General features: G+C 45.6%; 3 protein-coding genes, 7 non-coding genes and 1 pseudogene across 10 annotated transcripts in view; 8 read left to right on the top strand and 3 right to left on the bottom strand.

Annotated features, from left to right (window-relative positions):
- The window catches only part of LOC137302260 (probable G-protein coupled receptor 139), a 4,584-nt gene extending 3,311 nt beyond the window's left edge, over positions 1 to 1,273 (top strand). The window contains exon 3 of the mRNA XM_067971909.1: positions 366 to 1,273. Within this exon, the coding sequence (XP_067828010.1) occupies positions 366 to 1,273 (908 nt within the window). The remainder of the gene's footprint in view (positions 1 to 365) is intronic.
- Positions 1,274 to 6,582: 5,309 nt separating this feature from the next.
- On the top strand, positions 6,583 to 6,759 carry LOC137302608 (U2 spliceosomal RNA; annotated as a pseudogene).
- Positions 6,760 to 30,151: 23,392 nt separating this feature from the next.
- Positions 30,152 to 32,994, bottom strand: LOC137302259 (zona pellucida sperm-binding protein 3-like). Its single transcript, XM_067971908.1, has 9 exons — positions 32,621 to 32,994; positions 31,609 to 31,724; positions 31,419 to 31,522; positions 31,158 to 31,335; positions 30,946 to 31,072; positions 30,786 to 30,865; positions 30,580 to 30,701; positions 30,374 to 30,508; positions 30,152 to 30,295 (listed from the first exon to the last, which is right to left on the bottom strand). The coding sequence occupies exons 1-9, from the start codon at positions 32,804 to 32,806 to the stop codon at positions 30,177 to 30,179; spliced, it is 1,167 nt and encodes a 388-aa protein (XP_067828009.1). The 5' UTR covers positions 32,807 to 32,994; the 3' UTR covers positions 30,152 to 30,176.
- Positions 32,995 to 36,630: 3,636 nt separating this feature from the next.
- On the top strand, positions 36,631 to 36,702 carry trnad-guc (transfer RNA aspartic acid (anticodon GUC)). The gene has a single exon. It is a non-coding gene; the product is annotated as a tRNA-Asp (tRNA).
- A 4,918-nt stretch (positions 36,703 to 41,620) lies between these two features.
- On the top strand, positions 41,621 to 41,702 carry trnal-uag (transfer RNA leucine (anticodon UAG)). The gene has a single exon. It is a non-coding gene; the product is annotated as a tRNA-Leu (tRNA).
- Positions 41,703 to 49,587: 7,885 nt separating this feature from the next.
- trnah-gug (transfer RNA histidin (anticodon GUG)) lies at positions 49,588 to 49,659 on the top strand. The gene has a single exon. It is a non-coding gene; the product is annotated as a tRNA-His (tRNA).
- Positions 49,660 to 52,110: 2,451 nt separating this feature from the next.
- trnaf-gaa (transfer RNA phenylalanine (anticodon GAA)) lies at positions 52,111 to 52,183 on the top strand. Its single transcript has one exon. It is a non-coding gene; the product is annotated as a tRNA-Phe (tRNA).
- Positions 52,184 to 61,290: 9,107 nt separating this feature from the next.
- trnad-guc (transfer RNA aspartic acid (anticodon GUC)) lies at positions 61,291 to 61,362 on the top strand. Its single transcript has one exon. It is a non-coding gene; the product is annotated as a tRNA-Asp (tRNA).
- Positions 61,363 to 62,382: 1,020 nt separating this feature from the next.
- trnan-guu (transfer RNA asparagine (anticodon GUU)) lies at positions 62,383 to 62,454 on the bottom strand. Its single transcript has one exon. It is a non-coding gene; the product is annotated as a tRNA-Asn (tRNA).
- Positions 62,455 to 64,764: 2,310 nt separating this feature from the next.
- On the top strand, positions 64,765 to 64,848 carry trnal-uag (transfer RNA leucine (anticodon UAG)). Its single transcript has one exon. It is a non-coding gene; the product is annotated as a tRNA-Leu (tRNA).
- A 4,059-nt stretch (positions 64,849 to 68,907) lies between these two features.
- On the bottom strand, positions 68,908 to 70,301 carry LOC137302096 (zona pellucida sperm-binding protein 3-like). The gene is made up of 7 exons (XM_067971775.1): positions 70,187 to 70,301; positions 69,924 to 70,101; positions 69,712 to 69,838; positions 69,552 to 69,631; positions 69,350 to 69,471; positions 69,144 to 69,278; positions 68,908 to 69,061 (listed from the first exon to the last, which is right to left on the bottom strand). Exons 1-7 carry the CDS (start codon positions 70,191 to 70,193, stop codon positions 68,943 to 68,945), a joined length of 768 nt encoding a protein of 255 aa, XP_067827876.1. The 5' UTR covers positions 70,194 to 70,301; the 3' UTR covers positions 68,908 to 68,942.
- Between the last annotated feature and the right edge of the window lie 393 nt (positions 70,302 to 70,694).

Raw genomic sequence — 70,694 nt, 5'->3', positions numbered from 1 at the left:
CATCTGCCATGTCCCGCCCATTCCACCTGCCTGTCTGCCTAATTTACGGGAAATTATCTTGTCGCATTTGCTTTCAAATTTGTTGACGTTCTGTCCCGTGGACCTCCCAGTGTCGGAATCGACTGAATAAACTTAATCTCAAGGGTCACAAGTGAGGACTCAGCTGTCGGGTGAGGGATCCCGGGGCCACCGTCACCCGAAAGGAACCTCCCAGAATGAGCTGCCCCTTCGGAACAGGAGGCAGAAGCCAAGGGGCAAAACCAATAAATAAACACAATCATAGCCCATGTACATCGGTTAAACTGAGAGCTCATTGATCAGCCCGGTTGGTGATTTCACTGTTTCTGTCTCTCTCTTTCTCTCAGTGAACTTGCTGGCGATTGTGATCCTGTCCCGTGGAAAGTGCGGCCTCTCCAAATGTATCACTCGCTACCTGGTGGCCATGGCGACGGCGGATCTCCTGGTGATTGTCTGTAATGTGATCTTATATCGGATTGCTCATCTTTATTGGGGGGACACTTTCCTGTTCTACACTCCTGTTTGCAGATTCATTCTCTTCCTGGCTCCGACTGCCACAGACAGTTCTGTTTGGTTAACGGTCGCTTTTACCTTTGATCGTTTTGTAGCCATTAGTTGTCAGAAGCTGAAAACAAAATATTGCACCGAGAAAACTTCACTTGTGATTATCGTGACTTTGAGCGCGCTGTTCGGTTTAAAGAACATTCCCCGGCCCTTCGTGTATGTTCCGTATCCGTATGTAACAATTAACAATATACCGTGGGGTTGCCTTGTATCATCACAGTTTTATATTCTACCCACATGGATCGCATTTTCTTGGATTGAACAGCTGTTAACCCCGTTGCTTCCATTCTGTTTGATTTTATTGTTTAATGCTCTCACCGTCAGGCGCATTTTAGTGGCCAGTCGGGCCCGAAGGAGCCTCCGGGACCTCAGCAATGGTGAGAATGACAAGGACCCTGAGATGAAGAACCGCAGAAGGTCCATCGTTTTACTTTTTGCCATATCCGGCAGTTTTATCCTGCTCTGGATGACAACGGTCGTATATTTTTTATATTATCGAATTTCAGGTGTCTTTCACCGCCGATCTTTGTTTAACCCTTTTGCAACCTTCGAACAAGCGGGAATTCTGCTTCAGCTTCTGAGTTCCTGCACGAACACGGCCATTTACACAGTGACCCAGAGCAAGTTCAGAGAGGAGCTGCTCAATGTGATTAAATATCCGTTTACTCTAATTGGTAAATTGGTCAAATGAGGAAAACGGCTGAAGTGAAGCTGGAACTGACTTCCCAACATCACAACTCAATTCCAGATCACAATTATCACCTCAATTTACCAAAGGGACTCAGCATCAGGGCCATCGATATCTCCTTTCAACACATTTCTTCTCAAAAGTTAGATCAAAATTTAATTTTACAGCAGCCGACAAAAAATGAGCAAAAGCAACAGACAGTAACATTATCAAAACATGTTCCTGTATTCAGATCATTTTTTAAACACATCCTCAGGGAGTCTGACCCGAAATGTAATTGTCCGGAGGAAGGGCTGTGAATTAGCGACTCGATATTAGTTTCCACCGGACCGGACTAATAATCGAGCCCCGCCTACAGCATCTGTGGGGTTAATTCTCTCTTTTAACTATTTCTGGGCCCCCTTAAAACATTCCTGTAACTCCGTGTCTGTGATATTTTAACAGCCGTTGGTCCTCAATAGTCTGGGAATCACTGATGGTTTTTTTTTCTGCCTTCTCCCGGATTCAGGAGGCAGGCAAGGGCTGTCGTTTTGCTCTGCTCAGACCTCCACTCAGCTCGGTTCTGAAGTGTTTACTGGAAGTGCAGTCAGAATGACGCTTGATTTTTTTTGAGTTTTTTTGTGTTTTTTGGCCCCCCTTTTACAAGAAGCGGGGTTTAGGGTGTGTTCATGTGCAGAAAAACCAAACAACCCAAAATAAGTGTCAAATTTAAATTTTATTATTTCGGTCCCTCCCACTCTGTCCCGATCCACTTTCTCTCTGTGCCTGGCCCTGTTGTCTGCAATTTTGCTGACCCGTTTTCTACACAATCCCCTCATTTTGCCCCGTTCCTGGATCTCTCTGTCTGCCGTCCACCCCTCTCTGTTTAAGTTGCTCCCTTTCTTTATCCACCCTCCCTCTCTCCATATATTCCATTTCTCTGTCTCTCCACATCCCTCCCTCTCCCTACCCGTCTCTCTCTATATATTCCATTTCTCTGCCTTTAACTGCAGCTGCCACCTATTTGTTCACTCCACTCCATGGTTGATGTTCAGAGATTATGAGGGTGATTTTAAAACGGAGCCGGGAAAGGGGCGGGTCAATTTGAGGTCAGGAAACCCATGAGTACGGGTTTCCGTGACATCCTTAAGATTTTGACGAAAGGACATCTTTTATTTTTTTTGTTTCCCGTCTGACTGACCGGTTGATTGACAGGCTGGTCTCAGTGGGACGGGAAACCAGCCAGGGAGAGGACGTCTTCAGGTAAGTCTTTGTTTGCATGGATGGGGGGCACGGGGCATGGATGGGCATAGGTGGGCACGGGGGTCGCAAGTCATGTGGGATGGGATCGGGGGTCATTGCAGGGGTCAGCAATCATTGAGGGGAATGTCGGGGGTCGGAGGGGGACGATCGGGGTCGGGGGTCTGGGATCAGGGGAGGGGTGTCGGTGCAGGTAGGCTTGTTGGGCCTGGGGGAAGCACTCCTGCTCCTCAGGGCCCACAAGCTGTGCCTTTCTAGGCACCTACCTGTTACTCTCGGGCCTTCTCACCTCCTTTCACGAGGAGTAAAACAGAAGGCCCAGGAATCCGGCCCCCCCGGGGTTGAAATCGGGAATTAGTAAAAAATGGATGCGTGAAGCCTCCTTGAAAGGTTATGAGGCCCGACCCGCCCCCTGGGAGTGGGTTGGTCGCCCGCCCCCGTGAAAACGGGAAATGGGCGGGTTGGAGACAGGTCTGAAATGGTGGCAATTTTCAATGCACCCCCGCCCCCAACCCACCCGTTCTTTACTTTTAAAATCGAGCCCTATATTTTCAGGCTGGTGATACATCAACACAAGTTGCTCAGTTTCCATTAAACTTTGTGGACAGTCAGTTGCAATTGTACTCACAGGGCCTAGGTTCATTATTCACGAACTAAGCAAAGATATGCTCTGCATATTAGAAGATTAAATGAGTGAAGTTTTGTTACTATTATTATTAATTCTAAGGAAGGTGATGCGGCCCCAACACCCCAATAGCACCGACATTTTCACCAGTTTGACACTGATTCACTTTTAACACCAGCCATGCTGCAGCCTATCTTACATAGAATGTATGGCACAGAAATAGGCCATTCCCCACAACAGGTCTATGCCGGTGTTTATGCTCCACACAAGCCCCCTCCCTCCCTGCTTCATCTAACCCTATCAGCATATTCTTCTATTCTTCTCTCCCTCATCTGCTGATCTAGCTTCTCCTTAAATGCATCTCTGCTATTCGCCTCAACTACTCCTTGTGGCAGCAAGTTCCACATTCGAATCACTCTCTGGGTAAATAGGTTTCTCCTGAATTCCCTATTGGATTTATTAGTGACTATCTTATATTTATGGCCCCCAGTTCTGGTCTCCCCCGCAAGTGGAAATATCTTCTCTACGACTCCTCTATCAAACCCTCTCATGATCTTAAAGATCTCCATCAGGTCAGCTCTCAGTCTTCTCTTTTCTCGAGAAAAGAGCCCCAGCCTGTTCAATCTTTCCTGTTAGGGATAACCTCTCGGTTTTGGGATCATCCTCGTAAATCTTTTTTTCACCTACTCTATAGAGTGCCTCTATATTATTTTTATAATATGGAGACCAGAACTGTTCACAGTACTCCAAGTGTGGTCTAACCAAGGTTCTATATAAGTTTAACATAACTTCTCTGCTTTTCAATTCTATCCCTCTAGAAATGAACCCCAGTGTTGGTTTGCTTTTTTAATGGCCTTATTAACCTGTGTTGTTACTTTTCGTGATTTGTGTATCTGTACCCCTCGACGCCTCTGCTCCTTTACCCCATTATTGAAGCAGTGGCCCACTTATTCTTCCCATCATAATTTAAAACCTCACACTTATCTATATTGAGATTCATTTGCCAGTTACACGCCCATTGTGCAAATTTATTTATATCTTCCTGTATTATGTCACACTCCTCCTCAGTATTAACTATACCCACCAGTTTGGTGTTGTCCGCAAATTTTGAAATTATACTTCCAATTCCCAAGTCCAAATCGTTTATATAAATGGTGAAGACAGTGGTCCCAGCACCAATCCCTGTGATTCACCACTCAGAACTTTTGCCAGTCTGAGTAACTACCTTTAACACTTACTCTCTGTTTTCTGTTTTGTACCCAGCTTGCGAATAATTCTGCTCTTCGTCCTGACTCCACATGCTCTGATCTTATCTGAGTGAGATCATTAATTAAATACAATATTTGCGGTGGGCCCATTCCCAGTAAGTAATGGATTGATGCTGCCCAGACTGATTTAATGTGGGATCCTGACAAGCAGCAGGTGAAACAGATTTACCTCCTGTCAGTGTGGGCTGTATTCAAACACAGGCATTGGAGGCTGAAATTACCAACATCAAGCCCACAGGAACCCACAGACACCTCCATAAGAACAGAAACGTGCACGGTAATCGTATAAAATACAACAAGAGAAATGGATTGTGTGTCACAACAAACTATTGGGGCACAGAAGTACGTGATGTGGATACAACATTAACAATCCTTCGTGTTCGATTGGAAGGATTCCCCCATTGTGCAGCGATGAGGCTTTCTGCCAAAGTCATTTGACAGAACACCTCATCGCCAGAGCTTTCAAACAAGCACCAAGACGTAGCTTAGCTGGTGGTGAGAAGGGCCCTTCCCACCAGATCCTTCATGCACTCCCGACCTCTCAGTGCCACCGTGCGCTGTCCCCAAGGAAGTTGCGATGGGGACGAGACCGTCACCCATCTCCTCCTGGAATGTCCCTTTGCAAAGAAGATCTGGAGAGAGATGCAGTGGTATCTGTCCAGGTTCATACATACAAATTAAGAGCAGGAGTAGGCCATTCAGCCCCTCGAGCCTGCTCTGCCATTTGATAAGATGATGGCTGATCTGATTGTGACCACAACCCTACTTTCCCGTGTACCTACGATAACCTTTGACTCCCTTGTTAATCAGGAATCTATATAACTTAGCCATAAAAATATTCAATGACCCTGCCTCCGCTGCTCTCTGGAGAAGGGAGTTCCACAGACTCACGACCCTCTGAGAGAAAAATTTCTCCTCATCTCCATCTTAAATGGGAGACCCCTTATTTTTAAACTGGTTCTAGTTTCTCCCACAAGGGAGCAGTTCTGTGACACATGATTCTGTGCTTTATGGGCTGTTACCAGGGAAGCACTCCGAGACAGATATCAACTGCTACTGGAAGACCATCAACTCGGTGAAATATGCCTTTTGGTCTGCCCGAAATTTGCTGGTCTTCCAGCGCAAGGAGCTGTCCTCGACCGAGTGTTGCAGACTGGCACATTCCAAGGTCCAGGTCCACGTGCTCAGGGATGCACTGAAGCTGGGTGCGGCCGCCGCAAAGGCTCTGTGGGGAAAGGCTATTGTTTCGAGCTCTCCCACAATTGTAAACCGAGGGGCTGCAATCAGGGAAAACCCACCTCGGGCAGAATGTAAAATACAAATTTATGTAATGAAATGTAATGTCATAGAGTCATAGAGTCATACAGCACGGATAGAGGCCCTTCGGCCCATCGTGTCCGCGCCGGCCATCAGCCCTGTCTACTCTAATCCCATATTCCAGCATTTGGTCCGTAGCCTTGTATGCTATGGCATTTCAAGTGCTCATCCAAATGCTTCTTGAATGTTGTGAGGGTTCCTGCCTCCACAACCCTTTCAGGCAGTGAGTTCCAGACTCCAACCACCCTCTGGGTGAAAAAGTTCTTTCTCAAATCCCCTCTAAACCTCCCGCCTTTTACCTTGAATCTATGTCCCCTTGTTTTCGAACCCTCAACGAAGGGAAAAAGCATCCTATCTGTGCCCCTCATAATTTTGTACACCTCAATCATGTCCCCCCTCAGCCTCCTCTGCTCCAAGGAAAACAAACCCAATCTTCCCAGTCTCTCTTCATAGCTGAAGCGCTCCAGCCCTGGTAACATCCTGGTGAATCTCCTCTGCACCCTCTCCAAAACGATCACATCCTTCCTGTAGTGTGGCGACCAGAACTGCACACAGTACTCCAGCTGTGGCCGAACCAGTGTTTTATACAGCTCCTGTAATGATTCATTACAGGAGCTGTATAATTCATTACAGATTCATTACTACCTGTAATGAATCTGTAATCAATAAGCTTATTGATTGTAATGCAATAAGGCACCCTCGAGTGTCATGAACTGTAATTATGAACAATGTGTAACTGTATTGTTGGAATCATAATTGAACTGTACTTTATGTATCTTGCAAAAAGTATATTCTGTATTGTGTATGTTTGAAATGTGATGACAACTGTATTGTATGTATTGTTACAAATTTTATGAATAAGTATATTTTTTGAAAAAAAATCTGTTCTTATCAGTTTAATATCTGATACGTCCCCTATCTGGGGACCCGATATTAATTTGATTTTTGGAACAGGGAGATGGAATCGGGGCTTGCTCCGTCCACAAGCTGATCTGAACCCTAAACTGATCCATTATCCTAAACGGACTCAGAATATTAAAATACGGCAAATCCTAAACAGACCTGAAACACCAAGCAGACCTGGAAACCCGACCTGGCCCAGAACCCTAGCTGACTCCACTGGTTCACTTGTTAGTTCTGTAGTTTGTTTAAGGCTCTTCTGCTGTTTTTAGGTATGATGTAATGTTAGGGGTCATTGAGATCAGTCTGTGAGGATCAGTCTTTGCCGGGGTCCTGTGGAATATTTTGCAGTGCTGGGTGTTTTTGGATGTGTGGAGAATGTTAGTCTTGAGGGTCCTGAGTTAATTGGAGCTCTTGTGGTCAGTTTGTGTGGAGTATGTTACAACCAGATACTGAGCCAGAAACTCAAAACAACACAGAATCTCAAATTGACCAAACTAACCCAGAATATAAAACTGAACTGGGACCCTGAACCAATCCCAATTCTAAAGTGACCAACTCATGTAAAATGAATTATAAACATAAAGAAAAGCCAAGAACCCAAATTTGTGTTGAAACTGAAAACAAGCCCAGAATCCAAGATTGAACCAAAGTCTTACACTGATTCATCAGCCTAAAAATATTCAATGCATGAAACATATCTCGAACCCAGAATGAACCCACATGACGAGGCTGACACCGAAGGCTGAGCGTCAGGGATTTCTACAATCCCTCAGTGTTGGCATCAGTCTGGGCGTGTTGAGTCATCAGAGATCGTTGTCTATGTTTGTTGTTCTGTGTCAGTTTGTGGGTGTTGTGGTTTGGGGTTTCTCTGCTCAGTATTGCGGTAATGTGCACTGTTTAAGGTCCATTTACAGATGCTGTGGTTTGCTGTGACAGTGCAGTTATCATTTTACAGGAGGCAGAAGCCCAACGTGTGATGCCATCGTTAGCTTTGGGTGTTTGATCAATGTGTGGATGGTGAGGTAAGTGTGTGGGGACTGGGTCAGTTTCTGGGTATTGTGTTTTTTTGCGGATGATGTGATCGGTTTGGGGCGTATTGTGGACAGCTTTAGGATGCTGACTCATTTGGGGAGATGGGATAGTCAGTCATTGAACACTGCCTCAGTTATGGTCCCTGAACACAGTTTGCAGTACCAGAGTCAGTTTCAGGGTGCTGTGGTCAGTTTCAGAGATACATGGTATTAGCTTGAGGTGCTGTATTAGCTTGAGGTGCTGGGCCAGTTAGAGGTACTGTACTACTTGAAGAGCTAGGTTAGGTTAAGGTGCTGGACTAACTTGAGGTGCTAGGTTAGCTTGAGGTGTTGGATTAGTTTGGAGGCTGTATTATTTTGAAGTATTAGGTTATTTTGAGGTTCTGGGCTGGTCTGAGGTGCTGTTTTTGCTTGAGGTATTAGATTATGTTAAGGTGCTGGATTACTTAGGGCGGCAGCTTTAGTTTGAGGTAATCAATTTACTGCAAGTGCAGTTTTAGCTTAAGTTACTGGGTTAGTTGGAGGTGCTGTATTAGATTGAGCTGCTGGGATAGTTTAAGCTTTTGTAAATGTCTGAGGTTCTTGATCAGTATGTTTCCAGCCCAACGAGGAAGGAAGCAGTGCTGGATCTAGTTCTGGGGAATGAAGTGGGGCAAGTTTCAATGGGAGAGTGTTTTGGAAACAGTGAACACAATATGATTAGGTTTAGAGTAATTATGGAAAAGTACAAAGACAATGAAAGTTGAAGATACTTAACCGGAAGAGGGTTAATTTCAGTGAGCTGAAAAGGGATCTGGCCCTTGTGGAATGGGAACAAAGATTATCAGGTAAAACAGTTAAAGAGCAAAGGGAGGCCTTCAAGGAGGAGATAGTTCAGGTACTTCATCTAACCCTATCAGCATATCCTTCTATTCTTTTCTTCCTTATGTATTTATCTAGCTTCCTTTTAAATGCATCTATGTTATTCGCCTCAACTACTGCATATAATAGTACGTTCTACATTCTAACCACTCTCTGGGTAAAGAAGTTTCTCCTGATTTCTTTTTTGATTTTATTAGTGACTAACTTATATTTATGTCACCTAGTTTTGGACTCTTCAAAAGTGGTCACATCTTCTCTACGTCTACCCTATCAAACCCCTTCATAATTTTAAAGATCTCTATTAGATCACCCTCTGCCTTCTCTTTTCTGGACAAAATACAGCGATCCTGTTCAGTCTTTCCCCATAGTTAAAATCTCAGTTCTCATATTATTCTTGGAAATCTTGTTTGCACCTTCCCCAGTGCCTCTATATCCTTCTGGTAATATGTCGACCAGAAATGTGCACGGTACTCTAAGTGTGCTCTATCCAAGGTTCTGTACAAGTTTAATATAACTGCTCGGCTTTTCAATTCTATTCCTCAAGAAATGAACCCACTGCTTTGTTTACATTTGTACGATCTTGTTAACCTGCGTTATTACTTTGAATGATTTGTGAATCTGTATGCCTCGATCCCTTTGCTCCTCCACCCATTTCGACTCTTATTTCCCGAGGATTATGTGGCCTCCTTATTCCTCCTACCAAAATGCACCACCTCACACTTTTATTTTATTCGTTAATAGAATGTGGGCATCACTGGCAAGCATTTATTGCCCATCCTAATTGCCCTTGAGAAGGTGGTGGTGAGCTGCCTTCGTGAACAACTGAGTGGCTTGCGAGGCCATTTCAGAGGGCGATTAAGAATCAACCACATTGCTGTGGGTCTGGAGTCACATATAGACCAGGCCAGGTAAGGACGGCAGGTTTCCTTCCCTGAAGGACATTAATGAACCCGATGGGTTTTTACGACATTCCAGTAGTTTCATGGTAACCATTACTGATGCTAGTTTTTTTTATTCCAGATTTTATTTAATTAATTGAATTTAAATTCCCCAGCTGCCGTGGCAGGATTTGAACTCATGACTGGAATATTAGTCCAGGCCTTCTGGATTACTAGTCCAATGACAACCACTATGCTACTGGACCCAACATTGAAATTCATTAACCATTTACACGCCTATTCTGCATGTTTATTTACGTCTTCTTGAATGTTATCAGTTTTCTTCAGTATTAATGAAGCCCCCAAATTTAGTGTCAATCACAAATTTTGAAATTGTACTTCTGATTCCCGAGTCCAAATCGTTTATGTAAATGATAAACAACAGTGGTCCCAGCACCGATCCCTGTGGAACACCGTTTCCCACCTTCTGTCAGTCTGAGTAAACACCTTTAACCACTACTCTCTGTTCTCTGTTTTGTAGCCAGTTTGCTATCCATTCTGCTACTTGTTCCCTGACTCCACCTGCTCTGACTATAATCACAAGTCTACTATGTGGTACCTTATCAAAGGCCTTTTGAAAATCCCTTATCTACTCTTTCTGTTCCTTCTTCAAAGAATTCAATAAGGTTGGTCAAGCATGACCTTCCCTTTTGAAATCTGTGCTGACTATTCTTGATTATATTTTCGGTTGCCAGATGTATTTCTATTACATCTGTGAGGAAAGATTCCATTATCTTTCCCACCACCGAATTTAAGCTCACTGGTCTATAGTTCTTTATCGCCGTTCTATCGTCTATTTTAAACATAGGAATAACATCAGCTGTTCGCCAATCCTCTGGCAGCATTCCCTTCTCTAATGAATTGATATACATGTATGTAATAGTGCCTCTGCTATTTCTCCCCTAACTTCTATTAATATGCATGGACGCAATCTACCTGGACAGAGGTTTTATCTTTTCTACGTTTGACTCGTTTATCAATTATCTCCCCTTTTCTATCATAAATGTCTTTATAACTTTTTTGATTTCTGCTTCTAATGTCTCATCCATCTTGTTAGTGTCAATATTGAGGCAAAGTAATGATTCAACATTTCTGCCGTTACCTGTGAGTTCACCTTCTGCATCCCTTAGTGGCCCGACCCCTATCATGATTTTCCTTTTGTTATTTATGTGTCTGTAGAATACTTTACTTTTTAAAAAGTATTTTTTGATAATTTAATTTTGTAATTCCTCTTTGCCTTCCGAATAGGTTTTTTTTACTTATTTCCTAACCTCTTCGTATTCCCTTTTGTCATCCTCTTTATTGTCCAGGTGCTGAGTGTATGCCTTTTTCTTTAGTTTCAATTCTGATCTTATCTCTTTATTCATCCATGGTATTTCATTATTAGTGTCAGCGTCCGTGGAACAGTATCCCAGTGAGTGACAGCTTCCGTGGAACTGTATCCCAGTGAGTGTCAGTGTCCGTGGAACTGTATCCCAGTGAGTGTCAGTGTCAGTGGAACTGTATCCCAGTGAGTGTCAGTGTCCGTGGAACTGTATCCCAGTGAGTGTCAGTGTCCGTGGAACTGTATCCCAGTGAGTGTCAGTGTCCGTGGAACTGTATCCCAGTGAGAGACAGTGTCCGTGGAACTGTACCCCAGTGAGTGACAGTGTCCGTGGAACTGTACCCCAGTGAGTGACAGTGTCCGTGGAACTGTACCCCAGTGAGTGACAGTGTCCGTGGAACTGTACCCCAGTGAGTGACAGTGTCCGTGGAACTGTACCCCAGTGAGTGACAGTGTCCGTGGAACTGTACCCCAGTGAGTGACAGTGTCCGTGGAACTGTACCCCAGTGAGTGACAGTGTCCGTGGAACTGTACCCCAGTGAGTGACAGTGTCCGTGGAACTGTACCCCAGTGAGTGACAGTGTCCGTGGAACTGTACCCCAGTGAGTGACAGTGTCCGTGGAACTGTACCCCAGTGAGTGACAGTGTCCGTGGAACTGTACCCCAGTGAGTGACAGTGTCCGTGGAACTGTATCCCAGTGTCAGTGTCCACGGAACTGTTCGCAGAGTGTGTCAGGATCAACGGAATAGTATTCGAGTGACAGACAATGTCCATGGAACTGTGAGAGTAGGTCCTCGTGGAACTGTTCCCCAGTGAGAGTCAGGGTATACAGAACTGTAGCCCAGTGAGAGTCAGGGTATACAGAACTGTAGCCCAGTGAGAGTCAGGGTGCATAGAACTGTAGCCCAGTGAGAGTCAGGGTGCATAGAACTGTAGCCCAGTGAGAGTCAGGGTGCATAGAACTGTAGCCCAGTGAGAGTCAGGGTGCATAGAACTGTAGCCCAGTGAGAGTCAGGGTGCATAGAACTGTAGCCCAGTGAGAGTCAGGGTGCATAGAACTGTAGCCCAGTGAGAGTCAGGGTGCATAGAACTGTAGCCCAGTGAGAGTCAGGGTGCAGAGAACTGTAGCCCAGTGAGAGTCAGGGTCCATGGAACTGTACCCCTGTGAATGTAGGCGCCCATAGAACTGAATCAAGTGAGAGTAAAGGCCCATTGAACTGCACTCTCACACCCTCAGGAGTAGATCATTCATTCCCTCGATTCTGTTCTGCCGTTCATTTAGATCATGGCTAATCTGTATCTTAACTCTTTTTACCCATCTTGTATATAATGTATTTGGATTAGATGGCAATTATCTTCAATCTATTTTTTTCTGGTTATCAACCCTCCTGTCAGTGGAAACAGTTTCTCCTTATTTACTCAAAGGTCAGTTTATTTTTTAAACTTACCTCAGTGTGCCTTGCAGGCTTCTCGACAGGTTCCCCCTGTGGGGTGGCCTCCCTGCTCAGAAGTGGGTTAAATTTCAGGGGTTATGATGTGATCGAGGAGTCCAGCGGGAGACTCGTTAAAAGCCAAGATGAGTGGCGTTAAAGCGGCTGATTGACGGGAATGGAGCAGGAAATGGAGCTGCTCCATTTTAACTGCTCCTGTGATCAGGGAGAGTTAAAATCACCCTGTTTCACATTGCATGATAGTCCACATGTGTCACTGGAGGGAAAGCTACAACTGCAAGTTATTCTTGCAGGTGTTATGAATGAGTTCGGGGTCTATTAGTAACTATTCACCACATTACAAGTCAATGAAACAATGCATTACTTTGCTTTTAAGTCATACTCCATCTAAAACAAGGGTACGTTTTAATATCTGCGTCTGTCTCTCCCATGTCTGTCTCTCTCTCTCTCTCTCTCTCTCCCCGTCTGTCTCTCCCGTGTCGCCGTCTGTGTCTCCTGTCACTCACACATATATTGTGGGGAAAGGCCTGTCGCAATTAAGCCTCAGGCCCTCTCCATCCAAAATAATGCCACGGTATTTGCCACCTTTTCTGAGGGTGCCTCTGTGTATAAATGTGCCAAGGATCACATGCCAGGCACTGTACTTATGTGGCACATTATCCGTTCTCATTATAATGGACACATTTCAGCTGGCAGAAAGGTACAGAGAGAAATATGTGTTGCTTAATCACCCCTCTGCACCAACAATGTTTCAGTGAGTGATGGGGAGATGGGCTGAGATTTATAAATAGACTTGCAGTACATTCTCTCTCTCTCTCTCTCTCTGGTGTATAATAGAAATGAGTCACAGTGACAGGAGCAGAAAACTGCTTGGATAGAGGATCTGACACAACACATTAAAGCTGGCGATGACTGGTGTGGCAGGATTGTAAATTTAAAGGGACTTTACCATTTGGCTGGAGAGTTTTTAAGGGAAACGCGACTCCTCGAAGAGCCCACTTCTACCCGCCTGATACGTTGGCTGCGGTGGACAATTTTCTCCGTGTGGACAATATATTTGCTGAATTGTAAACTATTCCACAGTGATTAACACTGAGCCTCGGTCATTTCTATATCTGAGGCCGTTTCTCCCCTTCTCTGGGTCTTAGACCTCCACCATTTCTGGTCTGAATCCAGCCACTAGAAGAGGGTGTAAGAGCAACCTGGGCAATTCTCCCTTGATCTCCCCCCACCACCTGTGGAGAGTCCCTGCCTCCCTGGCCCAGCCTTTGCTTGGTATCTTCCCCAGTGGTAAGGTCGGGTTTAGAAACATGGCAGGTGGGTGAAAACCTGTATCTTACTGCTGGACCGGTCTTTTAAATTCAATTATAATTTTTATCCCTCAACCAACATCACTAAAACAGATGATCTGGTCATTATCACATTGCTGTTTGTGGGACCTTATTGTGTGCAATGTACTGCCGTGTTTCCTACAGTAAAGCAGCAACCACACTTCAAAAGTACTTAATTGGTAGAGGAACCACCTAGGGAACAGGTTATTTTAGATCTCGTATTGTGTAATGAGACAGGGTTAATTAGTAAACTTATAGTAAAGGATCCTCTGGAGGAGAGTGAACATAATATGATAGAATTTCATATTCAGTTTGAGAGTGATGTGGTTAAGTCCGAAACTAGGGTCTTAAATATAAATCAAGCCAATTATGTAGGTATGAGGGGCGAGTTGGCTGAGGTAGATTGGGAAATTAGATTAAAAGATATAACGGTAGACAAACAATGGCAAATATTTAAAGAAATAATTCATAATTCTCAACTAATATACATTCCCTTGAGGAATAAAACTCCACGGGAAAAGTGGTACAATTGTGGCTAATTAGAGAATTTAAGGATTAAATTAGATTAAAAGAAGAGGCTTACAATGTAGTCAAAAAGCGTAGTTCGCCTGAGGATTGGGAGGGTTTTAGAAATCAGCAAAGGATGATCAAAAATTCAGAAAGAGGGAGAAAGTTGAATCTGACAGTAAACCAACAGGAAATATAAAAACAGATTGTAAGAGCTTCCACAAGTTTGTTGAAAAGGAAGAGATGAGTGAAAGTAATCATGGGTCCCTTAGAGGCAGAGACAGAAGAAATTATAATGGGGAGTAAGGAAATGGCAGAGATGTTAAACAAATATTTGATATCTGTCTTCACAGCAGATGACACAAAAAACATACCGGAAACAGTGGGGAACCAAGGGCCTAATGAGAGTGAGGAACTTAAAGTAATTAATATTAGTAAAGAAAAACTGCTGGAGAAATTAATGGGACGAAAAGCCGAGAAACCCCCTGGACCTGATGGCCGACATCCTCGGGTTTTAAAAGAGGTGACTGCAGAGATAGTGGATGCATTGGTTGTGATCTTACAGAATTCCCCAGATTCTGGAATGGTCCCCGTGGATTGCAAGGCAGCAAATGTAACCCCGCCATTTAAGAAAGGAGTGAGAGAGAAAAGAGGGAACTGTAGGCTAGTTAGCTTGACATCAATAGTAGGGAAAATGCTAGAATGTATTATTAAGGACGTAGTAAAAGGGCACCTTGAAAATCATAATATGATTAGGCAGAGTCATACTTTTTAATCTTCGAATCGTAGAATCAAAGAAAGATTACAGCACGGAAGGAGGCCATTCGGCCCATCGAGTCCACGCCAGCTCCATCCAAGAGCAATCCAACTAGTCCCATTCCCCCGCCCTATCCCCATCGCCCTGAAAATTTTTTACTTTCAAGTACTTATCCAGTCTCCTTTTAAAGGCCATGATTGAATCTGCCTCCACCACCCCCTCAGGTAGCACATTCCAGATCATAACCACTCGCTGTGTAAAAAAGTTTTACATCATATCACCTTCGGTTCTTTTGCCAATCACCTTAAGTCGATGCCCTCTGGTTCTTGACCCTTCCGCCAATGGGAACAGTTTCTCTCCATCTACTCTGTCTAGACCCTTCATGATTTTGAACACCTCTATCAAATATGCTCTCAACCTTTTCTGTTCCAAAGAGAACAACCCGAGCTTCTCCAGTCTATCCATGTAAGAAAAGTCCATTATCCCTGGAATCATTCTGGTAAATCTCTTCTGCACCCTCTCTATGGCCTTCACATCTTTCCGAAAGTGCGGTGCCCAGAACTGCACACAATATTCCAGTTGTGGCCAAACCAGTGTTTTATAAAGGTTTATTATGATTTCCTTACTTTTGTACTCTATGCCTCTATTTATAAAGCCCAGGATCCCGACCACTTTTTTAACCGCTTTCTCAACCTGCCCTGCCACCTTCAACGATTTGTGCACATATACCCCCAGATCTCACTGTTCCTGCACCCCTTTTAGAATTGTGCCCTCGATAGTTTATATTGCCTCTCCACTTTCTTCCTACCGAAATGTATCACTTCACATTTATCTGGGTTAAATTTCACCTGCCACGTGTCCGCCCATGCCATCAGCCTGTCTATATCCTCTTGAAGTCTGTCACTATCCTCCTCACTGCACACTCCCCTTCCAAGTCTCGTGTCATCTGCAAATTTGAAATTGTGCCCTGTACACCCAAGTCCAAGTCCTTAATATATATCAAGAAAAGCAGTGGTCCCAGCACCGACCCCTGGGGAACACCACTGTGCATCTCCCTCCAGTCCGAAAAACAACCGATCACCACTACTCTCTGTTTCCTGTCATTTCGCCAATTCTGTATCCATGTTGTTATTGCCCCCTTTATTCCATGGGCCGCAACCTCGATGACAAGCCTACCACGTGGCACTTTATTAAACGACTTTGGAACGTCCGTATACACAAAGTCAACCGCATTGCCCTCATCTACACTCTCTGTTACCTCATCAAAAAACTCCATCAGGTTAGTTAAACACGATTTGCCTGTAACAAATCCATGCTGGCTTTCCCTCATCAATCCACATTCGTCCAAGTGACTGTTAATTCTGTCCAGTATTATCGTTTCCAGAAGTTTCCCCACCACCGAGGTTAAACTGACTGGCCTATTGTTGCTGGGTTTATCCTTACACCCTTTTTTGAACAAGGGTGTAACATTTGCAAATCTCCAATCCTCTGGCACCACTCCCATGTCTAAGGATGTCTGGAAGATTATGGCCAGTACCTCTGCAATTTCCCCCCTTACTTCCTTCAGCATCCTCGGGTGTATCCCATCCAGACCAGGTGACTTATCTACTTTAAGTACAGCTAGCCTTTCTAGTACCTCTTCTTTATCAATTTTTAGCCCATCAGTATCTTAACTATATCTTCCTATACCGAGACTCTGGCAGCATCTTCTTCCTTGGTAAAGACAGATGCAAAGTGCTCATTTAATATCTCAGCCATGCCCACTGCCTCCAGGAGTAGATCTCCTTTCTGGTCCCTAATCGGCTCCACCCCTCCTCTTACTACCTGTTTACTGTTAACATGTCTGTCGAAGACTTTTGGATTCCCTTTTATATTGGTTGCTAGTCTATTCTCATACTCTCTCTTTTCCCCTCTTATTTCCTTTTTCACTTCCCCTCTGAACTTTCTATATTCTGCCTGGTTCTCACTTGTGTTATCGACCTGACACCTGTCATACACCGCTTTTTTCCGCTTCATCTTATTCTCTATCTCCTTTGTCATCCAGGGAGCTCTGGCTTTAGTTGCCCTACCTTTCTCCCTCGTTGGAATGTACCTTGTCTGTACCTGAATCATCTCCTCTTTAAAGGCTGCCCACTGTTCAATTACAGTTTTGCCTGCCAATCTGTGATTCCAATTTACCTGAGCCAGATCTGTTCTCATCCCACTGAAATAGGCCCTCCTCCAGAAAGGGATGGGCTGCAGACAGAGTGATCTAGGGACAGGGCAAAACGTGGGGATTGCATAGAAAATGTGTTCGAGAAATTAAAAAGAGAGCAGGGTCAGGCACAGAGAAAAAGCGATTGATGGGAACGAGAGGGACGAAAAGAAATGGAGAGAGGGAGGGGTAAGGAAACAGAATGAGGTGGACACAGAGATGAGAACTCGGTTGGGAGAGAATAGGAGATGAAATGGGACAGGGAGGAAGTGAGAGAAACCAGCATGCAGGTAATGGGAGGCAAAAGAAGCAGGGGAAACAGGAATAGTGAGAGAGTCAGGGAGAGACGGAGACAGGTACAGTCCATGAGAGAGAGAGAGAGCGAGAGAGAGCGAGAGAGAGCGAGAGAGAGCGAGAGAGAGCGAGAGAGAGCGAGAGAGAGCGAGAGAGAGCGAGAGAGAGCGAGAGAGAGCGAGAGAGAACGAGAGAGAACGAGAGAGAACGAGCGAGAACGAGCGAGAGAGAGCGAGAGAGAGAGAGCGAGAGAGAGAGAGAGAGAGAGAGCGCAAGAGAGAGAGAGAGAGCGCAAGAGAGAGAGAGAGAGCGCAAGAGAGAGCGAGAGCGGCATACAGACAGAGAGGCATACAGACAGCATGTTGCAGGTCAGCCATTCTTTAAGATTATCTCAGCTATTTTGATTCACAGATTATTCATTTTATTGAGCGACAGGTCATTTATTATTGAATGGCAGGGGATCTCATTTGCTAAATCAGTTGATCCATTTTCTGCAGCAGATCATGTGCAGTGTCCAGAGTAACACTTGGCTCAATCGGTAGGGTGACAGGATCTGGGATTTAGTTGGGAGGATCTACAATTTTGCTTCTAGTACATGGAATGTAGTTTACAGGGTCTGGGGTGGAGTTTCATTCTGTGTACACTTTTGTAAAACATTTTGAAAACAATAGTGAGCGAGCCCCAGTTGGAGCGAGATGGAGAGTTTCATTAACCCAGTACGGGGTGTGTCAGCATCTAGAGATTTATTACAGTAAAGAGAGAGCAGGTCCCCAGTGACAGCAGGAGCAGAGTTTTATTAACACAGTACATGGAGATTTCTGACACATTCCAACCCCTTACTGGTAAAGTCACCTTCAACGATTTGTGCACATATACCCCCAGATCTCTCAGTTCCTGTACCGCTTTTAGAGTTGTGCCCTCCAGATTATATTGCCTCTCCTTGTTCTTCCTACCGAAATATATCACTTCGCATTTTTCTGCGAAAAATTTCATCTGCCACTTGTTCACCATGCTACCAGCCTGACTGTATCCTCTTGAAGTTTATCACTATCCGTCTCACTGTTTACTTCCTTTCCAAGTGTTGCGTCTTCTGCAAATTTGGAAATTGTGCTCTGTACATCCAAGTCCAAGTCATTAATATATATCAAGAAAAGCAATGGTCCCAGCACTGATTCCTGGGGAACACCACTGTACACCTCCCTCCAGTCCAAAAAACAACTGTTCACCACTACTCTGTTTCCTGTTCCTTAGCCAATTCTGTATCCATGTTGCTACTGCCCCCTTTTTTCCATGGGCCGCAATCTTGATAAACCTACCATGCAGCACTTTATCAAACGCCTACTGAAAGTCCATATACACAACATCAACTGCATTGCCCCCAACTACCCTCTCCCATACGTCATCAAAAAACTCTATCAGGTTAGTTAAACACGATTTGCCTTGAACAAATCCGTGCTGGCTTTCCCAAATCAATCCACACTCATCCAAATGTCTGCTAATTCTGTCCCAGATTATCATTTCTAAAAGTTACCCCACCACTGAGGTTAAACTGACTGGCCTATAGTTGCTGGGTTTATCCTGACACCCTTTCTTGAACAAGGGAGTAAAATTTGCAATTCTCCAGCATCACCCCCGTATCTAAGGATGTTTGGAAGATTATGGCCAGTACCGCCACAATTTCCACTCTTACTTCCCTCAGCAACCGAGGATGCATCCCGTCTGGACCGGGTGACTTATCTATTTTAAGTACAGCTAGCCTTTCTAGTACCTCTTCTTTATCAATTTTTAGCCCATCCAGTATCTCAACTATATCTTCCGTTGCTGAGACGCCAACTCCTCTCGTCCGTCGTCCAGCTGGGTGGGACTGCGCTCGCCTGGTTCAAATCTTATCTATCCAGTTGTAGCCAGAGAATCTCCTGCAATGGCTTCTTTTCCAACTCCCAGACCGTCAATTCTGGAGCACCCAAGGATTTATCCTTGGCCCCCTATGTCTCATCTACATGCTGCCCCTTGGCGACATCGTCCGAAAACACAATGTCAGGTTCCACATGTACGCTGACGATGCCCAGGTCTACCTCACCACTACCTGCCTCGACCCCTCCACTGTCTCTGATTTTTCACATTGCTTGTCCAACATTCAGTACTGGATGAGCAGCAATTTCCTCCAACTAAATATTGCAAAGATCGAAGCCATTGTCTTCGTTCCCCACCACAAACACCGTTCCCGAGCCACCGACTCCATCCCTCTCCCCGGTCACTGTCTGAGGCTGAACCAGACCATTCATAACCTTGGTGTCCTATTTGACCCTGGGATGAGTTTCCGACCACATATCTGCTCTATCACGAAGTCCATCTACTTCCTCCTCCATAACATCACCCGTCTCCGTCCCTGCCTCAGCTCATCTGCTGCTGAAACTCTTATCCATGCCTTTGTTATCTCTAGACTTGACTATTCCAATACTCTCCTGGCCGGCCTCCCATCTTCCATCCTCCATAGACTTGAGCTTGTCCAAAACTCCCGTATTTTATCTCGCAGCAAGTCCCGTTCACCCATCACTCCTGTGCTCGCTGACCGACATTCGTTCCCGGTCCAGCAACACCTCGATTTTAAAATTCTCATCCTTCATTTCAAAACTCTCCATGGCCCTCGCCCCTGCCTATCTCTGTAACCTCCTCCAGCCCTACAACCCTCCGAGAACTCTGCGCTCTCCAATTCTGGCCTCTTGTGCATCCCCGATTTTAATCGTTCCACCATTGGCGGCCGTGCCTTCGGCTGCCTAGATCCTAAGCTCTGGAATTCCTTCCCTAAACTTCTTCACCTCTCCACCTCTCTTCCTTTAAGACGCTCCTTCAGCCTAACTCTTTGGCCAAGCTTTTGGTCACCCGTACTAATATCTCCTTCTGTGGCTCGGTGAAAAATTCTGTTTGATAATCACTCCTGTGAAGCACCTTAGGATGTTTTACTACATTAAAGGTGATATTGGCCAAGGTGCTTACCCCGAGGAAGGGAGGAACCATCACAGGCCGAGTCTCACTGGGCAGCTGTCCGACAACTCCGAGCGGCTGATTAGATTCGAGAATCTGTCACTGGAATACAATAGGACTATTTTTGAGCCGATGATTATATTTAATTTGAATATATTTGTCATTAATGGCATTTGATTGATTTACTTTAACATTAAATTGTTCTTTTCTTTCCACTCTTTACATGGATTAAATTCACTCACAATATCAGCTGCCAACTCCAGTTTGTGAGGGATATCAAGGACAACACTAAAGGTTTTTCCAAGTATATTAAGAAAAAGAAGGTGACTCAGAGTAATGTGGCCCCTTAAAGACAGACGCAGGGGATTATAGTAATTGAAAGGGAGAGAGGGTGAAGAATTTGAAAAATTTGTACAGGAGAACTTTCTTAATTAGTATATTTCTAGCCCAACAAGGGAGGAAGCAGTGCTGGATCTAGTTTTAGGGAATGATGTAAGGCAAGTGGAGTGTATTTCAGTGGGGGAACATCTGGGTAATAGTGATCATAATATAATTTGGTTTGAAGTAGTTACGGAAAGGGACAAAGAAAAATCCAAGGTGAAAATATCCAACTGAAAGGGAGCCAATTTCAGTGATTTGAGAAGGGATCGAGCACAGGTGGACTGGAAAGAAAGATTGGACAAAAAAAAACAGTAAATGAGCAATGACAGGTCTTCAAGGTGGAGATAGTTCGGGTATAAACCAAGGATTTTCCCATAAGGAGGAAAGATACGGCATCCAAAGCTCGAGCTCCCTGGATGACAAAGGAAATAGAGCTTAAAATAAAACAGAAAAAGGTTTATGACCACTGTCAAGTACAGAATACAGCACAAAACCAGGAGAGTGTGCAGGGGGAAATTGAAAAGGATATAAGAAGGGCAAAGAGAGAATATGAGAAAAGATTAGCGGGTAACATAAATGGGAACCCAAAAATCTTTTATAAAAATATAAAAAGTAAAAGGATAAAAGGAATGGTGGGGCCGGTTAGGGACAAAATAGGAAATCTGCTTGTGGAGGCAGAGGACATGACTGAGGTACTGAATGAGGACTTTGCACCTGTCTTCACAAAAGAAGAGGATGAAGTTAATGTCACAGTAGAGGAGGAGGGAGTAGAGATATTGGATAGGATCAAAATAGATAGAAAGGAGGTGCTAAATAGGTTGGCATCACTCAAAGTGAACAAGTCCCCCGGTCCAGGTGGGATGCATCCTAGGTTGCTGAGGGAAGCAAGGGTGGTGATAGCAGAAGCTCTGTCCACAATCTTTCAATCCTCCTTGGATATGGGAGTGGTGCCAGAGGACTGGAGGATTGCAAATGTTACAACCCTGTTCAAAAAAGGAGAGAGGGATAAAACTGGTAACTGCAGGCCAGTCAGTCTAATATCAGTGGTGGGAAAACTACTAGAGACCATTGTCAAGGACAAAATTAATTCTCACTTGGAGAGGCATGGGTTAATAAGGAACAGCCAGCACGGATTTCTTAAAGGCAACTCACGTCTGACTAACCTGATTGAATTCTTTGATGAAGTAACAGAGAGGGTTGATGAAGGTAGTGCAGTAGATGTTGTATATATGGACTTTCAAAAGGCATTTGATAAAGTGCCACATAATAGACTTATTTGGAAAACAGAAGCACATGGGATTAAAGGGACGGCGGTAACTTGGGTACATAATTGGCTAGGGGATAGGAGGCAGAGAGTCGTGGTGAACGGATGTTTTTCTGACTGGAGAGAAGTATGCAGTGGGGTCCCCCAGGGGTCAGTATTAGGACCATTATTTTTCTTGTTATATCAAAATGACCTGGACTTGGGTTTTGGGAGCACAATTTCAAAGTTTGCGACCGATGCAGGACTTAGCAACGTAGTAAATAGTGAGGAGGATAGTAGCAGATTTCAGGAGGACATAGACAGACTGGTAAAATGGGCAGACACAGGGCAGATGCAATTTAAGACGGAGAAGTGTGAAGTGATGCACTTTGGGAGGAACAACACGGAGAGGCAGTATAATCGAAATGGGACTATTTTGAGGGGAGTGCAAGAGCAGAGGGACCTGGGGTACAGAGTCAGAAATCTTTGAAGGTGGCAGGGCAAGTTGATAAGATGGTTAAGAAAGGGTATGGGATACCTGGGTTTGTAAATAGGGACATTGAATATAAAAACAAGGAAGTCATGCTGAACCTTTACAAATCACTGGTTAGGCCTCAGCTGGAGTATTGTGTATAATTCTGGGCACCTCAATTCAGGAAGGATGTCAAGATCATGGAGAGGGTACAGAGGAGGTTTACCAGGATGGTACAAGGGATGAGGGACATCAGTTATGTGGAGAGGTTGGAGAAGCTGGGATTGTTCTCCTTGGAGCAGGGGTTAAGGGGAGATTTAATGGAGGTGTTAAAATCAAGAGGGGTTTTGATAGCGAGTAGGGAGAAACTGTTTCCTCTGGCAAGTGGGTCGGTAACCAGAGGTCATAGATTTGAAATAATTGGCAAAAGATCGAGAGGGGAAATGAGGAGAAGTTTTTTTTTCATACAGAGAGTTGTTAAGATGTGAAACGCACTCCCTGAAAGGGTGGTGGAATCAGATTCCATGGGAATTTTGAAGGGCAATTAGACATGTACTTGCAGAGGACTAATATGCAGGGTTATGGGGAAAGAGCTGGAGTGTGGGACTAAATTGGATAGCTCTTTCAAAGAGCTGACACAGGCACGATGGGCCGAATGGCCTCCTTCTGTGCTGTAAGTTTCTATGAAAAGTGAGTAAAATACTGTGAGGGAGTCTCGGAGAGCCCGCGTGGGAGAGAGGGAGGGAGTCTCGGAGAGCCCGCGTGGGAGAGAGGGAGGGAGTCTCGGAGAGCCCGCGTGGGAGAGAGGGAGGGAGTCTCGGAGAGCCCGCGTGGGAGAGAGGGAGGGAGTCTCGGAGAGCCCGCGTGGGAGAGAGGGAGGGAGTCTCGGAGAGCCCGCGTGGGAGAGAGGGAGGGAGTCTCGGAGAGCCCGCGTGGGAGAGAGGGAGGGAGTCTCGGAGAGCCCGCGTGGGAGAGTTTGAGCGGTCGGGTGGGAGGGAGAGAGAGGGAGAGAGGGTTTGTAAGAAGGGGAAAGAGAATATGGGAGACAGGGAAGAGAAACAGTCTGTGTGTAAGACAGAGAGGAAAGGGGAAGAGAGTCTGTTTGTGCATGAGAAGTAAGGGATAGAAATGAGAAGTTGGAGAGAAATGAGAGAGAAAGGGTAAAGGACAGAAAACTGGGAGTTGTGATTAACAGATGTTTCTTGCATTGGAAGGATTTAAACAGTGGTGATCCCCGGGGTCAGTGTTGGCACCATTGCTTTTCTCAATATCTGTGGATAGAAATGATCTGGACCTGGGTGTAGGAGGCACAATGTCAAAATTTGCAGCTGCCACAAAGATAAGGAGTGAGATTAACCATGAAGATGATTGTCAGCAACTTCAGGAGGAGGCAGACAGGTGAGCAGTTTGGGCAGGTAGATGTCAGATGGAATTTAATGGGGAGAGATGTGAGGTGAGGAGAACAAGGAGAGGAAATAGACACTATACTGTAAAACTGTAAAAGGAGTAGAGGAGCAGAGAGATTTAGGGATTCAGATACACAAATCTTTAAAAGTGGGAGGACAAGTTGATAAAGCTGTTTTACAAAAACCCCCATGGGATCAGAGGATTTATAAATAGGAGCATAGAGTATAAAAGGAAAGAGTTAATGCTACACCTGGACAAATCATGGGTTAGGCCACAGTCAGAATATTGTGTCCAGTTTTTGGTGCATTACTTCAGTAAGAATGTCGCGGCCATGGAGAGGGGCAGAAGAGATTCACTAAGATGATCCCAAGGATGAGAGTCTTCACATAACTTTTCATGACAGCAGAGAAGTTTAAATAAGATCAGAGAGAGGGGATCAAAATTATGAGGGGGTTTTGATAAAGTAAATGAGGGCAATCTATTTCCACTAGTACGGGTACGAGAGCACAGTGGTTATGTTACTGGACTAGTAATCCTAGAGGCTCGGACTAATATTCCGGAGTCATGAGATCAAATCCATAGCAGCTGGGAAATTTAAATTCAATTAATTAAATAAAATTTGGAATAGAAAAAAAACTAGTATCAGTAATGGTGGCCATGAAACTACCGGATTGTCGTAAAAACCCATCTGGTTCACTGATGTCCTTTAGGGAAGGAAACCTGCCGTCCTTACCCGGTCTGGCCTATATGTGACTCCAGACCCACAGCAATGTGGCTGATTCTTAATCGCCCTCTGAAATGGCCCAGCAAGTCACTCAATTGTTCAAGATAGGTGGCACACCACCACCTTCTCAAGGGCAACTGGGAAGGGTAATAAATGCTGGCCTTGCCAGCGACGCCCACATCCCAGTTCGTGAGTCGGTAACTGGAGGGCATCAAATTAAGAGAGGTTGGTTTTCTTTTTGATGCAGAGGGTTGTTAGGACAATGGAATGTCCGACCAGAAACAATGAGGGAAGCAGAATTTAAAAGGGAAGTGAATCAATATCTGAAGAAGAAAATCTTGAAAGATCTTGAAAGGCCTTCGATAAGGTACCGCATTGCAGACTCATGACCAAGGTCAGAGCTTGTGGAGTCAGGGGACAGGTAGCAGAATGGATAGCAAGCTGATAACAAAACAGAAAACAGAGAGCAGGGGTTAATGAGAGTCACTCAGACTGACAAAAGGTGGGAAGTGGTGTTCCACAGGGATCGGTGCTGGGAACACTGTTGTTCACCATTTGCATCAACGGTTTGGACTTGGGAATCGGAAGAACAATTTCAAAATTTGCAGACAAATTGAGGGATATCGTTAATACTGAAGAGGACTGCGATAAAATACAGGAAGACATTAATAACCTTGCAGAATGGGCGTGTAATTGGCAAATGAATTTCAATATAGACAAGTGTGAGGTGGTACAAATTTAGTAGGAAGAACAAGGAGGCCACATACTTCCTGTATAATAAGAGTCCAAATGGGATAGAGGAGCAAAGAGGGGTCTCGGGGTAGATACACAAATCATTAGATGTAGTGACTCAGGTTCATAAGGCCATAAAAAAGCAAACAAAGCACTGGGGTTCATTTCCAGAGGAATAGAATTGAAAAGCAGGGAAGTTATGTTAAACTTGTAAAAACCTTGGTTAGACCACACTGAGTACTGTGCACAGTTCTGGTCTCCATGTTACAAAAAGGATATAGAGCCACTGGAGAAGGTGCAAAAAAGATTGACAAGGATGATACAAGAACTGAGAGGTTATAACTATCAGGATAGACTGAACAGGCTGGGGCTCTTTTCTCTGGAAAGGAGAAGGCTGAGGGGTGACCTGGTGGAGATCTTTAAAATTATGAAGGTGTTTGATAGATGAGACATCGAGATGTTTCCACTTGTGGGGGAGACCAGAACTATGGACCATGAATGGAAGATAGTCACTAATAAATCCAGTAAGGAATTCAGGAGGAACTTATTTACCCAGGGAGTGGTTAGAATGTGGAACTTGCTAACACATGGAGTAGTTGAGGCAAATAGCATAGATGTATTTAAGGGGAAGCTAGATAAGTACATGAGAGAGAAAGGAACAGAAGGATATACGGATAGGGACAGATGAAGAGAGGTGTGAGAGGGGCTCGTGTGGAACATAAACACCAGCACAGACCAGTTGAGCCGAATAAAAGTGGGCCCAGCACTGACCCCTGGGGTAACCACTTCCAACCCTTCTCCAATCTCAGCAACTCCCATAAACCCGGACCCTCTGTTTCCGGTCCCCAGACAACTTTCTCCCCGCACTGTTCCATTTCCTTTTAAACAGCCCACCTGAACAGACTGGACATTACCCTGGGGATCCCCCAGTTACCTTCACACCGTTGCTCGCCATGTCCCTGATTTCACTTGACATCCTTCACAGTCTCATCGAATTGTCTTGGTGCCTCCCGGCCGTGTGAACATCGAAAGAGATTTCCAGTCGGCCTCAAGTATTTTCCAGCAGATTGCTTCAAATCCGGTGCAGTTTTCCTCAAAACTCCTGGAAGTTCAGGCACGAATTTTCCTGTGGAAGAAAGTCACATCGTGTTACGGGACGGAAGAATTAACGACCCTTCTGAAGTACTCGGTGTCGGCCTTGGCTCATTTGTATCACTCTCTCACCTCTACAATCATAAAGATTGTGGATTAAAGCTCCCCTCCAGAGACCTGAGCACAAAATCTCGGCTCACACTCCAGTGCAGTACTGAGGGAGTGCTGCACTGTCAGAGGGGCCGTCTTTTGCACGAGCCGTTAAACCAGTCCGGCCTCTCAGGTGGATGTAAAAGATCCCGCGACACTATTCGAAGAAGAGCAGGGGAGTTCTCTCCGGTGTCCTGGCCAATATTTAATCCTCAACCAACACCTATAAACAGATTATCTGGTCATTTATCACATTGCTGTTTGTGGGATCTTGCTTTGCACAAAATGGCTGCCCACATGACAACAGTGACCTCATTTCCAAAGCCCCCCCACATTGGCTGCGAGGCTTTGGGTCGTCCTGAGGATGTGACAGGCGCTGGAGAAATGCAAGTTCCCCCTCCCCGGGGCCGCCCTCCGCTCTAATCCCATTGCCCGTCTCTCGGTCCTGTCCCCGGGCTCGGGGACTCTCGGCCGGTCCAGGGCCCTTTAAGAGGGACGCGCCACACTGCGCATGTGCGCCGTTTATTTAAATCAAACCGCGCGATTCAAAGGAAAAGTGACGTCAGTTTCCGTCACAATAAAAACCGCTCGTTCTCAACCGAAAAAACGGAAAGTTTGTCTCGCGACACAATAGGAAGCGGCCACTGATCCGGCGGGTGGTGTGCGCATGTGCGAACATTCTCCCAGAGTGCAGCGCGGCCTGTCTCACAGATGGGGCCTTTTCTCTGCCGCTCTGCATTGTGGGAGATCCGGCCGCCATGACGGGCCCGGGGTCACCGAGTTCATCCAATCACAGGTGAAGCTTCCCGGATTGGTGGAACCGACAGAGTGCAGGTGGTCTGTGGAGCGAGAGAATCTCTGAGAAGAGGGGCAGCCAATTGGGGAAATCACAGGAGGTGGTGACCGGTCATAAACCCAATCGGTGAATGACGGATTGAACCAAGGAAAGGAATGAAGAAACTCGACTGGGACCTGTGGGAACAGGCGGACGAATAAATTTAACCCGTGTCCAGTTCAGGTCACCACATTACAGGAAAGATGGGATTGCACCAGAGAGGGTCCAGAGGAGATTTACAAGGATGTTCCAGGAGTGGAGAATTTTAGCTGTGAGGAAGGATTGGATCGGCTGGAGTTGTTTTCATTGGAACAGAGGAGGCTGAGGGGGGAATTTAATTGAGGTGTATAAAATTATTGGGGGCCACACAGACTGCATCACTTCAAGAAGGCAGCTCATCACCCCCTTCCCAAGGACAATTAGGGATGGTTCATAAATTCTGCCATTGCCAGCGACACCCACATCCCATGAACAAATAAAAAAAGGATATTAAGGTCCTATTTCCCTCAGCAGAGAGGTCAATAACCAGGGGGCATATATTTCAAGTAATTGGTAGAAGGATTCGAGGGGATCTGTGGATAAATTTTTTCACCCAGAGGGTGGTATGGGTATGGACCTTACTGGCTAAAAGGGTGGTAGAGGCAGAAACCCACATCGCTTTTTAAAAAGTACTTCGATGTGCACTTGAAGTGCCGTCACCGACAAGGCTGCGGACCAAGACCACGATCAGGCTGGATAGCTCTTTTTTAGCTGGCATAGACACAATGGGCCGAATAGCCTCCTTCTGTGCTGTAAATTTCTATGATTCTATAACTCCTAGTGTCAAATGTGACATGGCAAAAGATACTTGTTCATGATTCAAAAAAAATCTTTACAGAGAGGAAAGAAACAATGTAGAGTTCTGCCCGAAAGTGTTGTTCAGACAGACTCCATGAATTATTTTAAATGGGAGTAGTATAGGGACCTTGGAACAGAGGAACATTAAATTGGATGAGGGGAGAGGAAAGTCACCTGTTTCTGTACTGCAAGATCCTAAGCTTCATTGAGAATGAATTCTTGAAGCATTTCTACATGGTATTTTTTGCAACATTGTAAAAATATCCCACAGTAGTTCTCCTGGTGACCTGGCCACTTTGTAAAGTCTCCCTGAAATGTTTACATGTAAATCAGACAACAGTCAGAAGAGGGTAGGATGGACCGACACTGCACTTGAATGTAATGTCATCTATTGGGTTTAAAGTTTCCGAACACTATTTATCAATAGTGTGAGGAAGCTGAGAGTGAAAGTGAGGAGGGGCCGTCTGACTGCAGTTTCCACTGGAAGAAAAATCACCTTCAGTGTGAACAGTGAGCAGAAATGAATTGCGATTGTTAAAAGTTCCCACTAACTTATTGTTACTCTACTTTAACAGAACGAGCCTGGATCTCCTGCTATGTTTAAACACTAAACTTCAGTGATTATAGCTTAAGTAAAATATTACTATGATTTGATTTAAATGGAGGAATGGTTTCCACCTGCCAAAGAATGTTGTCTGAAGCGAGGGTGTTTACTGCTAACAGCTCCCATCCTGTTTAATAGACCCCCTGAATGTCTGATTTACCAGAAAGAAAAACCCAGCTCAGTAAAGTTAAACATTCTCTTATTAATCTGAATATTTTATGAACAAATTTCAGTATTTCACAAGGCAAGGGTGTCCCAGACATGGATTGGACCCAATTCACTGTAAAGTTATAAAAACAGCCAGTTTAGCGACCAGGGGACATCACCTAAAAATTAGAATCAGGACTTTCAGGAGTGAAGTGAAGAGACACTTCTGCACGTAAAAAGAGTGGGAGAAGTTAGGAACACTCTTCCACAAAGGGCAGTTGATGCTCGCTCAATTGTTAAATCTATTATCTCAGCTTAAAATTTTGTCAAGCAAAAAAAAGGTAAGGGGTATGACTAAGGCAGGTATATGGAGTTATGTCACAGATCAACCATGATCTCATTGAATGGTGGACCAGGCTCGAGGGGCGAAATGACCTACTCCTGTTCCGATGACCACCCTTCAAATACAGTGAATGATAAACAATGTAATTTGAAAATAGGACGAACTACTTACAAGACAATCCTGAGGGCCTGTCGTGAGGGGAAGCTGAGGATAAAGAAACTTCAATCTGTGCTCACAAGATGACAGGTGAAATTCAAATCCAACTGAGTTAAATCACAACCGCTGGGCTCCCCGTCCCTCACATTCTCACTGTGCCTGTACCCAGTGGGCACATCATTGCCCCCTGTGTACATTAACCATTACACTGAACATTTGAAATCTACCTGGAGCCCCACCCCCACTAAACAAGAATCTTTACACCAGGGGCAGAGATCTTCAATCTTGGAGGAGAGTTCCAAGTCCACCAACTTTCAATACTATTGGTGTTTGGACAATGAGCTCCAAAAGGGAAAGTTTAACTGGAGTTTGGAGCCCGTGTGGGATTCGAGTGATCAATGGCCACGGGACACCAAGGGAATGATTGGGCCGTCAACCAGCCGGCACCAGTACCTCAGGCCAGTCCCACTGTCCCTTCAGAGTTCATTGACCTGCACAATGAGGGCCTGGCAAGCCTTCACCCATTGCTGCAGCCATCCCTGGACAGGGCCTGGATACACTATTACCAGCCATTCTGCCACGACTTACATGGACCCATTAAAACCCATTTCACTAACAGGAGGAACTGTGGAGGAGTGCAGAGTGTTACTAACAGAATTGAGCACTTGTTGCATGCTGATTGGAGCCAGATAATGAAAAATGAGCAACCAGCCATTAGAAGATACAAGTAGTCACTGATTTATTGGTCATTTGATAACTAGTTGAACTGGGTTTGCTTGTGTTTCCTGTACAGGAACAAGGCGATCAAAGAAGCAGAGATCAGAGAGACAGCGGTCACAGTCAGGGCCAGGATCAGGACCACCTCAGACTCCACACCTAAAAAGCAACAAGAAACCAATGGTTAGTGAAGGAAATACTGAGGAGAAAATGGAAACTAGCAGTCAGCCAACTCACCACCTGGAGACCTCTCCTGCATCCTTTGCTCAACCTCATTAAGGGACTCAGTTGCCAGCTCTGTCACATCAGGATCCAGAATGACCAGGGGTCCAAGTGAGGCCTCACCCTCCCACTTCAATTCAGCATCACTCTCTGCAATATCAAACATTCCAGTTAGAGAGGGTAAAGGGTGACCTCCAACATAGAGGGGATCAATGTCCTACCAGGTCCAGATGCAAGATCCCTCCTTCCTCTGGAATCAAGTCGGAATTCCCTCGTGGCACTACAGCTGCCCAGATGACAACAGGCGCACACATCATTGGTAGATTCTTCCAATGGGGTCCAGCTAAACCAGAGAATCAGTTTATCAACCAGGTTGTCCATCACCCTTTAATACAACACATCCCTGAGCGAGAGAGGGGGAACTTACATATTCTGGAAAGTACAAGCTTTGTTCATTGAATCTCTCCGATCCACTGCAGCAACTTTCAGGTGACAGGTGATGAAAATCTGAGGGACACATTCAATACAAGTTGTTATTTAGTGACCTCCTCCCAACATGGGGAACCCAATGTTTGGCTTCCTCTTACCAAGGAACGGTCATCTCCAAAGAAGCGGAACGCATCCAGGTCAAACTGGAGTTTGTCCAGCTCACGTTCACCTCTTGGCAACACAAAGGTTGAAAAGGAGTCCCCAGCTTTGCTGTCCAGGAGGCAACTGAAGAAAGATTAAAAAAGGGACAAAGTGAATAAAGTGAACCTATTGAGACAGAACCAGCTGGAGAAAGCAGAGAGCTCCTTACCCATGGTAGTCAATGATGTTGTATCTTGGGGTGGAATCCTTGTCTGGGCTCAATGTAGCTGCACAGCTGTCAATGTAGAGCTTCAAGGGCATGTGGTTGGTCATTGAAACAGAGGCCTCAATGTGAATGAGGTCACCCAGGTAGTAGACAGTCGAGGTGCGCTCTGTAAGCCAGTCATCTGAAGTACAAGAGTTGGAGACAGTGGGTGTAACTCCCAGTGAGAAACGACAGAAAAGCACTCCCCATCCACCCATCACATACCGTTCATAAGACGCAGTGAGAATGACAGAAGCCCTTCTCCAGACTTAGTCGAGCTGAATGGGATCCAGGTGGGCTTGATAGGGTCACTGCTCACATTGCCCTTCCTGGAAGGACAGTAGATAATTTCAGGACAACTTCATAGAACTGCACCTGCTGTAGACCTTATTTGCCACAGAGTAAAGATTCTTACCTAAAATAGTGGCACTCAATGGGAATGATGGCTCCATTAGTTCTCACAATGACAGATCCACGAGCATTTGGGGTGTGGTTCAGGTGGGTAGTGTAGACCAGGAAATCTCCAGCCATCTGAAAGACATCAGGTTCAGGAATGAAGAGCTGGTCTCATTGGACAAAAGCTATTTCTGGTCATTTTCCTGCCCTGTTAAGCAGCAGTTTGAGGAGTTTCAGTTGTTCCTCAATGACACATGATTGAAGCAGCTCCACCATTGGTTGAAGTTGCCTGGAGCAGCCTCTGTTACTCGACTCAGTCCACCTTCTATTACAGGGGACTTCAGGCCTGCAGTCAGAAACCCTGAAATGATTGGCACTGCCAGATTTGATGAGCATTCTTTCCCATATAGAATAGAGCTTTCACCTTAAGGGGCTTCAAGTTACCCCTGATATGGAGCACAAAACACATCACTTTTAAACCTCATCTGTGTCCATTAAAACAAGGGGATTGGCAGGTGTAATAACCAAAAGTGGAGTTCCCCTTTAATACATTGGGATACAATTATTATTCCACTTGTTTCATCATTTAAGAGCAGTCTCAACAGGAACTTCCACACTGAACATTCATTGACCACAAGTTGAGGCAACAGGCCAGAATATCCACAGGAAGGAACAGAAAAGATAAATCAATTGAGGCACAAGAGAACAGAGTGGTTTGGAGAAATGCAGGTGAAGGTTCAAGGTCAATAGAATTGAATCTCAGAGTTAGAGAGTGGTAATGACCCATTTAAGAAAGATGCAGTCCCTCAGTGACAAGTTGAAGTTCTTTTTAAATATAAAGCTAAGATTAACATGTGAATATAAAGAAAGTAGTTTCACACAGGGTGATATTTAACAGTGGGCAAGAATTTATACACTGATTTCATTCAGGGATCTCCTCAGTGGCTGGAATTTCACCTGATGTTAATGAGCTCAGAGTGGGCAGTAATCCACACAGTGAAATTGGAGCAAGAGTTGAGGAATCACATTACCTGCAATCTGCTACCACATTCATGGAGCCCATAGTCAAAGAAGACAGTGTGGTTCTGAGAGGAGATCACAGTTGGCCGACAACCTGCTGTCCCCAGGGTCAGGTCAGCAGCTTTAATCAGGTGCCTGGTTCTAAATAAATCCATGTCTACCCTCACCAGCAGGTTCTGCTCTCCACACTGCACCATCACAGTCTGCAGTGGAGACAGACTTCTCCCCTCAGACACACTGAAATGGGAACCAAAGGGAGGGACAGGGGTGGGTTTTACTCTTCTCCATGGAAATCTCTGCCCTCTAAACTGTTGCCAAATATCAGAGCAACAAACCGCTCCAACTAACACAAGCACCGAGAACAAACCTCCCACTACAAAATCCCCCATGATACCAAACAACTCAACGATCACTTTATCCACCAACCAGCACCTTTTATACGCAACCTGCAGTCACCTGACTCCAATTCAATGAGTCGCTGTTGTGATACGATTGGATGTCTTTCAGAAATCCACATCGTTCACCTGAGGAAGGGGGTAGCCTCCGAAAGCTTGTGAATTTAAAATAAAATTGCTGGACTATAACTTGGTGTTGTAAAATTGTTTACAATTGTCAACCCCAGTCCATCACCGGCATCTCCACATCAGAAAAAAACTCAATATCTTTCTGATCCTCCTTTCATTCAATCACTTCCATTGTCCTATTTCATAAGTTTCTTTAGAAAAAAAATAAAAAAAGAAAAGAAAAAAGACGGAGGGAGAGAGCGGTGCAACTGAGTGCAGAGATGCAGAGAGACACCAGCAGAGTGTCCAGGAAACCAACCTTTTATCTGAAATCTGAGGCGAGATCTAAACTGCACAGTGTTGAGGAAGCATTACTGTGTATCTAACCCGTGTTGTACCTGCCGTGTGAGTGTTTGATTTGACAGTGTGGAGGGAGCGACATCTGCATATATCCCGTGCTGTACCTTTCCTGGGAGTGTTTGATGTCACAGTGTGGAGGGAGCTTTGCTCCCTATCTGACCTGTAATTGCCCTGCTGCAACTGGAAATTTTCTCCTTCTTTACTCTTTGAAAACCCTTCACAATTTTGAACACCTCTATCAAATCTCCACTTTATGTTCTCTGTTCTAAGGAGAACAGCCCCAGTTTCTCCAGTCTCTCCACAGAACTGAAGTCCTTCATTCCTGGCACCATTCTAGTAAATCTCCTCTGCATCCTCTCTAAGGCCTTGACATCCTTCCTAATGTTTGGTGCCCAGAATTGAACACAATACTCCAGCTGAGGCATAACCAGTGTTTTATCAAGATTTTGTATCAATTCCTTCCTTTCTATTCTGTGCCTCAATTAATAAAGCCAAGGGCCCCACTTGATTTTTTTAACAGCCTTCTCAATTTGTCCTGCCACCTTCAAAGATTTGTGTAACTACGCCCCCAGGTCTCTCTATTCGTCCACTCCATTTAAAATTGTTCCATTTAGTTTACATTACATCTCCTCATTCTTCCTACCAAAATGTATCGCTTCACAATTCTCTGTATTAAATTTCATCTGCCATGTTTCTACCCATTTCACCAGTCTGCCCATGTCCTCCTGAAGTCTGTTACTATCCTCAACATTGTTTATTACATTTCTGAGTTTCCTGTCATCTGCAAACTTTGAAATTATACCCTGTACACCCAAGTCCCGGTCATTAATATATATCAAAAAGAGCAGTGGTCCTAATACCGAGCCCTGGGGGACACCACTGTATACTTGCCTCCAGTCTGAAAAACAACCGTTCACCACTACTCTCTGTTTACTGCTCCTTAGCCAATTTTGTATCCACGCTGCCATTGTCCCTTTAATCCCATGGGCTTCAATTTTGCTGACAAGTCTATTATGTGATACTTTATCCTCCCTTAATCTCTCCCTGCATAGAAACTCCCCGACCCATATTCATGGCAACCCCCTCGACCTTGCCATCTCACGTGGCCTCTCTACTCCCATCGTCTCAATCATGGATAAGGCCATCTCTGATCACTGCCTTGTAACCCTCTCCACCCATATGGATTCATAGAATCATAGCAAGGTTACAGCACGGAAGGAGGCCATTCGGCCCATCGAGTGATTACCGGCTCTATGGAAGATCAATCCATGCAGTCCCACTCCGCCAATGCACATCACAGAATGAACTCAGGAATCCCACCCCACTTTCTATGGGTCGGGGAGTTTCTATGCAGGGAGAGATTACGGGAGGATAAAGTATCACATAATAGACTTGTCAGCAAAACAGGCTGCGGTTATGGTGCAGACTGGGATCCAGGGCTGAGGCTGTGGTCATCAGTTAGTCTGGGAGTGGCACAATCTGGTTCATGACTAGCCGAGAGTAACACCAAGGAGTCAGGCTGGCGTTTAGAAGGGTGTGGGTTCCAGCTCCCAGTGTTTCCAGAATGTTCTGTGTGTGTTTCACTGAGACTCGGGATTTACAGTAAATAATAAAAGGATTGTAGACAAATACTTGGCCATGAGCTGCTGAGTGACCTGTCGGGAGATTGTTGCTTGCTTCCCTTCAGCTTGTGGGACTGTGTTTTTGGTGCACTGTCCCTTTAAGAGCTGTGGTCTGCCTCATTTCTCAGTGTGATTGTGGGACTGACACAGAAGCGAAGGAGGAAGCAGCAGCCATAGCTCGGACTGCAGGCAAATTGGGAGGCTGGGATTAAAAGGCTGTTATTCCTACACCGGGAGTTGAACCCACGCCACCTGCAGGAAAACCAGGAATCCTAACCACCAGACCACATGGGAATGGAAGGAGGAATCAACAGGAAGGGCACTGAGACAACACCCAGAAGGTTAAGGCGCGATTTAATGTCGGTGTTCACAATTATGAAAGGTTTTGACAGACGAAATAAGGAGAAACTGTTTCCAGTGATGGGAGGGTTAATAACCAGAGGACACAGATTAAAAATAAATGGGAAAAAAAGCCACGGGCGGGAGGAATGAGGAGAGATTTTTTTACGCAGCGAGTTTTTATGATCGGGAATGTACTGCCTGAAAGGAAGGTGGAAGCAGGTTCAATAGTAACTTTCGAAAGGGAATTGGATAAATACTTGACCGGAAAAAATTCACAGGGCTGTGGGGAAAGAGCCGGGGAGTGGGACTAACCCACTTCCTTCTGTGTTCATCCCTGGAAAAAACTCTCCCCCCAAGTCACTTACAACAGCACTTTCAAATTCCCAACTGTCTATTCTTTGGCCATTCATCGCCAGATCTGGCTGAACCACATAAAGCACTATCGGGTCCTGTCTCCTCTGACAAAACTGCTCACTATTCCAGGATCATCCTGCAATGTAAAGATAACCCCCGGATTCTCTTCACGACAAACCATCTTCTTAAGCCCCTCTGCCATCCCCTGTCCACCCTCACCTCCAACAACAAGTGCGAGGAGCTCATGGACTTCTTTGTCACTAAGATTGAGACCATCCATTCAACTGCCTCTGCCGTTCCCCTCCCTTCCCCTAGCCCACCAAGTTTCTCTCCTATCTCCCCTCATGCCCTCTCTGAGCTCATCTTGACCATGAGACCCACCTCCTGCTCCCTCGACCCTATTCCCTCCAAACTTCTGAATACACAACCTCCTTTTCTGGCCCCATGTTTGCTGACATTGTTAACGGTCCCCTCTCCTCAGGTACTGCCCCCTCCTCATCAAATCTGCCGTCATCACCCTCCTTCTCAAAAGACCCACCCTTGACCCTCTGTCCTTTCAAAAGACCGCCCCATCTCCCACCTCCCTTTCCTCTCCAAAGTCCTTCAATGTGTTTTTGCCTCCTAAATCCGTGTCCATCTTTCCCACAACACCATGTTTGAATCCCTCCAATCAGGCTTCCACTCCTGCCACAGTACTGAAACGACCCTTGTCAAATTCACAAATTACATCCTCTGTGACTGTGTCGAGGGAGATTTCATCTTGATCGAACCCTTGATCGAACCAGATTCACTGAAATGTGAAGCATCTGTGGTGAATGTACGTTAAAAGCCTGCACCACTTCCTCGTTAGTATAGTGGTGAGTATCCCCGCCTGTCACGCGGGAGACCGGGGTTCAATTCCCCGACGAGGAGGTTATTGCTGCTTTCGAAGCTTCACTTTCATTTATCTGCAATATTGGATGTTGAAAATACAATGAAAAACTGACTCGGCCTTTCCCACTTCTCCAATTTGATTTCACAGCGATTTTAAACATCTGCTCTCTGCCTCACGCTTCAGCTCGATGTGAGAACCACAATGATGGGCAAGAAATAACACGCAGAATCGCGCTGTCACCAGCCCGAAACAGAGAGAGACAGGTCTCGGAACAGGCGCAGACATGAAAGATCTCACATACAGCAATGAAAATGATGCATGTTTCAGTGAATCTATTTTAACTACTGCTTTGATGACAATTTGTTTAACTTTCCGCATGCCACTGTTGAAGGAAGACTTACTTTCTATCTCTTTGTTAGTCAAGGTCCAGAGGAAAATGATGTGGTGAGCAGGGAAAAGTGACAGAAAGAAAGAAAGAGAGACACTCAGAAACCCGTATAACAAGTGAGACAGACATAGTCATATTCAAACACACACATTCATCGCTACATAAACACTCACACACAAACAGAGTGAATTAAAATTCCACGGCTTTTAACACCTCGAGTTTTATGCTAATTTTAATTAATCTGCAAGATTTTACGAAATCTACGACAAAAATCAGCCAAATTATCCATATTCTGATTCTCAGTATTTCTGTGTCAATCCATGTGTATGTGTGTCTGTCTGTGTATGTGCCTCATATTTTCTATATTTTCCTGAGAAGATCTGTCTCTTTCTGTCTCACTCTCTCCCGCGTTACCCACATCATGATCCAACATGTGATGCAAAAGTGGTCGGTAATTTTTCTTTCAACAGTGGTCCGTGGAAAGTTAAACAAACTGTCATCAAATGAACAGTTCAAACAGATTCACTGAAACGTGAAGCATCTGTGGTGAACGTACATCCCCTTCCGGCTCCAGTTCCTCGTTAGTATCATGGTGAGTATCAGTGTCAATCACCCTGGAGACTGGGGTCAATTCCCCGACGGGAAGGTCTGTCTTTAGAAGCTTCACTTTCATTTACCTGCAACATCGGATGAGGAAAATACAGTGAAAAACTGACTCGGACTTTTCCACTTTCCACGATTTAATTTCACTGATATTCCAGCAGATTTTAAAATCTGTTCTCTGCCTCACTCTTCACCTCGATGTCAGAACCACAATAATGAGGAAGAAATAAAACGCAGAATCGCTCTGTGAACAGACCCGGGTTAATTCACCAGCCCGAGACAGGGAGAGACCAATCGACAGAGAGAGAGAGAGACATTCAGAAAGAAAAAAGACAGAGATACAGAGAGAGACAGGTCTCGGAACAGGCGCAGATGAGAAAGCAGACTCGGAAGATCTCACATACAGCAATGAAAAGGATGCATGTTTCAGTGAATCTATTTTAACGACTTCTTTGATGACAGTTTGTTTAACTTTCCACGCACCACTGTTGAAAGAAGACTTATTTTCTCTCTCTTTGTTAGTCAAGGTCCAGAGAAAAATTATGTGGGGAACAGGGAAAAAGTGACAGAAAGAAAGAAAGAGAGAGACACTCAGAAACGGGTAGAAAAAGTGAGACACACGCAGACATATTCACACATACACAAACACACACATCCATAGCTACATACACACTCACACACAGACACACCGGCTTGTACACACAAACACACACCCACCAATAACCTGAAAGTAACACAGGACGACTTGCCAAACAGCAGAAGCAGCATGCTATAGACAGAGCTAAGCGATCCCACAAACAACGGATCTTCTGCAGTCCTGCCACACCCAGTTGTGAATGGTGGTGGTCAATTAAACAACTAACGGGAGGAGGCTCTGTGAACATCCCCATCCTCAATGATGGTAAAGCCCAGCACGTGAGTGCAAAAGACAAGGCTGAGCTGTGAGCAACCATCTTCAGCCAGAAGTGCCGAGTGGATGATCCATCTCTGCCTCCTCCCGATGTCCCCACCATCACAGAAGCCAGTCTTAGATCGAGGTGAAGAGTGACGCGGAGAGCAGATTTTAAAACCGCTGGAATATCAGTTCATTTAAATTGAGGAAAGTGGGAATCTCCGAGTCAGTTTCACACTGCATTTTCCACATCCAATGTTGCAGATAAAAACTTTTACAGGCGGCGAAAATTTAACTTCCTCGTCGGGGAATTGAACCCCGGTCTCCGGCGTGACAGGGGAGGATACTCACCACTATACTAACGAGGAATTACTGTATTGATTCTACACTCACCCCAGATGGTGTTAAAAATGCTTCATGTGTCAGTGAATTTCTTCAACTATTTATTTGATGACAGTTTGTTTAATTTTCCACGGGCCACTGTTGAAAGAACCTTTTACATTTCCTTCTCTTTGTTAGACAACGAACAACTGACTCTGTCTTTCTTTCGTTCTTTCTCTCTATTATCGTGGTGAGCATTTATAAGACGCCAACTTTTAATTTTATGTCTTCGCCGAGCTTCTTCCTAAAAAAAACTGCAGAGAAAAATAAACAGCTGATTGTCGCTTTCAGAATATTATTGAACAGAGACTGTTTGGGAACTGGATGCAGAGCGATTGTGATTTAAACTGACTCGTGGTTAAGGTGATAGATTAAAATTTCATTCATTTCTCTCGCACAGGTTCGAATCTGAGAGACTTCAGATCCCGTCATTTATCAACGTGTTCATCTCTGCGTTTCAAAATTCAACAAGTTTCTTGTGGAATTAATAATTCTGAAGTGAATTAAAATTCCACAGCATTGAACACCTCGAGTTTTATGCTCATTGATCTGTGAGATTTCACGAAATCTACGACAGAAATAGAACAAAAATCAGCCAAATTATCCATGTTCTGTCTCTCCATATTTCTGAGTCACTCCATGTGTATGCGTGTCTGTGTCTATCTGTCTGTGTATGTGCCTCATATTTTCTATGTTTTCTTGAGTCGGTCTTTCTCTGTCTCACTCTGTCCCGCGCTCCCCACATCATGATCCAACATGAGACGGAAAAGTGGTCGGTAATTCTTCTTTCAACAGTGGTCCGTGGAAAGTTAAACAAACTGTCATCAAAAGAATAGTTTAAACAGATTTACTGAAACGTGAAGCATCTGTGGTGAACGGACATCCCCTTCCGGCACCAGTTCCTCGTTAGTATCATGGTGAGTATCAGTGTCTGTCACCCTGGAGACTGGGGTCAATTCCCCGACGGGAAGGTCTGCCTTCAGAAGCTTCACTTTCATTTATCAGCAATACTGGATGAAGAAAATACGGTGAAAAACTGACTCGGACTTTTTCACTTTCTCCGATTTAATTTCACTGATCTCCGAACAGATTTTAAAATCCTTACCTCGATGTCAGAACCACAATAATGAGGAAGAAATAAAACGCAGAATCGCGCTGTGAACAGACCCGGGCGAATTCACCAGCCCGAAACAGAGAGAGACAGAAAACTGCTCATTATTCCAGGATTATCCAGGAATCCAAAGATACCCCCGGTATCTCTTCTCGACCACAAACCGACTTCTTGCACCCCCTGCCTCCTCCACCCTCACCACAAAAATTGCGAGGAGCTCCTGGACTATTTTGTCACAAAGATTGAGACCATCCGTTCAGCTGCCGCTCCAGTGGAAAACTCTCCAGTGGCTGGAGTCAGACGGAGCACAAAAGAAGATGGTAGTGGTTGTTGGAGGCCAATCATCTCAGCCCCAGGACATTGCTGCAGGAGTTCCTCAGGGCAGTGTCTTTGGCCCAACCATCTTCAGCTGTTTCATCAATAACCTTTCCCCCATCATAAGGTCAGAAATGGGGATGTTTGCTGATGATTGCGCAGTGTTCAGTTCCATTCGCAAACCCACAGAAAAGAAGCAGTCCGTGCCCACATGCAGCAAGACCTGGACAATATCCAGGCTTGGGCTCATAAGTAGCAAGGAACATTCATGCCAGACAATTGCCAGGCAATGACAATCTCCAACAAGAGAGAGTCTGACCACCTCCCCTTGACATTCAACGGCACTACCATCGCCGAATCCCCCACCATCAACATCCTGGGTGTCACCATTGACCAGAAACTTAACTGGACCAGCCATATAAATACTGTGGCCACACGAGTAGGCCAGAAGCTGGGTATTCTGTGGTGAGTGACCCACCTCCGGACTCCCCAAAGCCTTTCCACCATCGACAAGGCACAAGTCAGGAGTGTGATGGAATATTCTCCACTTGCCTGGATGAGTGCAGCTCCAACAACACTCAAGAAGCTCGACACCATCCAGGACAAAGTAGCCCACTTGATTGGCACCCCATCCACCACCCTAAACATTCACTCCCTTCACCACCGGCGCACTGTGGCTGCAGTGTGTACCATCCACAGGATGCACTGCAGCAACTCGCCAAGGCTTCTTCGACAGCACCTCCCAAACCCACGACCTCTAACATCTGGAAGGACAAGGGCAGCAGGCACATGGGAACAACACCACCTGCACGTTCCCCTCCAAGTCACACACCATCCCGACTTGGAAATATATCACTGTTCCTTCATCGTCGCTGGGTCAAAATCCTGGAACTCCCTACCTAACAGCACTGTGGGAGAACCTTCACCACATGGACTGCAACAGTTCAAGAAGGCGGCTCACCACCACCTTCTCAAGGGCAATTAGGGATGGGCAATAAATGGTGGCCTCGCCAGCGACGCGCACATCCCATGAACGATTAAAAAAAGGCAGTAATGGCGCGGCTGGGATACAAAACCATGCTGACAAAGCTCAATGGATTAGCAGTCCATCACCTCAACCACTCAGCCACCTGGTCGCAAGAACAGTGCAAAGAAAGCCCTTTTATTTGATTCTTTCAAGGCAAAAATCTTGGACTCAAAGGTCAGAGTCGGAAAGCCGCTTTTCAATCACCAGTTCCGAGATTCTGGACACCACGCTTGTGAAGCTGTAGCGTGGCCGAGCGGTCTAAGGCGCTGGATTTAGGCTCCAGTCCCTGCGGGGGCGTGGGTTCAAATCCCACCGCTGCCATAATTTGAGCTGTTAATTATTTTAGCCTCATCACCAAAATCTTTCTTTTCTCAGCAGTGTCATGCGTGCCATTAATGTTGTTGGGGCACAACTGCCACACCTCATGTGCTGCGTCGTGATCGTTTTGTGGTTAACACTCTGCGTTGTGGTCGCAGTAACATCGGAGCGAATCAGAGTCTCCACAGAGTTTCATTTACCGAGTTTTTCCTTTCCCACATGTGCTGAGAGGATGCAGCAAGAAATCAATCTTTAGAACATGAAAGAAAAATGTTTTGGTGAAACCTTTCAATTCCGTCAAATCCCACCTCTCTCACATGCCTGGACTTGATGTTCCACAGTTCAAACCCGCCTCTTCTCCCAGCTTTTTCTTCCTTCCACAGTCAATAGGCCGCCTTTACTTTCCTCCTTCCATTTCATGGACACTTTCCTGCTCCATTGCCGACTCTAACATTCACTTTCACGATCTCACTCCTTGAAGTTTGTTCTGCTCCGACCGCTGTTTCTATTGGGCACATGTCCCATTCGCACCAATGTTCATTTGTGCCTTGAAATCAGTCGACACATTTCGATCTGCGTGACCGCTCGACAGACAAACACGACGAAAGCAGGGCTGGTCTCTGTAAAGACAGCCGCCCGAATGTTCACGAAATTTACTTGGTGAGTCTTGTGATCCAGGGGATGGTAACTGAAGAACTGGTTTTTGTTTTGATGTTTGTTGGCTCTTTTCTCTCAGCAGTTGATGTGCGTGAGTGACGGGCAGCGCAACAGAGCTGCGAATGGCGGTTGAAAGGTGCACATTTGGCAAGTTGGGGCGGTGCAGTAAGATCGGAAGTGTTCCGCCTTGATCTTAATAGTTCTGTTGAAACGTGCGATTGAATCGAGTATAGGATAAATGTAAAGAGCGCCTGTGGGGAAAAAGGAGCGATTACAGGCCATGAGCGGAAGGTCTTTCAAATTCTCGTGGCGCAGGACGCTGTGTGCGGAAACGGCAGATTTTAAAGCGCGTGTGTTGGAAAGTGAAGTGTGAGCTTGTGTGTGAGAAGAGCACAAGAAAGTTGTGCTTGAAGCTGCGCCCTTGAGGCAAGTTGCAGGTTGTCAGGAAAACTGCGATAGTGAAAGCACAAAAATAAACCCAGAATCTGCTGGCAACACTCAGCAGGTCAGGTAGTATCTGTGGAGAGATACTCAAGTATTTATCCAATTCTCCTTTTAAAGTTACGATTGAATCGAGCTCCACCATCCTTTAAGGCAGTGCGTTCCAGATCATAACAATTTGCTGTGTAAAAAAACCTCCTTCTTTCCCTCCAGTTCTTTTGCCAATTATCTTAAATCTGCGTCCGTTGGTTGCCGACCCTCCCGCCAGTGGGTGAAGTTTCTCCTTATTTACTCGATCAAAACCCCTCTTAATTTTGAACACGTGGATTACTTCTACCCTTAACCTTCATTGCTCGAAGCAGAACAATCCCAGGTTCTCGAGTCTCTCCACACAACTAAACCCCATCCCTGGTATAATTCTGGGAAATCTCCTCTCCATCCTCTCCAAGACCTTGACATCCTTAATAAGTTATAGTGCCCAGAATTGGACACAATACTTCAGATGAGGCCTGAACAATGATTTATAAACGTTTAACATAACTTCCTTGCTTTTGTGCTCTATTTCTCTATTATTAAGCCAAGGAACCGGATGCTGTTTTAACGGTTTCACCAACTTGTGCTGCCACATTCAATGATGTTGATGAAAACTGTCGAAACTTAACACTATACAAATGCATTAACACCCAAACAAGTAGCACAAGGAGAAACTTTATTGATCCCCAACTTGTATACAAATGGATGTGCAACTCAAACAATGGTTGAGGGTGCAACTTCGCCGAGTCAATGAATCAGTTCATGTTTATACAATTCATGAGGCAACGCCCACCTGTTACAGAATATGGGCGTACACGTACATTCTTTATTGGCTCAGGCAGTTGGTCCATCAAGTAGTGAGCCAGCCGCCGAACATCCATTGCCATCACGTAGGCCTGAGCAGATATCAGCTATTTTCTTTCTCTCTGCATTCCTGTTCCTTGTTATCAGTCAGGCTGGAGCCAGTCTCAAGGCTTCATGGCCATTCATCAACACTATTATTATGATATTCTGTCCTTCTCTCAAGGAAGGCCTGGCTGTGCCAGGCCTAATTATCAACACAGCAAGGCTCAAACGCAATTACACAATTGTGCTTACTTTGTGTTTGTGGCTAATCCTATCATGTGAGTTAATAAAGAGTTAATATGGTCAAGTATCCCATCATGCACTTCCACAAAATTACCAGTAACACATTGGGTGAGAACGAATAACACAGCACAGGCCGGGATGGGGGAGAGAGACAGAGACACGTGTTGTGATCTGTAACTTTTATAAACACTTCAGTTTATTTCACTCCGTGTGCAACACCGTGCGATCTCACCTGGTGTGTCAGTTTTCAGTGTTTATACAGAGTGTAATATATTGAATTGTCTCTTGGATCAGAAGGAGTGGTAGACGGGGGTCTGTGTGCGGAGGGTTCGGGGGGTGAGCTCTTATTCTCGCCCTCTTCTGGATTGAAAGGAGAAAAGAATGAATGAGAGAGAGAAGAGATGTGGGAGAAGGGATGATGGAAGAATTTGTCCATGAACTTAATTAAAGTGGCCAAAAATAAGATAATATTAAGATATCATCAGCAGAACATTAATACAAGCTGTGAAACAAAAGAAAAATACTGCAGATTATGGAAATCTGAAGTAAAAACAGAAAATGCTGGAAATACTCAGCAGGTCAGGCAGCATCTGTGGAGAGAGTTCTGATGAAATGTCATCGGCCTGAAAGGATGTTTCTCTCTCCACAGATGCTGCCTGACCTGCTGAGTGTTTCCCGCATTTTCTGTTTTTATTATTAATATAACCTGAGCTCTCTCGAGCGTTCGTTGGTCGATTCACTGATAAAGCTGGGAATTGAGGGGAAGCTGGTTCATGGCGAACCCCAGCTCTGAATCCCCCCGGCAGAGAGTTCAAGGAATGTTTAATATAAATGAGATTCAACGACAGGATCAGAAAATCTCTCCTTGATGGTCGGTCTCATTCTCCCGAAGTGAGGAATGAGCGGGAGGGGCAATTCCACCCGGGGTTAGATTTTATTCCAAGAGAAAGTCTCAAAATGCAGTTCACAGTGGGGCTGAAACAGCTGAATTGGGCGAGCGTTTAATAAAAAAATGCAAAGGTTCCTGGTTCGATCCCGGGTTTCAGCAGTTTTGGGTTATTTTGTTTCTTCTTCTTTGGGCCGATTCTCAAACATTTATTTACACTGACATTTTTACCCGACACTGAACGGTTGGGGATGGAATAGATGTCTGTATTTAGCTTTTATTTCTCTATTTCCTTCTGCCTTTCTCTCTGGTTTTTGTCTCTCTCGGTGCCCGATGCACATTTGATTTGATGCATTTGTCCCAAACTGATGCCTTTTCCACATCTCAGGGCGGTCAGACACGCTCTGTCTGTCTGTTACTGCTTGTGACCATTAACGGGAACAGGCCGCGAGTTAAACATTTATCAGGAAACCGCCAGAGAGACAACACAGCGGGAATAAAACACATTGCCTCACATTGTTAGACACCGAGTGACACAGATTGTAATGTGTGTCAGTAAACAGACCCGGAAAACAGAGTCCTAGAAAGGAAAGAAATAGAGAGATAGAAAAGAGTCATAAAAAGAAAGAAAACCCTTTCTCCACCCCAACAACAACAACAACTTGCATTTATATCGCGCCTTTAACGGAGTAAAACGTCCCAAGGCGCTTCACAGGAGCGATTATCAAACAAAATGTGACACGGAGCCACATAAGGAGATATTGGGACAGGTGAGGTAGGTTTTAAGTGTCTTAAGGGAGGAGAGAGAGGTCGAGAGGCGGGGAGGTTTAGGGAGGGAAATCCAGAGCTTTGGGCCCAGTCGGTTGAAGGCACGGCCGCCAATGGTGGAGCGATGAAAATCGTGGATGCGCAAGAGGCCTATTTTTTCATGCCCTCTCTTTGCTTTCCTATTTTCCTTTTTAATTTCACCAACGTTTAATGATTTCTCACCATTTAAAACATATTCTGTTCTTTTATTCTTCCCATCAAAGTGAATAACCTTACATTTCCCCACATTATACTCCATCTGCCACCTTCTTGCCCACTCACTTAACCTGTCTATATCCCTTTGCAGACACTTTGTGTCCTCCTCACAGCTTACTTTCCTATCTATCTTTGTATCGTCAGCAAACTTGGACACATTGCACTCGGTCCCTTCATCTAAGTCGTTAATACAGATTGAAAATAGCTGACGCCCAAAAACGGCCGGCATTGCTCTCTGTTCAGTCAAGAGGAACTTCCCTGCCTGGAAATTGGTCCCAGCCTTGTTGAGGTGCAACACGTCCATCTTGTGCAGGTGTTTAATACTAATCAATGCACAATGAGGCCCTGGGAAAGCGAGTATCTCTCCACAGATACGACCTGACCTGCTGAGTGTTGCCAGCAGTTTCAGGGTTTATTTTTGTGCTTTCACTGGAGCAGTTTTCCTGACAACCTGCAACTTGCCTCAAGGGCGCAGCTTCAAGAACAACTTTCTTGTGCTCTTCTCACACACAAGATCGCACTTTACTTTCCGACACACGCGCTTTAAAATCTGCCGTTTCCACACACAGCGTCCTGCGCCACGAGAATTTGAAAGACCTTCTGCTCATGGCCTGTACTCGCTCCTTTTTCCCCACAGGCGCTCTTTACATTTATCCTCGACTCGCTTCAATCTCACGCTTCAACAGAACTATTAAGATCAAGGCGGAACACTTCCGATCTTACTGCACCGCCCCAACTTGCCAAATGTGCACCTTTCAACCGCCATTCGCAGCTCTGCAGCGCTGCCCGTCGCTCACGCAACTCAACTGTTCAGAGAAAAGAGCCAACAAGCATCAAAACAAAAACCAGTTCTTCAGTTACCATCCCCTGGATCATATGATCACCCAAGTGAATTTCGTGAACATTCGGGCGGCTGTCTTTCCAGAGACCAGCCCTGCTTTCGTCGTGTTTGTCTGTCGAGCGGTCACGCAGATCGAAATGTATCGACTGGTTTCAAGGCACAAATGAACATTGGTGTGAATGGGACATGTGCCCAATAGAAACAGCGGTCGGAGCAGAACAAACTTAAAGGCATAAGATCGTGAAAATGAATGTTAGAGTCGGCAATGTTCATGAAATGGAAGGAGGAAAGTAAAGACGGCCTATTGACTGTGGAAGGAAGAAAAAGCTGGGAGAACAGGCGGTTTTGAACTGCGGCACATGAAATACAGGCATGTGAGAGTGCTGGGATTTGATGGAATATTTGGTTTTATTTCATGTATTAAAGGTTGAAATATTACTGCATTCGATGAGCAAGAGAGGCAGAAGACAAAAACTATGCCGTGACTCGGATTCGAACCGAGGTTGCTGCGGCCACAACGCAGAGTACGAACCACTATACGATCACGGCACCACACCACAGCTGGAACTGCTCTACCTATAATATTTATAAAGCTCCTTTAAGGTATCAAAAGATCCCAAGGGGCTTCACAGTCACGTTTTCAAACAAAATTTGACACAACCACAGAAGGAGATATTAGAAGCAAAATACTGCCGATGCTGGAAATTTGAAAAAAAAAACAGAAAATGTTGTAAATAATCAGCAAGTCAGGCAGCGTCTGTGGAGAGAGAAACAGAGTTAACGTTTCAGGTCGATGATCCGTCGTCAGAACTGGAAAAGGTTGAAGATTAAACAGAAATTGTGCACTTTGATTGATACTTCACGTTATTCACATCTTACACTCGCAACACCTCCGGCCGCCAATCAGGACTTTGCTGATTTGAGCAGAGTTCAGTGAGCAATGCAAAATTCATCCACCGTGGCTTCGGATTGGACTGAAACCCAGGACTTCTGGATGAATATAATGAAGGAACCAACACATCAAACGGTAAATGCAATAATGGCGCGGATGGGATAAAAACCATGCGTGGAGAGAGAGGTCGAGAGTGAGCATGTGGCGGTGCGTGGCGTTGAGCGTGGATCTCAGGAAGCGGCGGGAGCAGTGGTTGGAGGAACGCTGAATATCATGGAGATATCTGGAATCATGGGCGGATCCGAAACATGAAGGGTGGAATTTAAGTTGGAATCCATGTGGAATAAGTCGGAGCCGGACACAGTTGCTGAGGAAGGAGATGTGTCTGTGAAAGTGAGTTTTAGTAGAAACCTGATCAAACACTCTCTCTTCAGCAGCACCGACTCTCTCTACTTCAGAGCTGTCCTGGTCCGCAGTTCCATTTCATCCTTCGCCTCATCCGGCGCTTCAACAAAAAACTTTTTTTCTTCCTTTCAGGTGTCAAGGACCGCAAGTTTCAACAACCCTTAGATTCCAACACCCCTCCCGATCCTTCTTCCCCTTCACTTTCCTCTGACCCCATCCCTCCCTCCAATCTCTTTGTCGTGTTTTCACCATTCCCTCTGACCTTCCCCTCTCTGGCCCCAAACTTCAGTCCTCAGCAAAGGCCTCAGCTTCATCGCCGTACGCCCCCACCTCAATGAGTTTCGAGCTGGACCCCTCCCTCTATCCTCTTACCCTCTCTTGATCTTTTCATTGGGAACTGCCGGCGTGACAGCAGCCGTCTCAATTTCTCTGCTCCCCTCACTCACTCTAACCTCCCTCCCTCTGAACTTGCAGTACTCCATTCTCTCGGGTCCAACCCTGACATTGTCATTAAACCTGCTGACAAGGGCGGTGCTGTTGTTGTTGTGAGGTGAGTAGACCTCCACCGAGAGGGGGCTGAACACCAACTCTCCGATACCTCCTCCTACCTTCCCCTGGACCATGACCCCACCACCGAACATCAAGCCATCACTGACCGCCTCCTCTGGACATCTTCCCCCCACGGCCTCCAACCTCACAGTCCCCAAACCCTGCTTCTACCTCCTTCCCAAGATCCAAAAACAGGACTGTCCCAGGAGATCCATCGTCTCAGCCTGTTCTTGCCCCGCGGAACAAATTTCTTCCTATTTCGACTCGACTTTCTCTCCCCTCGTCCAGTTTATTCTCTATCCGTAACTCATCCGATTCCTTCCGCCACTTGAACAATTTCCAGTTCCCCGGTCCTAACCCCCTCCTTTTCACCATGAACATCCAGTCCATCTACACCTGCATCCCCCACCAGGACCGCCTGCGGGCCCCCTGCCTCTTCCACGAACGAGAGCCCAAACAATCACCATCCACCACCACCCTCCTCCGCCTGGCTGAACTTGTTCTTACGGTGAACAACTTCTCCTTTGACTCCACTCACTTCCTCCAAATAAAAGATGTCGCTATGGGAACCCCTATGGTGGTTCTCATGTTGCCATTTGCAGCTCCTCTGGACCCATCTTTTGTTTCTTTACTTGTCCCATTACCACCCTCCTTGCCTTGCACCATCATTCCTTTTGTTATTTAATCACTCCTGCCCCCCACCCTATCAGAGACCTTCCCTTTTGTTCTTTCCTCCCCTCCCCTTCCTCCCCCATCCCTTTCCCTGACTCTGTATTTGCTTAAAAACTGTTTAATCTTCAACCTTTTCCATTTCTGACGAAGTGTCATCGACCTGAAACGTTAACTCTGTTTCTCTCTCCACAGACGCTGCCTGACTTGATGATTATTTACAGCATTTTCAGGTTTTATTTCAAATTTCCAGCATCGGCAGTATTTTGCTTCTAATATCTCCTTCTGTGGCTCGGTGTCAAATTTTGTTCAAAAAGCTCCTGTGAAGCGCCTTGCGACGTTTTGCTACGTTAATGGCGCTATTTCAATAGTTCGGGCAGCAACTCAATCACCGACATGTGGTGCCGTGATCGTATAGTGGTTAGTACTCTGCGTTGTGGCCGCAGCAACCTCGGTTCGAATCCGAGTCACGGCATAGTGTGCGCTGCTTCTTTTGTTCTCTCCCGCGCTTGCGAATATAATGCAACAATTTCTCAATATTGAACACATGAGAAAAACATTTTTTGTTGGTGGCGAAAACCTATTTATTCCATCAAATCCCAGCACTCTCATATGCCTGTACTTGATGTTCCACAGTTCAAACCCGCCTCTTCTCCCAGCTTTTTCTTCCTTCCTCGGTCAATAGGCCGCCTTTCCTTTCCTCCTCCCATTTCATGGACACATTCCTGCGGCATTGCCGACTCTAACATTCACTTTCACGATCTCACGCCTTTAAGATTGTTCTGCTCCGACCGCTGTTTCTATTGGGCACATGTCCCATTCGCAACAATGTTCATTTGTGCCTTGAAACCAGTCGATACATTTTGATCTGCGTGACCGCTCGACAGACAAACACGACGAAAGCAGGGCTGGTCTCTGGAAAGACAGCCGCCCGAATGTTCACGAAATTTACTTGGTGAGTCTTGTGATCCAGGGGATGGTAACTGAAGAACTGGTTTTTGTTTTGATGCTTGTTGGCTCTTTTCTCTCAGCAGTTGAGTTGCGTGAGCGACGGGCAGCGTAACAGAGCTGCGAATGGCGGTTGAAAGGTTCACATTTGGCAAGTTGGGGCGGTGCAGTCAGATCGGAAGTGTTCCGCCTTGATCTTAATAGTTCTGTTGAAACATGCGATTGAATCGAGTAGAGGATAAATGTAAAGAGCGACAGTGGGGAAAAAGGAGCGATTCCAGGCCATCAGCGAAAGGTCTTTCAAATTCTCGTGGCGCAGGACGCTGTGTGCAGAAACGGCAGATTTTAAAGCGCGTGTGTCGGAAAGTAAAGTGCGATCTTGTGTGTGAGAAGAGCACAAGAAAGTTGTGCTTGAAGCTGCGCCCTTGAGGCAAGTTGCAGGTTGTCAGGAAAACTGCGATAGTGAAAACTCAAAAATAAACCCAGAAACTGCTGGCAACACTCAGCAGGTCAGGTAGTATCTGTGGGGAGATACTCAAGTATTTATCCAATTCTCGTTTTAAAGTTACGATTGAATCGAGCTCCACCATCCTTTAAGGCAGTGCGTTCCAGATCATAACAATTCGCTGTGTAAAAAAATCTCCGTATTTCCTTCTAGTTCTTTCGCCAATTATCTTAAATCTGCGTCCGTTGGTTGCCGACCCTCCCGCCAGTGGGTGAAGTTTCTCCTTATTTACTCGATCAAAACCCCTCTTAATTTTGAACACGTGGATTACTTCTACCCTTAACCTTCATTGCTCGAAGCAGAACAATCCCAGGTTCTCGAGTCTCTCCACACAACTAAACCCCATCCCTGGTATAATTCTGGTAAATCTCCTCTCCATCCTCTCCAAGACCTTTACATCCTTAATCAATTATAGTGCCCAGAATTGGACAAAATACTTCATATGAGGCCTGAACATTGATTAATAAACGTTTAACATAACTTCCTTGCTTTTGTACTCTTATTTCTCTATTATTAAGCCAAGGAACCGGATGCTGTTTGAACGGTTTCACCAACTTCTGCTGCCACATTCAAAGATGTTGATGAAAATTCCCAGGAACACATTGGGTGAGATCGGATAACGCAGCACCGGCTGGGGATGGTGGAGAGAGACAGAGACACGGGTTGTGATCTGTAACTTTTTATAAACACTTCAGTTTATTTCACTCCGTGTCCAACACCGTGCGATCTCCCCTGGTGTGTCAGCTTTCTTTGTTTATACAGAGTGTAATGTATTGAATTGTCTCTTGGATCACACGGGGTGGTAGACGGGGGTCTGTGTGCGGAGGGTTCGGGGGTGAGCTCTGATTCCCGCCCTCTTCTGGATTGAAAGGAGAAAAGAATGAATGAGAGAGAGAAGCGATGTGGGAGAAGGGATGATGGAAGAATTTGTCCATGAACCTGATTAAAGTGGCCCAAAAACAAGATAATATTAAGATATCATCAGCAGAACATTAATACAAGCTGTAAAACAAAAACAAAAAACTGCAGATGCTGGAAATCTGAAGTAAAAACACAAAATGCTGGAAATACTCAGCAGGTCAGGCAGCATCTGTGGAGAGAGTTCTGATGAAAGGTCATCGACCTGAAAGGATGTTTCTCTCTCCACAGATGCTGCCTGGCCTGCTGAGTGTTTCCCGCATTTACTGTTTTTATTATTAATATAACCTGAGCTCTGTGGAGCGTTTGTTGGTCGATTCACTGATAAAGCTGGGAATTGAGGGGAAGCTGGTTCATGGCGAACCCCAGCTCTGAATCCCCGCGGCAGAGAGTTCAAGGAATGTTTAATATAAATGAGATTCAACGACAGTCTCAGAAAATCTCTCCTTGATGGTCGGTCTCATTCTCCCGAAGTGAGGAATGAGCGGGAGGGGCAATTCCACCCGGGGTTATATTTTATTCCAAGAGGGTGATCAAAAGGAAATTAAGAGTGGGGCCGAAATAGCTCAGTTGGGAGAGCGTTAGAGTGAACATCTCAAGGTCCCTGATTTGATCCCGGGTTTCGGCAGTTTTGGGTTATTTTGTTTCTTCTTCGGGCCGATTCTCGAACATTTATTTGCATTGACATTTTTACCCGACACTGAACGGTTGGGGATGGAATAGAGAGACATCAAGGATGTCTGTATTTAGCTTTAATTTCTCTATTTCCTTCTGCCTTTCTCTCTGGTTTTTGTCTCTCTCGGTGCTCGATGAACATTTGATTTGATGCATTTGCCCTGAACTGATGCCTTTTCCACATCTCAGGGCGGTCAGACACGCTCTGTCTGTCTGTTACTGCTTGTGACCATTAACGGGAACAGGCCGCGAGTTCAACATTTATCAGGAAACCGCCAGAGAGATAACACAGCGGGAATAAAACACATTGCCTCACATTGTTAGACACCGAGTGACACAGATTGTAATGTGTGTCAGTAAACAGACCCGGAAAACAGAGTCCGAGAAAGGAAAGAAATAGAGAGATAGAAAAGATTCATAAAAAGAAAGAAAACCCTTTCTCCACCCCAACAACAACAACTTGCATTTATATCGCGCCTTTAACGGAGTAAAACGTCCCAAGGCGCTTCACAGGAGCGATTATCAAACAAAATGTGACACGGAGCCACAGAAGGAGATATTGGGACAGGTGAGGTAGGTTTTAAGTGTCTTAAGGGAGGAGAGAGAGGCAGAGAGGCGGGAGGTTTAGGGAGGGAAATCCAGAGCTTTGGGCCCAGACGGTTGAAGGCACGGCCGCCAATGGTGGAGCGATGAAAATCGTGGATGCGCAAGAGGCCTGAATTGGAGGAGCTCAGAGATCTCGGAGGGTTGTCGGGGTGGAGCAGGTTACAGAGATAGGGAGGGGCGAGGTCATGGAGGGATTTGAACACGAGGATGATAATTTAAAATTTGAGATGTTGGTGGACTGGGAGCCAATGTAGGTCAGCGAGCAGAGGGGTTCTCCTCCTGAACGGTGGTTTGAATGTTCGGGGGGCGGGGCTGTGATCAATATCTCGATTTAATATAATGATCCCACTTTTCAACTACCCCGAATTATTACAATGCTGACCTGGAACAATCTAGAACATACCGCAAAACAAGACATTATGATCAAAGGTCACTTTAGCAAGGAGTTTAGAAGATTCTTCTAAGAAGGAGAAGGCTCAAGAAACGGACTGTGACCATTTCATGACGGCCTATTTATTTGTGTCCAGGGAGAGGGATGAGACACATGAAATGTTTCACACATTTCAAATCTCCGCGGTCAGACTGCCGATTGTTTATTGATCAGGAAGATGGCTGGTAATAATCTGAGACCCAGTGAAGAGGTGAGAACAGAGCAGCAGGGAATGATCCCAGAACAATAGGAGCCAGCAGCTCACCGTCTGGTCCCTGTGTCAGGGACAATACACAACACCTCAGCTCCAGACCAGGAACAGAGAGCTGCTGTTAACGTGGCCCAGCCCTCGCTAACTGCTGGAACTGTGGGATGGAAATCAGACTTTGGGTCTCGGAGGCTGCTTTAGGGGCTCAGTGGCTCATCGAAAGAATAATTTCCATTAAAGAGCAGGGCTCTGCTCCATCACAGACTGATACTGTACAGTACATGGCAGAGTAAAGCTCCCTCGACACTGTGCCATCAAACATTCCGGGGGCAGGTGCATCAAGGGTTAAATGAAGATTAAATCTCCCTCCACACAGTCACAGAGGATGTCATTTGTGACTTTGACAAGGGCCGTTTCAGTACAGTGGCAGGAGTGGAAACCTGATTGGAGGGATTCAAACATGGTGTTGTGGGAAAGATGGACATGGATTTGGGAGGTGACAAGACTTTGGAGAGGAAAGGGAGGTGGGAGATGGGGTGGTAGTTTACAAGGACACAGGGGTCAAGGGTGGGTCTTTTGAGAAGGAGGGTGATGACGGCAGATTTGATGGGGAGGGGGACAGTACCTGAGGAGAGGAGACCATTAACAATGTCAGCTAACATGGGGCCAGGAAGGGAGGTTGTGTGGTCAGCAGATTGTTGGGAATAGGGTCGAGGGAGCAGGAGGTGGGTCTCATGGTCAAGATGAGCTCAGAGAGGGCATGAGGGGAGATAGGAGAGAAACTTGGTGAGCTCGGGGAAGGGAGGGGAGCGGCAGAGGCAGCTGAATGGATGGTCTCAATCTCAGTGACAAAGAAGTCCATGAGCTCCTCGCACTTTTTGTTGGAGGTGAGGGTGGAGGAGTGAGGGGAGTGGGGTTTAAGAAGACGGTTTGTAGTGGAGAAGAGAAGCCGGGGGTTATCTTTACATTCCAAGATGATCCTGGAATAGTGAGCAGTTTTGTCAGAGGAGACAGGACCCGATAGTGCTTTATGTGGTCCAGCCAGATCTGGCGATGAATGGCCAAAGCAGTTGTCCACCATAAACTTTCAAAGCTGTGTCCTTTGGACTTAAGGAAGCAGAAATGAGGGCAGACCCAGGGGGATTGACCAGGGTGAGGGAGAGTGATGGCTTTAATGGGTACAAGGGCGTCAAAGGTGGAGGTGAGGGTGTGATTGAGCAAATCAGTAGCTGCAGAAATGTCGTGGTGAATGGAGGGACAAAGTCCAGAGAGTTGGGAATTTGAAAGTGCCGTTGTAAGTGACCTGGGAGAGGGTTTTTTCCAGGGATGAACACAGAAGGAAGTGGGTTAGTCCCACTCCCCGGCTCTTTCCCCACAGCCCTGCAATTTATTACACGTCAACTATTTATCCAATTCCCTTTTGAAAGTTACTATTGAACCTGCTTCCACCTCCCTTTCAGGCAGTGCATTCCAGATCATAACAACTCGCTGTGTAAAAAAATCTCTCCAAATCCCCCAATGATTTCTTTCAATTTATCTGAAATCTGTGTCCTCTGGTTATTAACCATTCCATCACTGGAAACAATTTCTCTTTACACACTCTGTCAAAACCTTTCATAATTGTGAATACCTCCTTTGAATCGTCCGTTAACTTTCCGGTTGTCGTCTCAGTGCCCTTCCTGCTAGTGCTTTATTTTAGTTCCCATGTGGTCCAGCGGTTAGGATTCTTGGTTTTTACCCAGGTGGCACGGCTTCGATTCCCGGTGTGGGAATAGTTAACTTTTAGTTTCAGCCTCCCAATTTGCCTGCAGTCCAGGCTGTGGCTGCTGCTTTCTCTCTAATTTCTGTGTCAGTCCCACAATCACACTGAGAAATGAGGCAACAGTGCACCAAAAACTGAAGGGAAGCAAGCAACAATGTCACGACAGGTTGGGCAGCAGCTCATGGCCAAGTGTTTGACTACAGTCCTTTTATTATTTACTGTAAAGCCCGAGTCTGAGTGAAACACACACAGAACATTCGGGAAACACTCAGTGAGTCGGGCCCCATCTGCGCAGAGAACGGACCAATCAACTGAGAGTCTCAATGAGACGAGGAACGAGACACGGCCCCCTGTGAGAAACAAGGAACTTGCATTTGTATGGCACCTTTCACATCCTCAGGACATCCCAACGCACTTCACTAGAAGTTCAGTCACTATCGTTTTTAAGAGAAGGTAGCAGACAAGTTGTGTACAGCAAGATCCCACAAACAGTGATGAGATATTGAGCCGATCTCCTGTTTGTTGGGTGCTGATGGTCGAGGGAAGAATGTTGGCCAGGACACCGGGAGAACTCCCTGCTCTTCACAAATTGCCACGGGATCTTTTACACCTCGGAGCAGAAAGAAGGGACCCCCATTAAACACCTCATTCAAAGGACAGCACCTCTCACGATGCAGCTCCCTTTCAGCACGACACAGTCAGTCTGGATCATGTGTCCCAGTCCTGGAACTGGAGCTGGAACCCACACCCTTCTAAACACCATCCTGACTCTCTGGTGTTACTCTCACCCCCGGCTCGTCATGAAATAGACTGTGCCACTCCCAGAGTAACTGATGACCACAGCCTCAGCCCTGGGTCCCGGTCTGCACCATAACCGCAGCCTGATGCCGCTCATAGAAAGTGGCGTGGGATTCCTGAGTTCATTCTATGATGTGCATTGGGGGAGGGGGACCAGCTGGATTGATCTTGCATGGAGCCGGTAAGGACTCGATGTGCCAAATGGCCTCAAACCATGCTGTGACCTTTCTATGATTCTCTGATTCCATGTGGGTGGAGAGGGTTACAAGGAAGTGATCAGAGATGGCCTTATCCATGATTGACACGATCAGGAGAAGAGAGACCACGTGAGATGGCAAGGTCGAGGGGGTGGCCATGAATATGGGTCGGGGAGTTTCTATGCAGGGAGAGATTAAGGGAGGATAAAGTATCACACAATAGACTTGTTAGCAAAATTCAAGCCCATGGGATTAAACGGACAATGGCAGCATGGATACAAAATTGGCTAAGGAGCAGAAAACAGAGAGGAGTGGTGAACGGTTGTTTTTCAGACTGGAGGCAAGTATACAGTGGTGCCCCCCAGGGCTCGGTATTAGGGCCACTGCTCTTTTTGATATATATTAATGACCGGGACTTGGGAGTACAGGGTATAATTTCAAAGTTTGCAGATGACACGAAACTCAGAAATGTAATAAACAATGTTGAGGATGGTAACAGACTTCAGGAGGACATAGACAGACTGGTGAAATGGGCAGATGAAATTTAATGCAGAGAATTGTGAATTGATACATTTTGGTAGGAAGAATGAGGAGAGGCAATTTAAACGAAATGGCACAATTTTAAAGGGAGTGCAGGAATCGAGAGAACTGGGGGTGTAGTCACACAAATCTTGGAAGGTGGCAGGACAAGTTGAGAAGGCAGTTAAAAAAGCAAATGGGGCCCTTTGCTTTATTAATTGAGGCATTGAATACAAAAGCAAGGAATTGATACAAAACCTTTATAAAACACTGGTGAGGCCTCAGCTGGAGTATTGTGTTTAATTCTGGGCACGTAACATGAAGAAGGATGTCAAGGCCTTAGAGAGGGTGCAGAGGAGATTTATTAGAATGGTACCAGGGATGAGGGACTTCAGTTATGTGGAGAGACTGATTAAAGTTCCATCTGAACTGCCCCATCAAACACTCCCAGGACAGGTACAGCACGGGTTAGATGCAGAATGAAGCTCCCTCCACACTGTCAAATCAAACACTCCCAGGGCAGGTAAAACACGGGTTAGATACACAGTAATGCTTCCTCTACTCTGTGCAGTTTATATCTCGCCTCAGATTTCAGATAAAAGGTTGGTTTCCTGGACACTCTGCTGGTGTCTCTCTGTCTCTCTGCACTCAGTTACACCGCTCTCCACCTCCCTCTGCTGGTGACTCTCTGTATCTCTGTACCCAGTTGCACCGCTCTCTACCTCCCTCTGCCGGTGTCTCTCTGTATCTCTGTACTCAGTTACACCGCTCTCTACCTCCCTCTGCTGGTGTCTCTCTGTATCTCTGCACTCAGTTACAGCGCTCACTACCTCCCTCTGCTGGTGTCTCTCTGTATCTCTGTACTCAGTTACACCGCTCACTACCTCCCTCTGCTGGTATCTCTCTGTATTTCTGTACTCATTTATACCGCACTCTACCTCCCTCTGCTGGTGTGTCTCTGTATCTCTGTACTCAGTTACACCGCTCTCTACCTCCCTCTGCTGGTGTCTCTTTGTATCTCTGTACTCAGTTACACCGCTCTCTACCTCCCTCTGCTGTTGTCTCTCTGGATCTCTGTACTCAGTTACACCGCTCTCTACCTCCCTCTGCTGCTGTCTCTCTGTATCTCTGTACTCAGTTACACCGCTCTCTACCTCCCTCTGCTGGTGTCTCTCTGTATCTCTGTACCCAGTTACACCGCTCTCTACCTCCCTCTGCTGGTGTCTCTCTGCATCTCTGTACTCAGTTACACCGCTCTCTACCTCCCTCTGCTGGTGTGTCTCTGTATGTCTGTACTCAGTTACACCGCTCTCTACCTCCCTCTGCTGGCGTCTCTCTGTATCTCTGTACTCAGTTACACCGCTCTCTACCTCCCTCTGCTGGTGTCTCTCTGTATCTCTGTACTCAGTTACACGGCTCTCTACCTCCCTCTGCTGGTGTCTCTCTGTATCTCTGTACTCAGTTACACCGCTCTCTACCTCCCTCTGCTGGTGTCTCTCTGTATCTCTGTGCTCAGTTACACCGCTCTCTACCTCCCTCTGCTGGTGTCTCTCTGTATCTCTGCACTCAGTGACACCGCTCAGTCTGTCCCCGCAGCTCCTTCGGGAGTTCAATGATTTTGAAATTAAGTCTTTTTCCTCTGTGACTTGTGAAGTTTTGGTCAGTGAAATGTTTGAGAAAGAGATGGAATGAGAGCTTTAAGTGTGGGACAGAAGTTGTTTAACGGAGAAGGCACACGATGCCTTAAATTGAGCAGTGGTTTCCCGAGTGCTTCGGTTATCATGTTTACATCACTCATGAAAAGTCTCTGATTCAATCCCGGGCGGGACCATTATTTGGGAAATTGCTCCGCGTGAATCTCCAGGATGAGTTTCTTCTCCTGTGAAAAGCGGGCGATAATTGATTTTTCCTGTTAAATTTGGCAACCGCTGCACCACATTCCTTTCAGGGAGAAGGGATGATGGAAGAAAGTGCCCATGAACCTGATTAAATGAGGCCAAACACAAGATAATATTAAGATATCATCAGCTGAACATTAACATAACCTGAGCTCCGAGATCTGATCGGGTCCCATTCCCCCAGAGGGAGGAATGAGCGGGAGGGGAAATTCCACCCGGTTTATATTTTTGTCCAAGGTGATGTCACAAAGTCCAATTTACAGTGGAGTCGAAATAGTTGAGTTTGGAGAGCGTGAGATTGAAGATCGAAAGGTCTCTGGGTTTGATTCTGTGTTCGGTGATTTTTGTTGCTCTGTTCTCGTTCTTTGAGTCGATTCTCGCATTTATTTCACTGAAATTTTAACCGGCACAGAAAGGTTGGGGAAGAAATAGACAGGCATCAAGAATGGGAAATATTCATAGTGTCTTTATTGAGCTTTTATTTCTCTTTTCGCTTCTGCCTTCTTCTCTGGAATTTGTCTCTCTCGGTGCCGGGAGACCATTTGATTTGAGGCATTTGTCCTAAACTGATGTCCTTTCCACATCTCGGGGCGGTCAGACCCGCTCTGTCTGTTACTACTTGTGACCATTGACGGGAACAGGCCGCGAGTTAAACGTTTATCAGCAAACCGACAGAGAGAAAACACAACGGGAATCAAACCCATTGGGCAAGATTTTATCGGGGAGGGGGGTCACGTGGGTCATGAGGTCATGGGTGGGTCAGTCATCGGGGGCATCGGCGAGTCAGTCATCGGGGGTCGGGGGTCATCGCGGGGGTCGGAGATCATGGGGTTCGTAGCTCGTGCAGGGGTGTCGGAGATTTGGAGGGGGTCGGCCGATCGCCTGTGTGGGATCACGGCCGGTTGGCTTGTTGGGCCAGGGGGAAGCACTCCTGCACCTCGGGGCCCACAAGCTGTGCGATAAAGGCATTTACCTGCTGTTTCGGGCCTTCTCGCCTCCTCTCATGTGGTGTGAAGGAGAAGGCCCAGGAATCCCGGCCCCCAAGAGTTTAAAATAAAAAAGCTGTAAAAATGGAGGCCCACATGCTAGCTGCAAAAACACTCACACACAGACATAAACACACAAACATACACACACCAATAACATGAAAGTAACACAGGACTACTTGTCAAACAGTATGCTGCAGATAGAGCGAAGCGATCCCACAAACAACGGATCAGATCAAAGCTCTGCAGTCCTGCCACAGCCATTTGTGAATGATGGTGGATAATTAAACAACTAACGGGAAGTGGCTCTATGAACATCACCATCCTCAATGATGGTAAAGCCCAGCACGTGAGTGCAAAGTTTTAGAAACCGTCTTCAGCCAGAAGTGCCGAGTGGATGATCCATCTCGGCCTCCTCCCAAAATCCCCACCGTCACAGAAGCCAGTCGAACATCGAGGTGAAGAGTGAAGCTGAGAGCAGATTTTAAAACCGCTGGAATATCAGTGAAATTAAATTGGCGAAAGTGGGAAACTCCGAGTCAGTTTTACACTGTATATTCCGCATCCAATATTGGAGATAAAAGCTTTTGAAGGCGGCGAAAGTTTAAACCCCCCGTAGGGGAACTAAATCCCGGTCTCCCGCGTGACAGGCGGGGATACTCACCACGATACCAACGAGGAACTGTTACATTGACCGTGCACTCATCCCAGATGGTGTTAGACATGTTTCACTTATCAGTGCATTACTTTTAACTATTTATTTGATGACAGTTTGTTTCATTTTCCACTTGCCACTGTTGAAAGAACCTTTTACATTTCCATCTCTTTGTGAGACAACGACAACTGACTCTGTCTTTCTTTCGTTCTTTCTTTCTCTCTGATCGTGGTGAGTTGCCCCGCTTTCGTCCGGGGTTCAATACCCCGACTGGGAGGTAGCATTTTACAGCCGCTAACTTTTAATTTTATGTCTTCGCCGAGCTTCTTCCTAAACAAAAACTACAGAGAAAAAAAACAGGTGATTGTCACTTTCAGAATATTATTGTACGGAGACTATTTGAAGACTGGATGCAGAGCAATTGTGATTTTTACTAACTGGTGGTGAAGGTGACAGATTAGAAATTCATTCATTTCCCCCGCGCAGGTTCAAATCTGACAGTCTTCAGATCCCATCATTCATCAACCTGTTTCATCTCTGCGTTTCAAAATTCAACAAGTTTCTTGTAGAATTAATAATTCTGAAGTGAATTAAAATTCCACAGCATTGAGTACCTCGAGTTTTATGCTCATTTCAATTGATCTGCAAGATTTCACGAAATCTACGACAGAAATGGAACAAAAATCAGCCAAATTATCCATATTCTGACTCTCAGTATTTCTGAGTCAATCCATGTGTATGTGTGTCTGTGTCTGTGTGTCTGTCTGTGTATGTGCCTCATATTTTCTATATTTTCCTGAGAAGATCTGTCTCTTTCTGTCTCACTCTCTCCCGCGTTACCCACATCATGATCCAACATGTGATGGAAAAGTGGTCGGTAATTCTTCTTTCAACAGTGGTCCGTGGAAAGTTAAACAAACTGTCATCAAATGAACAGTTCAAACAGATTCACTGAAACGTGAAGCATCTGTGGTGAATATACGGCAAACGGCGACACGAATTCCTCGTTAGTATAGTGGTGAGTATCCCCGCCTGTCACGCGGGAGACCGGGGTTCAATTCCCCGACGAGGAGGTTATTGCTGCTTTCGAAGCTTCACTTTCATTTATCTGAAATATTGGATGTTGAAAATACAATGAAAAACTGACTCGGCCTTTCCCACTTCTCCAATTTGATTTCACAGCGATTTTAAATATCTGCTCTCTGCCTCACGCTTCAGCTCGATGTGAGAACCACAATGATGGGCAAGAAATAAAACGCAGAATCGCGCTGTCACCAGCCCGAAACAGAGAGAGACAGGTCTCGGAACAGGCGCAGACATGAAAGATCTTACATACAGCAATGAAAAGGATGCACGTTTCAGTGAATCTATTTTAACGACTTCTTTGATGACAATTTGTTTAACTTTCCACATGCCACTGTTGAAAGAAGACTTACTTTCTATCTCTTTGTTAGTCAAGGTCCAGATAAAAATTATTTGGGGAGCAGGTTAAAAGTGACAGATAGAAAGAGAGAGACACTCAGAAACGCATATAACAAGTGAGACAGACATAGTCATATTCACACATACACAAACACACACATTCCGAGCTACATAAACACTCGCACACAGACATATACACACACCAATAACCTGAAAGTAACACAGGACTACTTGACAAACAGTGGAAGCAGCATGCTGTGGACAGAGCTAAACGATCCCACAAACAACGGATCAGATCAAAGCTCTGCAGTCCTGCCACACCCATTTGTGAATGATGGTGGATAATTAAACAACTAATGGGAAGAGGCTCTATGAACATCCCCATCCTCAATGATGGTAAAGCCCAGCGTGTGAGTGCAAAGTTTTAGAAACCGTCTTCAGCCAGAAGTGCCGAGTGGATGATCCATCTCGGCCTCCTCCCGAAATCCCCACCATCACAGAAACCAGTCGAACATCGAGGTGAAGAGTGAAGCTGAGAGCAGATTTTAAAACCGCTGGAATATCAGTGAAATTAAATTGGGGAAAGTGGGAAACTCCGAGTCAGTTTTACACTGTATATTCCGCATCCAATATTGGAGATAAATAGCTTTTCAAGGTGGCGAAAGTTTAATCTCCCCGTCGGGGAATTGAACCCCGGTCTCTCGCGTAACAGGCGGGGATACTCACCACTATACTAACGAGGAACTGCTGCATTGACTGTGCACTCATCCCAGATGGTGTTAGACATGCTTCATGTATCAGTGCATTTCTTTCAACTATTTATTTTAAGACAGTTTGTTTCATTTTCTACGGGCCACTCTTGAAAGAACCTTTTACATTTCCTTCTCTTTGTTAGACAACGAACAACTGACTCTGTCTTTCTTTCGTTCTTTCTTTCTCTCTTATCGTGGTGAGTTGCCCCGCCTTCGACCGGGGTTTAATTCCCCGACGGGGAGGAAGCATTTATCAGACGCCAACTTTTAATTTTATGTCTTCGCCGAGCTTCTTACTAAACAAAAACTACAGAGAAAAAAAACAGGTGATTGTCACTTTCAGAATATTATTGTACGGAGACTATTTGAGGACTGGATGCAGAGCAATTGTGATTTTTGCTAACTGGTGATTAAGGTGACAGATTCGAAATTCATTCATTTCCCCCGCGCAGGTTCAAATCTGACAGACTTCAGATCCCGTCATTCATCAACCCGTTTCATCTCTGCGTTTCAAAATTCAACAAATTCCTTGTCGAATTAATAATTCTTAAGTGAATTGAAATTCCACGATGTTGAACATCGCGAGTTTTATGCTCATTTTAATTGATCTGCAAGATTTCACGAAATCTACGACAGAAATCGAACAAAAATCAGCCAAATTATTCATGTTCTGTATCTCTGTATTTCTGAGTCACTCCATGTGTATGTGTGTCTGTTTCTGTGTGTCTGTGTCTGTTTGTCTGTGTATGTGCCTCATAGTTTCTATGTTTTCCTGCGTCGGTCTCTGTCTCTTTCTCTCTGAACAGAGTGAGACAGAAAACTGCTCACTATTCCAGGATCATCCTGGAATCCAAAGATATCCCCTGTATCTCTTCCCGACCACAAACCGTCTTCTTGCACCCCCTGCCTCTTCCACCCTCACCAAAAAAATTGCGAGGAGCTCCTGGACTATTCTGTCACAAAGATTGAGACCATCCGTTCAGCTGCCGCTCCGGTGGAAAGCTCTCCACTGGATCGGCATACCGAGCGCAAAAGAAGATGGAGTGGTTGTTGGAGGCCAATCATCTCAGCCCCAGGACATTGCTGCTGGAGTTCCTCAGGGCAGTGTCTTTGGCCCAACCATCTTCAGCTGCTTCATCAATGACCTTTCCCCCATCATAAGGTCAGAAATGGGGATCTTTGCTGACGATTGCGCAGTGTTCAGTTCCACCCGCAACCCCACAGATAAGATGCAGTCATTGCCCACATGCAGCAAGACCTGGACAACATCCAGGCTTGGGCTGATAAGTGGCAAGTAACATTCACGCCAGACAATTGCCAGGCAATGACAACCTCCACCAAGAGAGAGTCTAAACACCTCCCCTTGACATTCAATGGCATTACCATCGCCGAATCCCCCACATTCAACATCCTGGGGGTCACCATTGACCAGAAACTTAACTGGACCAGCCATATAAATACTGTGGTTACAAGGGTAGGCCAGAAGCTGGGTATTCTGTGGTGAGTGACCCACCTCTGGACTCCCCAAAGCCTTTCCACCATCTGCGAGGCACAAGTAAGGAGTGTGATGGAATACTCTCCACTTGCCTGGATGAGTGCAGCTCCAACAACATTCAAGAATCTCGACACCATCCAGGACAAAGTAGCCCACTTGATTTGCATCCCATCCACCACCCAAAACATTCACTCCCTTCACCACCGGCGCATAGTGGCTGCAGTGTGTACCATCTGCAGGATACACTGCAGCAACTCGCCAAGGCTTCTTCGACAGCACCGACCAAACCCGCAACCTCTAACAGCTAGAAGGACAAGGGCAGCAGGCACATGGGAACCACACCACCTGCACGTTCCCCTCCAAGTCACACACCATCCCGACTTGGAAATATATCACCGTTCCTTCAGCGTTGCTCAGTCAAAATCCTGGAACTCCCTTCCTAACAGCACATTGGGAGAACCTTCACCACACGGACTGCAACGGTTCAAGAAGGCCGCTCACCACCACCTTCTCAAGGGCAATTAGGGATGGGCAATAAATGGTGGCCTTGCCAGCGACGCCCACATCCCATGAACGATTAAAAAAATACAATAATGGCGCGGGTGGGATACAAAACCATGGGTGCAGAGCACAGTGGATTAGCAGTCCGTTCCCGTAACCACTCGGCCACCTTGTCGAATGAACAGTGCAAAGAAAGCCCTTTTATTTTATTCTTTCAAGGCAAAAGTCTTGGACTGAAAGGTCAGAGTAAGAAAGCCGCTTTTCAATCACCAGTTCCCAGATTCTAAAGGTGGTAGAGGTGACATGGTAGTGTGGCTGAGCGGTCGAAAGCGCTGGATTTAGATCCCAGTCTCTGTCGGGCCGTGGGTTCAAATCCCACCGCTGCTCCAATTTGAGGTGCTGGTTGTTTCGGTCTCATCGCTCAGAATCCTTCTTTTCGAAGCAGCGCCATTGCTGTTGTTCGGACACAACTGCCACACCTGATGTCCCTCGTCGTGATCGTTTTGTGGTTAATACTCTGCGTTGTGGTCGCAGTGACCCCAGTTCGAATCCGAGTCTCCACAGAGTGTCATTTACCGATTTTCTTCTTTGCCACATATGCTCAGAGACTGCAGCAAGAAATCAATCTTGAGCACAAGAAATAATATTATTTTGGTGAAACCTTTTAATTCCGTCAAATCCCAGCACTCTCACATGCCTGTACTTGATGTTCCACAGTTCAAACCCGCCTCTTCTCCCAGCTTTTTCTTTCTTCCACAGTCAATATGCCGCCTTTACTTTCCTCCTTCTATTTCATGGACACTTTCCTGCTCCATTGCCGACTCTAACATTCACTTTCACGATCTCACGCCTTTTAGTTTGTTCTGCTCCGACCGCTGTTTCTATTGGGCACATGTCCCATTCACACCAATGTTCATTTGCGCCTTGAAACCATTCGATACATTTCGATCTGCGTGACCGCTCGACAGACAAACACGATGAAAGATGGGATTGCACCAGAGAGGGTACAGAGGAGATTTACAAGGATGTTCCAGGACTGGAGAATTTTAGCTATGAGGAAGGATTGGATCGGCTGGAGTTGTTTTCATTGAAACAGAGGAGGCTGAGGGGGGATTTAATTGACCGAAAAAAATTATTGAGGGACAGACGAACTGCATCACTTCCAAGAAGGCAGCTCACCACCACCTTCTCAAGGGCAATTTCGGATGGGCAATAAATTCTGCCCTTGCCAGCGACGCCCACATCCCATGAACAAATAAAAAAAGGATATTAAGGTCCATTTCCCTCAGCAGAGAGGCCAATAACCAGGGGGCATATATTTCAAGTAATTGGTAGAAGGATTAGAGGGGATCTGTGGATAATTTTTTTCACCCAGAGGGTGGTGTGAGAATGGACCTTACTGGCTGAACGGGTGGTAGAGGCAGAAACCCACATCGCTTTTTAAAAAGTACTTGGATGTGCACTTGAAGGGCCGTCACCTACAAGGCTGCGGACCAAGACCAAGAGTGCGATCAGGCTGGATAGCTCTTTTTCAGCTGGCACAGACACAATGGGCCGAATAGCCTCCTTCTGTGCTGTAAATTTCTATGATTCTATAAGCCCGAGGGTCAAATGTGACATGGCAAAAGATACATGTTTATGGTTCAAAAAAATCTTTACAGAGAGGGAAGGGACAATGTCGAGTTCTGCCCGAAAGTGTTATTGACACAGACTCCATGAATTATTTTAAACGGGAGTATAGAAACATAGAAAAAAGGAGCAAGAGAAGGCCATTCAGCCCTTCGGGCCTGCTCCACCATTCAAAATGATCATGGCTGATCTTCTAACTCAGTATCCTGTTCCCACTTTTCCCCCTTACCCCTTTACCATTAATAAATATATCTACCTCCTTCTTGAATACATCTAATGACTTGGCCTCCACTGCGTTCTGTGGTAGAGAATTCCACAGGTTCACCACCCTCTGAGTGAAGAAATTTCTCCTCATCTCTGTTCTAAATGGCATACCCCGTATCCTGAGACTGTGACCCCTGGTTCTGGACTCCCCAGCCATCGGGAACATCCTCCCTGCATCTCGTCCTGCTGGAATTTTATATGTTTTGATGAGATCACCTCTCATTCTTCTAAACTCGAGCGAATCTTGACCGAGTCGACCCAATCTCTCCTCATAAATCAGTCCTGCCATCCCAGGAATCAGTCTGGTAAACCTTCGTTGCACTCCTTCCATGGCAAGGATATCCTTCCTCAGATAAGGAGACCAAAACTGCACACAATACTCCAGATGTTGTCTCACCAAGACCCGTACAACTACAGTAAGACATCCCTGTTCCTATACTCAAATCCTCTTGCCTTCCTAACTGTTTGCTGCACTTGAATGCTCGCTTTCAGCGACTGGCAGACAAGGACACCCAGGTCTCGTTGCACCTCCCCTTTTCCCAATCTCTCACCATTCAGATAATAATCTGCTTTTCTGTTTTTACAACCAAAGTGGATAACCTCACATTTATCCACGTTATATTGCATCTGCCATGTTCTTGCCCACTCACACAACTTATCTAAATCACATTGGAACCTCTTTCCATCCTCCTCACAGCTCACATTCCACCCCAGCTTTGTGTCGTGTATAGGGACCTTGGAACAGAGGAACATTAAATTGGATGAGGAGCAAGAGGAAAGTCACCTGTTTCTGTACTGTTAGATCCTAAGCTTCATTGAGAATGAATTCATGAAGCATTTCTACATAGTTTTTTTTGCAACTTGTAAACAAAATCCCAAAGTATATCTAGTTTGTAAAGTCTCCCTGAAATGTTACAATGTAAATCAGACAACAGTCAGAAGAGGGTCAGATGGCCCTACACTACACTTGAATGTATTTTCATCTATTGGGTTTAAAGTTTCCGAACACTATTTGTCAATGGTGTGAAGAAGCTCAGAGTGAAAGTGAGGAGGGGCCGTCTGACTGCAGTTTCCACTGGAAAAAAAAGTCACCTTCAGTGTGTACAGTGAGCAGAAGTGAATTGCTATTGTTAAAAGTTCCCACTAACTCATTGTTATTCTACTTTAACAGAACGAGCCTGGATCTCCTGCTATGTTTAAACACTAAACTTCAGTGATTATAGCTCAAGTAAAATATTACCATGATTTGATTTAAATGGAGGAGTGGTTTCCACTGCCAAAGAATGTTGTCTGAAGCGAGGGTGTTTACTGCTAACATCCTGTTTAATAGACCGCCTGAATGTCTGATTTACCAAAAAGAAAAACCCAGCTCAGTAAAGTTAAACATTCTCTTATTAATCTGAAGAACATTTTATGAACAAATTTCAATATTTCAAAGTAAAGGGTGTCCCAGACATGGATTGGACCCAATTCACTGTAAAGTTATAAAAACAGTGAGTTCAGCGACCAGGGGACATAAACTAAAAATAAGAATCAGGGCTTTCAGGAGTGAAGTTAAGAGACACTTCTACACGCAAAGAGTGGGAGAAGTTAGGAACACTCTTCCACAAAGGGCAGTTGATGCTAGCTCAATTGTTAAATCTATTATCTCAGAATAACATTTTGTTAACCAAAAGGTAAGGGGTGTGACTAAGGCAGGTATACGGAGTTACGTCACAGATCAACCATGATCTCATTGAATGGTGGACCAGGCTCGAGGGGCTAAATGGCCTACTCCTGTTCCTATGACCACCCTTCAAATATAGTGAACGATAAATAATGTAATCTGAAAATAGGACGAACTATATACAATAAAACCCTGAGGGCCTGTCGTGAGGGGAAGCTGAAGATAAAGAAACTTCAGTCTGTGCTCACAAGAAGACAGGTGAAATTCAAATCCAACAGAGTTAAATCACAACCGCTGGGCTCCCCGTCCCTCGCACTCTCACTGTGCCTGCACCAGATGGGCACAACATTGGCCCGTGTACATTAACCTTTACACTGAGCATTTGAAATCAACCTGGAGACCCAGCCCCACGAAACAAGATTCTTTACACCAGGGGCAGAGATCTTCAATCTTGGAAGAGAGTTCCAAGGCCACCAACTTTCAATCCTATTGGTGTTTGGACAATTAGCTCCGAACGGGAAAGTTTAACTGGAGTTTGGAGCCCGTGTGGGGATTCGAGTGATCAATGACTGCAGAGCACCAAGGGAATGATTGGGCCATCAACCAGCCGGCACCAGTACCTCAGGCCAGTCCCACTGTCCCTTCAGAGCTCATTGACCTGCACAATGATGGCCGAGCAAGCCTTCACCCATTGCTGCAGCCTTCCATGGACTGGGCCTGGATACACTATTACCAGACATTCTGCCACTACTTACATGGACTCATTAAAACCTATTTCACTAACAGGAGGAACTGTGGAGGAGTGCAGAGTGTTACGAATAGTATTGAGCACTCATTGCATGCTGATTGGAGCCAGATAATGAAAAATGAGCAACCAGCCATTCGAAGATACAAGTAGTCACTGATTTATTGGTCATTTGATAACTAGTTGAACTGGGTTTGCTTGTGTTTCCTGCACAGAAACAAGGCGATCAAAGAGGCAGAGATCAGAGATACAGCGGTCACAGTCAGGGCCAAAATCAGGACCACCTCAGACGCCACACCTAAAAAGGAACAAGAAACCAATGGTCAGTGAGGGAAGGAAATACTGAGGGGAAAATGGAAACCAGCAGTCGGCCAACTCACCACCTGGTGACCTCTCCTGCATCCTTTGCTCAACCTCATTAAGGGGCTCAGTTGCCAGGTCTGTCACATAAGGATCCAGAATGACCAGGGGTCCAAGTGAGGCCTCACCCTCCCACTTCAATTCAGCATCATTCCCTGCAATATCAAACATTCCAGTTAGAGAGGGTAAAGGGTGACCTCCAACATAGAGAGGATCAATGTCCTACCAGGTCCAGATACAAGATCCCTCCTTCCTCTGGAATCAAGTCGGAATTCCCTCGTGGCACCGCAGTTACCCAGATGACAACAGGCACACACATCATTTGTCGATTCTTCTAATGGGGTCCAGCTAAACCAGAGAATCAGTTTATCAACCAGGTTGTCCATCACCCTTTAATACAACACATCCGAGAGAGAGAGGGAACTTACATATTCTGGAAAGTACAAGCTTTGTTCATGGAATCTCTCTGATCCACTGCAGCAACTTTCAGGTGACAGGTGATGAAAATCTGAGGGACACATTCAATACAAGTTGTTATTTAGTGACCTCCTCCCAACATGGGGAACCCAATGTTTGACTTCCTCTTACCAAGGAACGGTCATCTCCAAAGAAGCGGAACGCATCCAGGTCAAACTGGAGTTTGTCCAGCTCACGTTCACCTCTTGGCAACACAAAGGTTGAAAAGGAGTCCTCAGCTTTGCTGTCCAGGAGGCAACTGAAGAAAGATTAAAAAAGGGACAAAGTGAATTTAGTGAACCTATTGAGACATAACCAGCTGGAGAAAGCAGAGAGCTCCTTACCCATGGTAGTCAATGATGTTGTATCTTGGGGTGGAATCCTTGTCTGGGCTCAATGTAGCTGCACAGCTGTCAATGTAGAGCTTCAAGGGCATGTGGTTGGTCATTGAAACAGAGGCCTCAATGTGAATGAGGTCACCCAGGTAGTAGACAGTCGAGGTGCGCTCTGTCAGCCAGTCATCTGAAGGACAAGGGTTGGAGAAACAGTGGGTGTAACTCCCAGAAGGAGACGACAGAAAAGCACTCCCCATCCACCCATCACGTACCGTTCATAAGTCGCAGTGAGAATGACAGAAGCCGTTCTCCAGACTTGGTAGAGCTGAATGGGATCCAGGTGGGCTTGATAGGGTCACTGCTCACATTGCCCTTCCTGGAAAGACAGGAGTGTAATTTCAGGACAACTTCAGATAACTGCACCTGCTGTAGACCTTATTTGCCACAGAGTAAAGATTCTTACCTAAAATAGTGGCACTCAATGGGAATGATGGCTCCATTAGTTCTCACAATGACAGATCCACGAGCATTTGGGGTGTGGTTCAGTTGGGTGGCGTAGACCAGGAAATCTCCAGCCATCTGAAAGACATCAGCTTAAGGAATGAAGAGCTGGTCTCATTGGACAAAAGCTATTTCTGGTAATTTTCCTGCCCTGTGAAGCAGCAGTTTGAGGAGCAGCTGAAACCCCTCAATGACATGATTGAAGCAGCTCCACCATAGGTGGAAGTTGCCTGGAGCAGCCTCTGTTACTCTGCTCAGTCCACCTTCTATTACAGGAGA

This window comes from Heptranchias perlo, chromosome 35, assembly GCF_035084215.1.
Source record: "Heptranchias perlo isolate sHepPer1 chromosome 35, sHepPer1.hap1, whole genome shotgun sequence".
Lineage (NCBI taxonomy): Eukaryota > Metazoa > Chordata > Chondrichthyes > Hexanchiformes > Hexanchidae > Heptranchias > Heptranchias perlo.
The sequence above is the reverse complement of the archived record's forward strand: the minus strand, read 5'-3'. Positions and strand labels throughout refer to the sequence as shown.

Coding starts and splice junctions, on each gene's coding strand:
- LOC137302259 (XM_067971908.1), bottom strand. CDS start 32,806: ATGGTGCAGTGTGGAGAGCAGAACCTGCTGGTGAGGGTAGACATGGAT. Junction 31,523..31,608: donor ATTGAGTGCCACTATTTTAG/GTAAGAATCTTT, acceptor CTGTCCTTCCAG/GAAGGGCAATGTGAGCAGTG. Junction 30,866..30,945: donor TTGGAGATGACCGTTCCTTG/GTAAGAGGAAGC, acceptor TGTGTCCCTCAG/ATTTTCATCACCTGTCACCT.
- LOC137302096 (XM_067971775.1), bottom strand. Junction 69,839..69,923: donor AACATCATTGACTACCATGG/GTAAGGAGCTCT, acceptor ATCTTTCTTCAG/TTGCCTCCTGGACAGCAAAG. Junction 69,632..69,711: donor TTGGAGATGACCGTTCCTTG/GTAAGAGGAAGT, acceptor TGTGTCCCTCAG/ATTTTCATCACCTGTCACCT.